Raw genomic sequence first — 70838 nt, 5'->3', positions numbered from 1 at the left:
GCTGCCAGTTCGAAATTGGGCAATGATGTTAAAGAGTTTTCCTTTTTAGTCGAGCCCAACATGAGATAATTTTAAACCCAAGCAGAGCTGCTTGTGAGCTTTGTCCAACTCTTGTGACAAGATAAGAGTAACTAATAGATGCTTCCATAATGTTACTGAGGTTTTGAAACATTGTTATAAATTATTGAATATAGCACCACTCTGTTGTCAGTCACAGCCCTTAAGCAGCAAGATAAGTTTGTTGAAAATTTTCGATCACAACATGACCATTTAAATTTGCAAGCACAAAAATGCTGAGACTAGTTCAGGAATCATGGCAATACGCATAATTCCAATTTCCAAGAGTCAAACTGTTGCAATGAAAAATAAATACTGATGTAAGAAGATTGTCTCACAACTGCTCAACAACTGAAATATTATGTAGAATCATCCAAGCAAACAAAGTCAACTTACAAGACTAACAAGGACACTATTTCAATACAATAGTCAATGCTAGAGCAGATATCATCACTCAACATCACAGAGAATAACTATGAATGTATGCTATAGGAGTATACTATCATACAACGGGTATGGTTATTTTATTATTAAGAAGCTACTTCATTAAATAGCTTCATCAAGCAAGCACAAAATGGCCCTAATCAATTTGATCAACTCTGCAGGTGTCAGACGTTGACTTGCAGTATAAAATTTTGCCTAGATCTAAGTGAAGCATCTAGAACCAAGTCCAATCAATCTTTGTCAAACCAAGTGCCCTGTTTTGTATGTGAGTTACTTAAGGGGATAAATTGCAATGTCCAAAGCAAGAACAATTATGGAATAACTAACTAAATGAGGATATGGCATTTGCTACCCTTATAATTCCCGATATGTAAAAAAGTATAAAGCCAGCTACTACTAGAGCCTGCCAAACACAACCTTGTAAAACTAAATGTAGCCATTCCAACATTTTGTTCACAAATTTTACAAACAGATAATGATCAACAGATTAAAAGATAGATATATTGAATGGACAAGAAGGATATCTTACCAGAACTTAAGGAATCCATGACGCCGAAAATGCAAAGCAATATAGTTTCCCCCCAAAAAAGTCTGGACAAAACGCTGAGCAGTGAGCATTATGAGCCTGCTTGGATGGATCAAAATCTTGCATTTGTGAGCTAACGGACCGCCAGGCTGATTCACCCACTCATCCTCGACATCAGCATAGAACATGTCACCAATTGCAAGAACCTCAGCATCTGTCGTAAACTTTGGCGTAATATCCCCCACATATCTCTTCTTTTGCTCCTTCAGCTTCGCATCCTCTGGCCAAGCCACCTCGATCTTGCCCAGTGAAACCCCCGACCCCTTCAACCTCTTAATATGCTCCTCATCAAGGAAACACGGTGGCGACGCTGCGTAACATATGAACTGATCAATGCTCACTTTCTTCCTCTTCTCTGTAAACTCCTCATAGGACATTACAACCTTTTTCCCAATGCAGTCGTTAATGTGGTTGATATCAAGCACCCGATCGTACTGGTAATCCACCTTCTGGCTGGGCACCACCAAGATCCGGCCGAGAAGCGCTGCCATGAACATGTGCTTCTCCAAGCAAATCAAGTGGTTCGACATTTGCCCAGAGAGGCAGATGGCGAACAGGAACCGGTCTTTCTTGGGATTCCACTCAATCGTCCTCCGGTTGGCCGGCAATTCCTTCCTCCTGCACCCGGCAACAGGAAAATCGAGATCCAGGCCGTCCTCGGTCGCATTGCCGGGCCCGGAGCGGTGCGTGGAGAGGAGCGCCGCCTGGATCTCGCGGTTGATCTTGATCTGGCTCAGCAGCGCGGACTGGAGATCGGAGAGCGAGATTGGGGTGGAGGCGGAGCCGTTGGTAGGGACGGGGGACGCGGTGCGGTTTAAGAGGCTGAGGAGGCCGGAGCGCTGGGAGCGGAGGAGGTAGAGTGCGTGCAGCTCGGCCTCGCGCATGCGGGAGGCGGCGGGGTCGGCAGCGGGTGCGGCGGAGGGGAGGCGGATGGAGGCCGGTAGGCGAAGGGAGGAGGCGCCTCCGAGGGAGACGAAGAGGATGAGGAAGAGGAGCGGGAGGGACACGAAGAGTAGGAGGTAGCGGCGGGACCAGAGGACGCGGCCGAGGGAGGCGGCGGAGGAAGGGAGCGCGGGGCGGAGGGCGGCGATGCCGAAGGAGGAGGCCGGCGAGCGGGTGCGGGAGGAGGGGGAGGGCGGCTTAGTGTGGTTCTGGGGAACGAGGGTCTCGAGGTCGTCGTCCTCGTCGGAGACGGAGGGATCGTGGTCCATGGCGGCGGAGGGGAGTGTCGGTGCGGGAGTGAGGAGAGCGGGAGGCCGGAGGGGTGGAGGAGACGTGGAGTGAGGAGGGGGAGAAAACGGAGGGTGGATGATGGTGACTGTCGAACGGTGTTACTATTTAGGTGGCGTTTGGATGTAGCGTGGGAAAGGAAAAGGGAAACGATAGGATAACATACGGTGGGTATGTGATATGGTTAGAAAAAATAGTTATAATGATTAAAATACCTTTTTAAACTAAAGAGACAATCAATGAATAGCAACGAAATGAACGGCAATTATGAAATATCCTAATTTTCTCATATCTATCCCACTTTTGCACTGGATTTTAAAAGGTGGAAAAAGAGGTCTCACATACTATTCCTGAACTCTCTCTGATTCTCTAACCCTTCCTTCCAACAAAGTTTTAGATTTATCCCACATCCAATTTCCCTTTCTCAGCTCCCACTTCCCACTTGCCAAACGCCACCTCAAAGATTTTAGGAACAGAACGAGTTGATTTATCGTTACCTTATCTTTACACGCTTTCTAATGTTTAGCATATGAAACTTCAGTCGATAATGTAAACAACACGCCGAATAAGAACAATGGCTAACGGTGAGATTAAGAGAGGGGGTTAGGGTTTGAGGTGGGTTCACCGGGGGCCGAGCTTAAAGAGATGCACGGGGATGTGATCAGATCGACGACGGACGACAGAGTGGTGGTGGGGGCGGAGGAGCATGGTGATGCGTTCGCTAGAGTTTGTTCGTTGGAGAAGGTCCGTCAAGAGGAGAAAGAAACAAGGATGCCCATCAGATCTTGATCGGGTGGTCAAGATTTGTCGACTGAAAGATGAGGCGTTTATGGGTTTATCGCTCAAACCGGTGTTTATGGGTTCGGTGGAACCGACAGCCCACCCAGACCAAAAAGGAACCGTCGTCGTGAAAAGCTCTAGGCTGGTTAGGTCTGGTAATCACGCTGGCTATGAACCCAGAGAAAACGTGCACGGGTTAACAGGTTGCGGATTGAACCTGAGAAACCCACTGAACCCGGCATCAAGAATACATCTTGTAGTGTCCAATTCCCGACGGCGACGGTGAAGGCGATGTCTCCCGACGACGACGCTTGGGGCCTCGAGGTCGAGGCTGAGCAGGAGCTTCAGGAGGCTACCACCTCTCTGACCGCACGCAGCAACGGCGATGAGGGCTTGCTGTGTCGCTGCGCGCCGGCGCTCGACGCTGACATCCGACGCCTCCGAAAGTCCCTCTTTGCCCTTGACCCCTTAACGTTCGACAAGGTCGCCTTCTATCCCAGGTTACATGGGGGATTTGGCTACAACTGGTATGAAGAAGTCAGTTCTTAGTTTCTTCAGTTGGTTCTTGTGACGTAGGAATCAATCATGCCAACAGAAAGATTATTCCAAGATTATGCAATTCGTTGTCTTAATCATATGCTATTTTCATTATAATTATAGATACTTCGCTGCTGCTCGTTTAGGATAAGATCAGCATGCCAATGAGATGACCATATAAGTATATGAAACATCCATGTACTTTTGATTATTCTTGGGTCTGTTATTTGTTATTCTCTGCAAACAAGTCGGTTTTCCAAAAAGGAGAGGCTTTGTCGGTTCAAGTTCTCAAAAATTGTTGTGGTCATGTAAAACTTTGTAGTTAACTGAAGTGCTAAGGCTAGGCTATCAATATTTCTGTAATTCAGCTGAACTCATGCAAAAGCTATCTGACTTTACATAGATGCTAAACTGCGTAGTAGAGTACAGATTTGGCTACAGTGCAGAGAAGTGCTTAAGTAAAAAGCTATCAGGATTGAAAAATTGGAGCTACCCATGTCTAGTTTAGTTACAAGTTGTTTCAAGTGGCATATCTAAAAAAAAGAAAGGTTCTGTAGCATATAACTTTGGGATAAGATCAGCATACCAACTGAGTGGTTGTTATCTGTTTGGTTTTGATTTGGATTCACAGCCAAATAAAACAGTCCAAAAGGGTATGATTAAAAAATTCAAGCACTGTGATCATGACATTTTGATTATTCTTGGGTTTTGTTATTTGTTTGGTTTTAATCATGTGTTTTTCCATTTCTTATTTGCCATGTTATAGTGGATGGCAATGTCCAAGTTGAAGAACAATCTTTGAATCACCTCCTGCAATGCATTAGAAGATAAAAGTGAGGAATTAAGTAGGTTGATTGCTATGCGGAAGGGACTATTGGCATCCAATAGAGTAGCATTACCATCTAAGAAGGTGCTTGAAGAGATAAGGTCACAATCTCGGACTGAAAAAGAAGTTAGTGGAACAAAGAAGTGAAAGATATCAACTATGAGGTTTGGATGTGTGACTCCTAGTACACCAAATACCATACAGGTAATTTATCTTTTCCACTAACTATTGCTTAGTTAAGTTAAGTGATTCTCCTACTTATTACATATGTTATTATTGAAGCTAGATATTCAGTTAAGTAGCTCATCGTTTTCAATACATGTCTCATTGTAAAAGGGTGAATTAGATATATCAATTAAATCATCATAAGAAGTAAAATCATCTACTTTAGGATTGAAATTAAAGAGAGATAAATTGCTATAAAAGGGGTCTTATATTGAGATTCAATGCCCTCAAATTTTGCTTTAAGCTCTTTATACTTCTTGTTTAGCAATTTAAATTTGCTCAATAATTATTTATAATTAGAAAAAAAAGCATGAATATCATTAAGGGTATTAAATTTCTTAAGTTGTTTAACTTGTTTTTTTAAGGCCCATTATTGCTCATTGATCAATTCAAAGTTATTCTTGAGAGGGCGAATCCTCGTCGGATTCATCATCACTTATATCGTTTTTCATACATTTAGTCATAAGACACTTGTGGGATGATAATTTCCGTGATGACGACCTTGAGGAAGAGCTTCTCTTGGAGGAGTGGATGGTGAAGTTTTTATCACTTGAGCTTTAATCTTCATCTTCACTCATCCATCTTCCTATACTTGCAAATGTTTTGGCTCTTCCTATTGTCTCCCTCTTGTTCTTGATCTTCTTCTCCTTCTTGATATGATCAATTGTGTTGACTAAGTTTTTTATGGAGATTGGATGATTAATCTTGACGTTGATCCTCTGGAGGTCATTTTCCAATCTTGAGATGAGTTTAATGATCTTGAGATCTATTTCTTCATCACTTGAAGTGCTTTGCTTATCTTCTTTATCACCATCATCTTCGCTTGAGCTTGACTCTTGCTCTTGCCTTCTCATCTTCTCTTTCATGTGTGGGCAAGGAGTTTGCTTGCTTGTGAGGGTAAAGTTCTTGGCACCAAATGAGGAGGAAGCTTCAACCTCCATGTTCATGGTCATTTCATGGGCAGTAATTTTGCCAAGAACCTGTCTTGGAGTAATCTTACAAATGTCATTGTTGTCGTAGATGATAGAGACTATCAACTTGTATTTTGGAAGGAGAGCTTGAAGTATACTTCTCACCACTTTCATCTTCAATTGACATCAAACCTATCACATTAATCTTATTAACAAGAATATTCAAACACGAGTGCATGTTATTAGCACTTTCATGGGTAAATTTGTTTGATACTACTGAGCTTAGTGAGTAGCACATGATATTTCTCGTTGCGCATATCTTTTGTGCGAAATGTATTTCAAAGAGGTTAATTTAAATATCATATGCATTAATGAGATAATAAACTCGATTGAATGCATCAACACATAAAGATGATAAAAGTATACTCTTCACTAATACATCGAATTGTCTCTTCTTGGTTGTTATACCTTGTTTCATCCCCTCCTCGACGACTCTCCAAACATCTAAACCTTTGGCTTGCAATGATAAGTCATTAGAATTTTTCAACGGAGGAAGTGATTGCTGTCAAAATATGTAGCACTACCGGTATTTATCTTAACCCCGAACATCACAACTCACTAGGCGGTGAAGCTTAACGATCCAAAAAGAGAACACAGCTCAAATGCCACTTGGATTGGCGTATCCTTGTGAATGGTGTGAGCTCCGGCTCTGATTCCAATTGTCAGGATCGGTGACATTTTAAGGGGTGTGAATTAGGACACTTAAAACTAATCGGCTCCAAAAACTTCACAAGATAAATCTATATTAATTTATATCTAAATATGCTATAGGTTCATCTAATGTATCTACTCTACCGTTCAAAGATTTGCACCATATAGCCAATTCTAACAAACTACTCTATGAATGTAAACATGCAAGGATACATTGCAAAAAGTAAATGCGAAAATGTAAAGATGGTAGAGAGAGCAAACTCGTTATAAGAGATTTTTATCCTATAGTATCGATAGCATAAACGTCACTTTTAGTCCACGTTGGAGCAGGCACCTAGGCTATAGCTCCCGGATGGCACCCGGTCTCGAACCTTGAGCCATCAAGGCCTTAAGTGGGTAGAGCCACCAAGGCAAGATCTCACTACAAGCATCTCTTCCGTTCACTTGCCGTCGTCTTCCGTGCATACGATGCTAACCAAGCCATTTTGCAACCCCTCTGGAAAATGATCCGGCGTGTTCTTTTTTAAACACCGGAACATTCGGCGTGTATTAGACTCCACTGCAAACTTTTTTGTGAATGCCAGAATATTTTTCTTTATGAACGTCGGAACATACGGCGTGTATTAGACTCCATTTGGATGCTCTCTAAAAAAACAAACCGCCAAAAACTTCTTGTGAACGTCGGATCATTCGGTGTGTTCATTTTTGTGAACGTTAGATTATTCTATGCTCTTTAAATTGTACACGCTGGAATATCCACCGTGTATATTTTTAGCTGACTAATAATTCATAATTTGGGCGTAACTTTTCGTTCTGAACTCCGATTTTAATGATCTTGAACTCTATGGAAAGATTGTGATGAACTCTACATTATTGTATAGAAATCCATACCATTTGATCACATAAAAATCATGGAAAAAGTTCAATTCATTCCTCTCTTTGTCTTGATTTCGATGTCTTCTCTTTTGTTGCATCCATAAGACCTACTAAAGCATATACTTGACAAACATGTTAGTCCAATTGACTATTTAACCATTAATCACAAAAATCATATACATGCCTTAAGAGGGCCATGTTCGCTACAGCCCAGTCAACACGCCACGCCGCCTGTCCAGTCGTTCGCCCGGCCGTGTTGAGCCACGATGTTGCCCCTCGGGTCGCCCCGTTGCTCGGCCATTTCGTCCGCATCCTGAGCCACCGCTGTCAGTGCTAACTGTCACTGGAGCCGCCGAGTCCGCATGCTGCTGCCTCGGTGGAGAGAAGCAAGCACCGAGAAGGAAGATGTCACGTCCCAAATTCCATAATCGCGTGATTAAATTTAATCATGCATTATTAGCATCATAATTAAATTCGTGGTAAATTATTTTGACACACTAGAGCAATTTATTTTGAATTAATCGGATGAGAGAAAGAAATTTGGAAGAGAAAAAAATAGAAATCACAATTAAAATAGACTCTTTCTCTAGCATGTGGACCCCACATATGGGCCAACCACCCCAACCACCCCTTGGGCACCACCACCTACCCCTCCCTCAGCTCACTCTCTCCCTCACCGTGCTCCCTAGCGGCCACAACAACAGGGAACTCTCCCTCCCTCCCTCTCTCTCTCTCCTCAAAGTCCGACCTTAAGACTTGGAATCGAGGTATGCATGCGATACTCACGTGTTCCTTAGCTCCTAAGCTTCTCATCCATCTAATTCATTTTTGTTTTCTCGGAAGATTCGAGCCGGTTTTGACTCATTTGGGTGTTTAGGGTTGAACCAAGAGGAACACCGGATTTCTTCCCCTCCCGAGTGTTTCACTCTGTTTCCTTCATCACCTGACGGTCCTTAACCTCCACAAGCACCGTGGGTAAGTCCCTTAGGCTTCCCTCGGCATGAATTTGTGATTTGGTTGGTTGATTTCGTGATGGAGTGAAGTTCATGAGTTCTTGAGATTTTGAACCAAAATAAAGGATTTGGGGAGATTTGAGTTAGGAATCGTGTTGCCAGGTTGATGAGTGAATTCTAGACTCTCTAATCTATCTCAAACATATCTCTCTTTGTATTGGAGAAGCTTGCAAATTAAATTAATCATTTTTTCCCATGAAGAACAGCTGTTCTGGAAAGTCCAGAGACTCCGGAAAATTTTCCAGAGACTTCGCAGAAATTCGCGGAGGCTCCGCAATTATTGTTCATCAGGCGAGTTGAGACTTGTAAAATTCATAGTAAATTCTCCATAGCTCCAAAAATTATGAAACATTTTTTTATTTTATAATAACCTCCTCTACTTTTTAAAAATATCCCAAGCCATTAAATGATTAAAACTTTTTGAGATAAATTAATTAGGTTAAAGCTTTGTTAATTCACCGTTAGTTCTTTGCAAGTCCAAAATTGGTGAATCCAATTTTGCTAGTCTTCTTATGACTTTTTCAAGCTAGGAGAAATGTTTTCATGCATAATAACACATAATTTCATGGCATTTCATCATATGCTTATTGCGGTGTATTCTTTTCTTTAGTGACCATCGTACTGGAGAGTGACGGGTTTCCGCGGGAAGGTTTTGTGGTTGATCTAGTTTTGAAGAAGAGCAGAAATGTAAGCATCTAAGCATACTCTACCTACTATTTTGGATCTCGTATGATATAATTTGATAAATTATACCGTATGTATGTTTGCATAATTAGAGTTCCAGAGTCGGGTGATATGAGTAGAACCTATGTTGATTTGTATTGCCTTTACCTTGAATTATTGTTGATCCATGTCCTTGTACCCTGGGTTTAATACTATGCTGTCTAACTTAAAAATGATACGAGATGCTTAGCAATGCATTAGGTCATTGGTAGAAGTCGAGCGGTGAAATGTTTAATCGTTCGCGAGCATAAGCTTTAATTACTGTAACAAATCGTAATATTGTTGGGTTGATGATGTTGATTGGATGAGTTGTGAGTATGAGGTGAGATGTGAGCGGTGTTAGGAGTATCTTCTACTCTGGAGGAGTTCCTCGGGGTAGTTCGGGAAAGGAGCCCGGATGCCATAGACCGCTTTCATCTTTTAAGGCCGTCCGTCGATGCAGTTGGCTTTAGAACTTTTTCGTACTTACCACATGTCGCATATAGGAACAATATCCAAGTACCGTAAGTCGCCATGTTCGTTTGACTCATACGCCCAGGATGTGAGCAAGGGCTTGTAGAGGCACCTGAGATCTGCTAGTAAGACGTCGAACGCTTATGGTCTTAGGTGGCCTCCACATACATCGGGTATGAGCACAAAGGTTCGGGGTGGGTATGTGAAAGGCTGATACGTGAATCATCACTCACAACCGACGGGTTATGTGAACGGTGGTCTCGTGTCGTGTGAGTCCAGAAGTACTCCCCTGCATGGTGTAAAATCAATTTGAATTGTTGCGCTCTCAGTTATTGAGCAAGCTTCTTTTCATTTGCATCGGTCGTAGAGTCATGAATATGTGATGATATGTGGTAGTATGGTATGTTGGGACATGGCAGTTGTGATCCTGTCTTACACTTATGTTTATATTGGTTCTAGTTACATTTAAGTCCTAGATGTTGTCTATAGGATAGTTTTGGTTTAGGCACTTTAGAGTAGATGCTCACATGTTTATGTCAAAAGTTTGCTTTCGCTTATGAAGTTACTTAACCATTTGGCCATTTTCTTGCTATCAATCAAATGCATAATCCTTGGGGTCGGTCTATGTATATGTGACCTTTATGGATTAAGTCTTGCGAGTACCTTCGTACTCATGCCTGCGCTTTCAGGTTTTGCAGGTAAGGAAGAGGTGGTGTTACGCTACTTCACACCTACCGATGGTGGTGGCAGGCTTGAGTAGTGTATCCTACTCAGTTGGCGTGCTTTTGTAATGAAGCCTAAAGGCATATGGCTATATCCTTCTTTTGTTGTATAACTTTTAGTCTTCCGATGCTTAGTTTCTTTTACTGGTTAGAAGTTGAGCATGTTTTAGTCTCCTTCTAACTCTCTTTTGCTGTAAATTGTAATAACTTGTTGCATGCTTAAGAACTGTAATATAGTGTTAATTATTCGCTCTTTCTTAAGCTTTGTTGTGATGTATATATTAGAAAGGCATGTGTTCTGATCTTGTGCACAAAATACGTGACGGGATTACCGGGATGATATTCTGGTTAATCATCAAGATTGTGACTATGAATAATAATCCTCCTGATGATTAATTAGAATGTTATCTGGACGGTTTCTCACAGAAGAACAAAAGAAAGAAAGGAAAGAAGAAAAGAAAGAAAAAAAGAGAAAAGGAAAAGAAAGGAAAAGGAGAAAGGAGAAAGGAGAAAAAGGAAAAAAGAGAAAGAAGGGGAATTTTCGGGGATCTCATCGGATTCGTCGTCAATTTGTGGTCTTCGTGTCGAGGGTAACATCCTCATAATCCCTAAATGCTAATATATAATTTGGCGGTCAATTTTGTTGTTGGGCGCGTGATTAGAAGCATGTTCGTTTAGCAGTGAGAGAACACTCGAAAGCTAGAAATGATTGGAGCCATTTTCGGCTATGTGATTAAAGCAGAAGTCGTAGGATATTTCCCGTAGATGCTCTAGATGTATTTATTTGCCGTCATCAGTTAAGTAGAATAAAAGTTATGGCTCGATCAACGAGCAACTCAAAACCTTAGTCGAGTTCCTGAAAAATGACGGAATCATGGATTTTAGGGTTCAGCTAGAGAGAGTAGTTCCGACATCCAATATATAGTAACGTTGATATTTTGGGACACCTTCTGAGTACGATCTTGTTTTTTAGGTTTTTGGAGTGTCGGCACCAACGACAGGAAGCCGACTTCTCGCCACGGTTAAGACAAGTGCACGACAAACCCGTATTATGGCATGATTGTGCTCGACGAATGTTTTACTAGTTCTCTCAATTGTGTTTGTTCAGTATTCGTATTTTCCTGTGTTCATATGATTCAAGTTCACGATTATGATCATGTCATGCGATCAAGTTTCAATTATTTCCTTTAAATTCCATTCATGTTCCGAGGAAATCGGATGTGCAATTTGGTTCTTATGTTCATGTTTCTGTGAGTAAGTGCTGGTTCCACTTGATCAGCTTTACTGGTAAACGGAAACTACTAGTTCATTGTTATATTCAAGGACAAAGAAAAACCTCACTATTTATCGTTTTTTATTTACATTGTTGATGCATCTGTTCTTCTGTTTCCACACTATACTTGCTGAGTGTTTTTACTCACTCTTGTGTTTTATTTGGTTTTTAGTAACCTTAATCACGGCATGTTCGTAAGGGGAATGAACATCATGTAGTGGCAAATGGTCACACTCCAATCATTGCCTAATTGTTTCTATAATACTTTAGCGTTGTAACTAGCTGTTTGGTCAGTTAAATAGCTTGTGGTTGTTTTGTCAAATATATCGGGTCCTAGTTGAAACGGTTATGCTTACTTTCCGCTTATGAATATTATGCCTGTGGTATATGTGTATTTTTGCTTGTACAAGGAAACGATAATTTCAGAGGGAAATTTTACCAGAATTTTTAATATTTTTCGAACTGATTAGATTTTAGATTGGAGTTGATAGCATCCAGATTTATTAAAATCCGGAGTGTTACAAAAACTTATCAAGTTTGACTTTTCGGAATAAAATACGACTTACATAATTGAACGGAGGTAGTATCTGTCATGGAGCACGGCCCAACGCTCGTCACTGGGCTTTGCGAACGACAAAGTCGACATGATGTTTCTAAATTTAAGCCTCCTCTGGAAATTCTCTCTCCTTCCGCTTGCACTGGTCGTTGTTGAAATCTCTGGAAATTGTTCCTCTTGCTAGACGAACTTGAATTCGCCATTTGGGCCACTGGACGCCTTTTAGGCGTTTTCTTTCTTTGTTTCTTTTTTGAGTCGGGGTGCCTTTTGGGCTGAAACGTTACAGGTCTTGGACCTGTCGGCCCTGATTGCTCTGCTACCAGCGCGCGGCGTGGCTCACCGCTCGCTCCCTTGTGTCTGCCCTCGACTGAGCGAGACTGCCCCTGTTCTGTTCCCCTCAGCTCGCCGCGGTGGGCACGACGCACCCATCACGCGACGGCCAAGTGGCGGCAACCAAACCAGCCCTGCAGACTCCAGCCAACCCCGACGTCGACAAACAAACGATGCGATGGCGCCGGCGAAAGCCACCCGCCACCGGATCTCGATCGCCTCGGCATTAACCATGCCGGCCGTGCGCGCGCTCCGGGCTCCGGCCAGCTCGATCGCGCACCCACACGTGTGCCGGCGAAGATCACTGGTCAACCACCCTGCAATGCAGGCGAGCCACTGGCTTGCAACTTGTAAGCGCCTTTTTCTTTCTTTTCTCCGCATCACCGATCAATGATCACAACTAGTATCTACATAGCTCCTTCTTCTTTTTGTTCTTGCTTTTTGTATTTACAAGATACTGGCACGCGAGCCCAGTGACCCAGATCACCAACAGAGCGTTACATGTGCCGCTCCTTTCCATAAAGAAAAGGAAAGGAGAAAGGGGAAGAAGAAGAAGAAAAAACTTGCTTCGCAGTGTCGGTGAGGGACACCTGCGAGAGGAAGAAGAGGAGCTCATCGCCTATGCACACCATGTCCATGGCTCAAAGGGAAGCGATCTTCTTCTTTTTTGTTGTTTTTTCTTGGAAGCGATGAAGGTGAACTACCACTCATCTTTATGTACACCGACACTTCGTCCCGTCGTGTTGGTAGGTCCAGTCACCTGCTCTCGCTGCCGCGGCCGCCGTCGGTACGTTACTGCGTCGGTGCGCCGTGCTCGACGGACGGTACGTCGGCATGGCCGGAGCCCAGCCTTGATCGATCAGTGCTTGAGCCGCAGCGGCGGCGGGTGGGACTCGACGAGGATGGACCAGAGTATCTGCACGTCCTCGCACGGGCATGACTTGACGTCCTCGTACAGGATATAGATCCCTCTCTCTGTTCATCATCACACAATAAACACATGAATACACCATCCACACAAACTAACTACTCATCCCGGCAAGCAAAGCCGAACCGCAAATTGGCAAATGAGGGTAGAAACAGAACGGCAGAAATCAGAGCACCAAAGATGGATCGTCGCAAGGATAACAAGAACAGCAGCAACAGAATTGAAGATCAAACAGTTACAGAGTGGCGCAGGCACGTACTCTTCTTCTGCGCGGAATGCATGCGGATCCAGAGCTTCTTGAGCGGCGAGAAGAGCGACTGGAGCCAGCCCGAGCCCATGGTCGCCTCCCTCCTCCTCCAGGGATGCCTAGCTTTGAAAGGGGGCTTGCGAGGGAGACGACGACGAAGGAGAAGGGAGTTGCTTCGAGGCCGGGTGAAGTCCTCTGCTTTACTACCACTATTCCTACCGCTGCCATCACGCTGCGCTACCTTGCATCTTAATCACCACCGGCTTTAAAAATCTCGGTGCCGCGTCGCTCTCCGCCCATATCTCCCCCTCGCGAATAAACAAGAGGAAAGCGCGCGGGAGCCTTTCGCATTGCACTGGAGAAACGTTCCTCATAAACGGAAGAGAAACACGTACCGGCCGGCTCCTGCGTTAGGTCATAGTTAAGCTTTACTAGCTAACTACATATACTTACAACAAAAATATAAATATTAAATAATATAACATCAAACACAAACTAAATGTACGAAGATGTAGATGCGTAATATGAGTGCTGCCGAACGAATACGTCAGAAGCGATACCGTAGTTTAATTTTAAATATGATTCAAAAAAGAATAGAGAGATTATCTGCTAATTTCTCTTCTAATTTTTTATTATTTTATTAGTAAAATGAGTTATATATCCGCAGCCGGAAACGAGACAGTGAGACTGAACAACGATGATAGATGTTAAAAGTGAGTAAATTATTTAAATTTTAAAGATTTTTATTAGATTAGAGGAGAGAAGAGGAAGAGATGATACGAGAATCAACTCGTATTCTGTATAATAGAGATTTACAGTGGCTTGGCCTGCCCTGTCAAGAACCAAAGCCACGAGTCTAATTGGTGTCGATGGCTCCTTGTTCATTCAGGATGGACGGGTCACACTTGTTGTAACTGTGAGCAAGGCGATCTGTTTCTGACTCCGTCCGCGTGCTGGAATCTGATCAGGTGATCGAGGTTAGGGTTCTAGTTCTATTAAAATTCAAGACAAGCTTCTGTTAGGTACATAGACGTTAACCACTGCTACATCAGCTCAACAAAATACATTCGCAAAAAAAAAGCTCAACAAAATACGGTTTGTTTGTATTGTATTGATAGGATCTCCTAGTTTTTAGATGAAAATGATGGTAAAAGGTTGTAAAATTATCATATTATGGGGATATTTCTTGCGACAAAATCTAGTTATACCAATCCAAATATACTTAGTAGTCAAGGATGGAGAGATCTGACTACATCATTGATTTTCCAGACATCATAGAACCGAGGACGAATTTCATAACGACATTTTCCGTCGATGAACAGTGTGCTGCAGTGTAGGTCCATCAAGTTTCGGGAAGGGCGGGCGTCAGTTAGGACATCCCCATTGCACCACGAGCCAATAGAGAAGAATCCTGAATGTTAACGAAAATTTCGATTTATTATTCTAAAAATTATGATTCTTTCTATATTATCATTTAATTTTTTTTATTTTTCTATGTATCATCGTCGTCATAACGGGATTGACGGCAGATGCACACAGGAGATGGAAAAAACTTAATTTTTCATCCCGTGTGTGCTACTATCGTCACCTCAGTTACGACGGTAATGTTACTTAAGAGATGAAAAACTAAATTGGTGGTATAAAATGAACCATGATTTTTAGTGACAAATCATAAATTTCATTAACGTTCAGTGATACACCGTGAATTATCTCAACAAAAACGATGGGCACTGCTAATGGGATGGTTTCAGTATCTCGAGCGATGGCGAGAGGGAACCTGATCCAGCAGAGACCGGCGCTGCTCCAGTGGTTGCCTCCTCGCTTTCTCCCGGCTCTCGCCGAGAAGAAGCCTCGCCGTACCGGCGATGATCCGCAGATATCATGGACCCCATGGGGAGGAATCGGTGGAATGCGAGTCAATCCTTGGGCCTACCCTGCCCTCCTCGCCTGGGATATTCTTTGCTTCAGCAGATGAGCTCCTCCCTGACAAGGCAACAACCAACGAGTGCTTCTAGAAAATGAGCTATTGTGTGGCAGAATTGAAGCAAGTATTATTGGGTTTGACCCTATCGTATATTAGAGCAGTAGAGCTTGCATGCATGGATCTTATTTGGATGTAATTTAGGGAGCGTTTGGTTCGGGGAATCGGACCCGTTTCTCCTCTGAATCGGGCCCGAGGCAATCCAAATAGGCAGTGCAGCTCACTGATTCCGAACGAAACGGGTCAAAACGTTTCTTGTTCTTTTGCCTGGGGACGGAGAAACTGCACGAGGGGTGTTTCATGGGAGAAAAGCTCCCTTGCTTCCCAAATTGCCCCAGCACGTCTTCTCTGCTCCTGCCGGCCGCAGTTTCCGCCTCTCCTACGCCGCGGTCGATGGAGACCGTCGTGCTCGATGATGTGTGCTACAAACTAGCTTATGGTGCCCCCGACGAGCGGCTTCAGGGCGTGGCCTCTCTTCTGCATGTCGGCCCTCGTCGCGGTGTCGAGCTCGAAGTGGTCACCGGTCACCGCCGTCCAGTTCTCGTCCGAACCGCATTCGGGATCAACCGCAGCCATGGCAACCAAACCAAGCTCAAATGAGGAGAACACCACAAGCTAGGCCGATTTGATGATCGGTGCTTTGTTGAATGGCGGCTGCGTTGAGTCCATGGACCATGGGTCCCAAATGTAAGATGGTCAAGGCAGATTATTTATGTGTATGTGATTTGTTAAGTAATTGTTTTTTTATATCCAGCGATTTTTTTTTTGGATTTGGTCAATTGCTCATTGAAATATTTACTGAAAAAATAAAAAAATAAAAATAGGACAAAGGTAAATTGGTCAATTGCATCAACATCCCATCTTTTCTTTCAAAAAAACCGAATCCATCTAGCTAGCTAAACAATTTCCAGAAGTGATTTGATTCACCGGAGAAACATTTATAAAAAGAATCTGAAACCGAAATATTTCTAGAAGAATTTGGATCCTTACCAAATGGGCCATTAGCGTTAGATTCACATGCAAAAGTAGTTATCAGATGAGGTAGTCATGGATCATTACAATTTGGCTACTGCATTTGGTGCATATGTTGTAGTCAGGATAAGTGGATTTTGATGTCATCCATGTTGTAGGTGTGTAGAATTCCTGTGGTTGCACTTGCAGTGCATGATACTGTAGCAAATCAGTGAGAACAAAATTAACTGAGTTGATGAGTTTATGGACCAGTATAGCAAAAGCTCAGAGAGAACATCATCAAACAGAAGGTCAGCATCTGATACAATATTTTGATAGCATTCATGTACATTTAGCCAGTAAAATACAAGGTATTATGTTAACAATTATACAGCATACTAATCACTAATCTTATTTGTTTGATTTGGACATCTAACTTTCATCTCCTCAATTATGGCCAATTATCTAGTTATTAAAGCTCATTAAGATGTTTATCCAATAATGTGTAACACATAGGGAGGGAAAGTGCAGCATGTGCAGAGTAGCACACTTATGAAATGATTAAATAACTGATTACCACCATATGCTTTGGCAAAAAGAGAATAATGGAATAGAAAAGAAAGAGGATAACACCATTATCTTCTTGCTCCTGCTTTTTTTTTTGTTCTTGCTTGTACATACATCCTCTATAAAATTTATAAACGACTTGAACTGTGGATCACTTCCTCACAGTTTTTCAGTAAAAAAAGATAGAAAAGAAAGAAGATAACACCATTATCTTCAATAATGGTGCTAACTCAGTATGAAATATGGCGTCAGATTAACTCAACTCAATGCTATCTGTACTAATCTTATTTTAAACATGCAAGTCATAATAATTGAAAGGACCGCAGAAGTGTGGACATCATTTTTGGTATTCTATTATGGACATTTGATCAAAAGGTGTAAAGGTGGAAGACAAGATACTAGATAACTCGAGCACCAGAATCCCCCATCCTATCTAAACACCTTTCTTGATATAGCAAAAATCATGTGTTTCAAAATCTCAACTTGTCAACTACCGCTAGGATAACATAATTGAGGAACATGAAATCCTTGCGCAGGATTTTGTTAGACTTGCTACACCCTACATTCCTACTGTTAGTGGATCGGGAACGCCCAGAGCCCCAGGCCGTACTCGCCGGCGTCCATGTACGGCACAAAGACCTCCGACACGAAGCCGCGGTAGAGCACCCACGCCGGAGGTCGGCGTCGTGGACCGACTGACCGAGGCCAGCGAGATGACCGTGCCGGCGCGCATGTCGAAGCCCACGTGGAACTCCCAGTTGGCCCGCCTGCAGTAGCACGTAGTGCGATATGACCTGCATTTGAGAAATTGGGCAGACAATCGAGAACCTACAGCACAAAATGTGCATTTGTTCTATGTTTGGACTTTTGATCACTCTACTTACGACAGTTTTCACTTGTCGCTACTTAATTTGGGGACGTTTCTCTTGCTCGAAACAACTTTTCTTTCAGTAATTTTAGCTTTATCTTGATACTTGGTTGTAGCTAAGTCCAATTTTCAAATGTGAAAGAAAGAGAACGACTTGCAACAATTATTTTTGGTGGGATTTAGAGTTTCAGTCTACATCAATGTTCTTATCTTACTTTTAAAATTGAACGCGACTAAAAAATGCACGTGCATGGGAAGTGATTTTTTTTTTTTTTGGAGAAAGTGATTATGTGGCTGAAAGTGATTTTCTAAAGTAAACTCTATTGAGAAAGTAATTCTATGAGGAAAGTGAATCAGGTGAAACTGATTTTTTCAACTCACAGTATCTAGTTCATTGTAGGGAATCACTCTTACGGAATCACTTTAGGAGATAAAAATTACAAATTGTCATATGACAGAGCTCCCACTGATTCTACTTTGAGAGCTAGTCTAGAAGCTCTGGTAAACAGATCCATAGTCATATAGCATGCACATACTTTTTCTGGTAAAAAAAATCCGAACAAACTTTCTCTTTTCTATTTTTAGTAATGTATTATATTGCGCGAGCGTGATGCAAACTGCCCCTGTTCTTAGCCTGTTCAGCTCTCCCCTATTCACCAAAGTGTATAAAAGCAGTTTTGTTAACAATTGTAAGTAGTCACAAAGGATTAAAAAGCAATTTAGAAACAGTGTGAAAGCAAAATCAAATCAATCTACTAAATATTTTCAAGCAAAAATCAAAGAAATTTGTATGCTTCCCTAGATTTTAGAGAGCAAAATGCCTCAATTTAGAAAAGTAAATCAGTAAGACGCAAAAGAAAATAATTGTTTAATTTTACAAGCAAATCTGTACCAACTTATAAAAGCAAGTTTGTTTTATTTACAAGCAAATTTATTCATACAGATTCATAGGACAAATTTATTTCAATTTATAAATGTAAAACCATAGAAAATCACAAAACAAATTTATATCTTCTTATAAGAAAATCCATACTTAATTCAAGAGCAAATTTGTTTAAATCAAAAAGCAAACCTAGCGAGATTGTGGGCAAGGACGAGATCATTTCTCCAAATGGACGCCTCCGGAGCCAAGAGCGGTAGCGGCGGTAGCGGCAGGCTGGGAGGGATACCAGTTGTGAGATTTGTGGTTGCGGCGGCCGGTAGGGGCCAGTAGAATGGATCAGAGAGGAGGGTGTAGGTGTCGTGGGCGAGGCGGAGAGCCATCTCAGTGCCAGGGTGCTGGTTGTTGGGGTCGAGGAGGAGCACAAGGTGGCGCCCTGGTTGGGGCTGGCTCCCGAGGGCAACTGGAGGAGGACGACGAGCGGGTCAGGATGGTCGGAGAAGAGGGTGTTCTGGGAGGCAAGGAGGATGTCGGCGATGACAAGGAGCTTGTCAGCTCGGAGGAGGAGCGGGTCGAACTCCAGCATGCCCTCCGCAAACCGCTTGTAGCTGACGAGGTTGCGTGTGAAGAGGATCTTCTCTGCGATCTCTAGCCATTACTCCGCCTGCGCGCCCGTTGCCGGCGCTGGCGCCGCTATTCCCACCGATGGGGAAGTCCATGGTATTTAGGGGAATGTGTGTGGAGAGAGTGGCTTGATTTGGCGGAGAGCCCAAGGGGGGAGGGGAAGAGAATGGTGTCATGCAACATTTGTTTATGAGATTGAGAGGCTTGTTTTGATTTAGATGTAGACGAAAATATCACGTGGGAGCTATAAGGCCCATGGGGAAGATTTTTGTGTGGGAGTGGAGGCTCCCATATCGAGCGAGTCTGGTTGAGCTCTTCGCGGTCGATCAGATGGTTGATAAGGGATGTGTGCCACCGAACAAACAGATACACGTCTGAAATTTTGACTTTTTTAAATATAATATGTTGTGTTATCCGGTTGAGGGATCTAGGTATAATTGGCTGCCCGTATAAACTATATATGCAGACTGAGGAGAAACATACTGATTATATATTTAAACACGTTTCTATCTGAAGTTATATGTATCTATCGGGCTAGGATCATCGCATGGGGGCATCCAATTAGCCCCTTGGTGCTGTCAATGTACCTGGCTCTTCTTATCCCTAGTGCAACGTGAATCACTCTGTTTTGGACAGGTATCCCTTCTCCTTTATCTTCAGCTTGTATATCTAACGTATATTGGATTAACTCGATGCGTTTTTAGTAACCTACGATGGCAGATCCTCTCTTGAACCCGAGTGCGGGCCCTCGCCGACGACTCCACTCTTGCGCTTCTTTGTGACTTCCGATCCGCACTTTAGCCATCGCCAAACCCTTGGACGAGCGCTGGACGCGGCTCAGCCTCGTCGACAGGATCATGTCAGCGTTGCCATCCGCGGGCCGCCTGTACCGTGTCACCGATAAGAGCATCTTGGTGGTGGAAACTACGGCAAAAAACAGCAGCCACGGCTCGCAGAACTGAAAGGTGAGTCTTCCTGGTTCGATTGGATGTACCCAGTGTACGCTGACGGAGACCTGATTGTTGTCCATCGACACCCAACGGGCGATCACTATTAATTCTAGTGAAAAGTACACGATGTTCCGGGCAAAATTGGACACAGATTATATGGTGCCGATGCGTGGGCTTTGCGGACCCACGAGCGCACGGCGTCTTCGACCGCCGGTTCCACCCTCGGCGGTGGATCATGCTCCCGCGCGCCTTCCACGTCCACAGCCGGCGCGGCGACCCTTCCTGAACGTCTCTCCACTGGCGAGTGCATCCACGTGAGCCTCCCAGGTCCCCGCTGCTACTATCTTTCCGGGACCACCGTCGAGGGCCTCATCGTCCTGTGCCGGAAGGATACCCTCGTCGGCCGGCGACTCGATGGTTGCGCTTCATTACGGCTATTCTGCTATAGCCGTCGCCAAGCCCGGCGACAAGTGTTGGACGCAGCTCAAGCCTGTCGACAAATTCATGTCAGCCATGTCCTTTGCAGGCCACTTCTACTGTGTCACCTTCAAGAACATCTTAGTGGTGGAAACTATGGCAAACCAGCAGCCGCAACTGGTGATGGCCGTTGATCTCAAACCAGACATTGTTTTTTTTTGTCAGACGAGGTACACCTAGTTGACAATGGCGGAGAGTTAATCTTGGTCCATTGTGTATGCCATCTCGACGGCCCCTACTTTTCTGGAAAGTACACAACGTACCGGGTGAAATTGGACACAATAGAAACATGGTACCCATGCATGGGTTAGGCGGGCGCTCCTTGTTCATGGGCATGAGCCGTTCACTCTCGGCGCTTGCTGGGGTTTCCCAGTCCGTCAGTGCGGACACCATGTACATGTGCTGCAATTACAACAATAGGACTGGCCGACCAAATGTTGTTGTTGCCATCGATCAATCTTAGTGTGATTCACGCTCACCTGTGCCTTCTCTGACTCCAGCGAGGTTAAGGGGTTGGGGTTGACCGGAGTTTGCCAGACTTGGAAGGAAGCCTGTGGCGGCAGGCAAGCTCGGTAGTGCCAGAGTTGGTGGGCAGGGCGGCGAGGCGATCAGGGTGGTGGATGATGGTCTATGGGTAGGGTCAAGGTAGGGACGCCAAATCGAGGTTGATTAGTGTGGCGGCAGCCAACGTGGCGTATTTGGTGGCTGAAGTCATTGGAGATGGGGAAGGAGGGTAGGGAGGGGGCAAAGGCAAGGAGGAAAAGCTCACGTCAGTTGAGGACGGAGGCGGTGTGGGTGCAAACCATGGTTGGTGGGTAAGGCGGCGAGGCGATCGGTGTTGTGGACGACATTAGTGGGTAGGGTTAGGACGGGGACGTCAAATCGAGACTGATTAGCATGGCAACGACCAACGGTGGCATATCCGGTGGTAGGAGCTGTTGGAAACGAGGAATGAGTGTAGGGCGGAGATGAATGCAGGGAGAAGAAGCTCGCCGGAGTCGAGGATGGAGGGAACGTGGGTATGGACCAGGTTCGGGCTTACCGGAGGTGATCGGAAGACATTATGGTACGAAGAAAAAAATTGTGTAACGACAGTCAGGTGCCCAATAGACAGACCCGTTCTAAATAATCTAGCCCCACTAAAATAAGCTATAAGGGCTTGACAACAAAGACTGTAAAAGTAAACCTACCTGCAGTATAGTAATTGTGATTTTGGTATAGTAATTGTGATTTTGGCGTGCAAGGGCATGCATCCTGCATGGCTGCATTCCAGCTTGATGTACCAGTACTATCATCTCCAGAGTCTAATTGTGATTTTGGTATAGTAATTGTGATTTTGACGTGCAAGGGCATGCATCCTGCATGGCTGCATTCCAGCTTGATGTACCAGTACTATCATCTCCAGAGTCTATTTTATGTAATATCCAATATATAATAGTAATTGGTACTCATGCTGGATTTTCTGTCATGTTTTAAGTGTTAAATACTATACAATGACACTTAAGAGCATGTACAGAGAGACAAATAGCCATTGTCAGCCGTTGAAGTAGTTGATAGAGCTTTGGCCAGAAGGCCTGACCTCTTTCTCTTTTTCGCTCCTCCACGTCTTAGAACATTCTATGTGACAAGGCTTATAGACAGCTGACAACAAGTCTCTTGCATCTTACTGGAGGATTGCAACTTTTCAAACTAAGAGGACGAATATTGACTTAACAATAGCCACTGGGCATCGCATACACATATCACAACATCAGGAGATTTTTTGTTTTCTCCAAGCTCACAACTTAGGATAACAGATTAGATTAAAACAAAGCACTGCAAGGTTCAATTAATGTTCTTTTGCCCCCCGGTAAAGCATCTGCAAGAGTGATCCATGGGTGGCAGAGACATATTTCTCTCTGAGATGCCAATTACTCTTGAGGTTGAGCTAAGTTCATACGTCCTATTTATCGATACATTTTCTCTGCAAGTTCATCAACTATCTTGAACCCATAGTCTCACAGTCCTATCATTATCAAGGCCGCCGGAGGCAATTTTGTTATCTGTCGGATGGCATGATACCGAGATGACAGTGTCAGTATGGCCTTCCAGTTTCTGAACAATATTTCTCCCTTGGAGGTCCCATATGTACACACAATTTTCTTCTGATCTACTAACAATGTACTTCCTGTTCGTAACGGAAAACACAGACTGGATGCAATATACTCTGTTCACATGTCCACTGTACACCTTCAAGAACTTGCCAGTAGCGAAATTGCATAGTTTCTGCAAGGTGGCAATAATAAAGTTAGGAAGCATATTTCCAGCAACCACAAAATTCCCAAACAAAATAACTACCTGTCATCATATTATGCGAAGTGGGAACCACAACCACCATCATGAATAAAACTGTGCTAGCAACTAGCATACAACACCACCTAAGTTTCTCAGCTCCATGACATGAAACAAAAATGCAACTAACCAGCCTACATGAAGCTCCAAGGGGCATTTATGTGCAGTGGTTGACATGGATCAAACTAAGACCAAGGATTGACACCACAATGTCCACAGGAAGTTTCACTTGATATATGCATGCCATTACGTTAAATGTGAACATAAATTACAGCAGTGAATTTTCGAAAACATTTAACAACCAGACAATACACAAATAACAGAACTTGCTCTATCGCTTCATAGAATCAATCAAAAACTCAATGAACCTAGAGTGATTTTCCTCTTGCTATGGATAAAAAGGATTTTACTCATTAGGATGACTCAGACAGTAGCATTTTAAGATCTAAATTTTCCGTCCCTGGTGGTGGCATATGGACCTTCCATGCCAACAAGACTGGATATAAGACAAGATTGCAGTCATAATTGTTGTACAAGGAATTATAATTGTAATAATTTCAGGTAATGTGTCACGATGCTCTGCTATTATGCCTCATAATAATACAAGGCAATGTAAGAAATTTGTCAAGATGTACTGCACCAGTCAAAGAAAAAAAACTTTTTTCTTTCAAACAAGAAATATAAATTTATTAGGTTCTAGAAGCTATATCGGCACTTTTGGGTCTTAACTATGCATCCTGAGCCGTGATAGACAAACTCGTAGAAACTTGGCAGGCCTTAAAGGTAGTAATATGTAATAGCTGGTATCATAAGAATAAATAAGTTTAAGAACATTGATGTAACATTCTGGAATACAAGGTTTACTAGTGGGAGTTACAGTATCCAGTGTTTCTGACAAACTGAATGTAAAAGCCTACAGAGATGTGACACTTGGAACTGCTGCAATAGGTAGAGACTACTGTAACAAGCAATCATGTTGCAACAATACAAAGAAGTTGAATGTAAGGTACAAACTACAACAAATAGCATTATAACAGGTATCATAATTGTTTGAGTAGTGATAGCGAAGGCAAAGGCGAGCAGAGGTCACAAACTCACAGCAAGGATGAAGCAAAAAAGTATTAGAAGTTGGGTTTATTTTTGGGTTTAGCATGACCCTAGAAAATAGCCAAACAAGTAAACGACATTACAAGCACTGTTCTAAAAGGCGGGCGCCTAGCGCCTAATTGCCACCTAGCTCATCTAGGCAGCCACCTAACCCATGTAGGCCCCACCCCAATGTCCACCCAGCACCTAGCGGCTATAGCACTTTTCAGAACACCAATGACATAAAATAGGATGCATACATCCATCAGTATCTAAACATTATGAATAGAGAAATGAAGTTTGGCAGGAAACTGGCACAAAAGTATAAAGAAACTAGTCATGCATCATCTAAAGCTTAAATTTTAGTCGTTTAGTAGCTGTATTATTTTTAAAAATGTGGAATCTATACAAGAAACAGGATATGCTTAAATTACCTCAGTAATAGTAAATTATATGACTGGAAGTAACAGTCTGCTAGCAAAGATTTTCTATTAGAGAGAATAAAAGATCAACCCTGTAGCTTCATTTTAACTTCAGACATCAGAGTTGAGATGGGTTCTTGGTCATAGTAAAGAGATTCAATTGAAGCTGAAAGTCAGGCCAAAACTATCTAGAGTCAGCAGTTAGTATAACTATATCAAAATGCATCAACGTTACCTCGACACCCAAAAGCTTTTAAAAAGATTAAGCTACACGCCAGCAATTTTGATTTGCATATCGCACAGAAAATAGCAGGAGCTTCCCGTCCTCAATGACTATGAGTGATGTGAAGTTCACAACACCTAAGGGAAGGGACCTATCTATGAGCTTCTTTTGAACCTCGATTACAAAAAGATTATAGATTATCTAGATTTCTAGACAGTTTCATCACAAAGACTTGATACTGTAAGGAGTTGACCACTAAATGTCTAAATGTGTAAACGTTATTATGAATCAGCAGTGAATTAATTGGTCATACCAGTGAGTCATCCAGCGTGGCGACGAGGATGAACTTGCCATTGGGCGAGAACATGGAGAAGGACACCGCGGGCTTCTTGTCGTCGATGACCGTCTTGAGGCAAGCCCCAGTCTTCGCGTCCCAAATCTTGCAGCTCCCGTCATGGCTTCCGGACACAATGATGGAGCCGTCCCCGATGAAGTGGACGGAGGTAACGGGCTCGGAATGCGCGTCGATTGCGCGGGTGCAGCGGTCGCTCTTGACGTCCCAGTTGCGCACGGTGCAGTCGAACCCCCCGGAGGCGACCTGCGAGCTGGTCTGCGGGTTAAAGTTGGCGCTGAAGACAAAGTTGGTGTGCCCCTTGAGCACGCGGACGCAGCGGTCGGCGCCGGCGGGCTGCCCGCCGGGGTTGGCGCCGGCGAGGATGGGCCGGATGTCCCAGATGCATAGGGTGCGGTCGTCGGAGGCGGAGCAGAGGTAGAACGATTCCGTGGACCAGGACAGGTCGGAGACACCGGCGGCGTGACCGCGCAGGGTGGCGATGACGGTGAGCGAGGACGGGGAGAGCAGCGCGACCGTCCCGTCGAGGGACGCCGTCGCGAGGAGGCGGCCGCAGGGGGAGAACCGCACGCAGGAGACCGCGAGGCTGTGGTGCGTCGCCGCCCGCACCTGCCGGTACGGCCGGCACGGCGGCACCGGTGCCGGCTGCTGCTGCGGCCCCGACGACTTGGCCGGCGACGGAACCGGCACGGCACCGCGGCGCGCCGTCCTCGCGCGATCGGAAAGTGAAATGCGTCGAATTGTCTGCGGCGTCTTATTACTAGCGCAACACACTTTACCCAACAGAACACTACACAAGTCGGAGCCGTCGATTTGGGGAGGGCGGAGTCAAATACACGAACACGGGCTTGCGGCCGACCGGCACGGCGGCACCGCCTCTCTCTGAGAAAGCCAAGCCGGCCCGATGGATCTGCTGAAGCGGGAGCTGGAGAAGAAGCGGAAGGCGGCGACGGACGACTTCGGCGGGAAGAGCTTCGTGCGGCGCTCGGAGCTGGAGCAGAAGAAGCTCCAGAAGCGCCGCGACGAGCACCGCAAGCTCCTCGCCAAGGCTAGCGCTTCGGCGCCCTCCCCCGATTCCGCCGCCGCCTCCGACCCCAGCAACCCAGACGCCGCAGCCCAGGCCGCGGCGGGGAACCCTAACCCTAGCTCCTCCACCGCCGCAGCAGCGGCCTCCGTCCCGCCCGCCCTCGCGGCGAAGAAGACCACGCAGGAGGAGGCGCTGCTCTCCGAGGAGCGCCGCATCGACGAGCTCGACCTCCCGCGGCACGAAGTGGTGCGGCGCCTCCGCGTGCTGCGCGAGCCCATCACGCTGTTCGGGGAGGACGACGACGCCCGCCTCGCGCGCTTCAAGCTCGTGCTCAAGTCCGGTGTGATTGACGACATCGACGACCTCGACATGACGGAGGGGCAGACCAACGACTTCCTCCGCGACATGATTGAGATGCGCAAGCGGCAGAAGGCCGGAAGGGACACTTATGCAAAGGGCAAGGGTAAGCGTGTTGGCGGGGGTGATGGTGGCGACGGTGGCACTGCTGGAGAAAGCGTAGATGATGGGGACGGTGACGGCAAGAGGAGCGGGGATGATGCCGATGCAGACAAGGACTCGAAGAGGATGAAGACCAAGTTTGAGGAGCTTTGCAACGAAGACAAGATTTTGGTGTTCTTCAAGAGGCTGCTTAACGAGTGGAACCAGGAGCTCGATGAGATGACAGAGCTGGAGAAGCGGACAGCGAAGGGGAAGTCGATGGTTGCAACGTTCAAGCAGTGCGCACGTTATCTCAGCCCCCTGTTCGAGTTCTGCAGGAAGAAGGTGAGAATTCTTTTGGGGGTTTCCATCACAGGGTTGCTTAAATTGTGTTATTAATTTGATTGCATTTCAAATTGAAGTAGTTGTACAAAAATTAACTAAAAAATTGAGTGGGTAGAATTAGAATTTGAATGAAGCTTTTTGCAGCATGGTATACCTGGAAAATTAAGGATTGTGGACAACTAGTTGACGTGATGACCGATGAGTGCAATTTTAGAACTTTGAGTTGGATTAGAAAGAACAGATATCAGGGCTGGACCTCGGGCATAGTTTTTAGCGTTAATTAGATTCATGCCATTATAAATATCGTGGTTTTGAAATATGCCATTACAAATCCGGTATTAGGAAACATGCCATTACAAATCTATGGAAATTATATACATGCCATTATCGTTACAAATCAGGCACATCTCGTAATGTCATGGATCCAATTTTAGGAGATTTGTAATGTCATGAATTCAAATTTCAGGAGATTCATAATGGCATGGATCCAATTTTCAGCAGATTTATAATGGCATGAACCCAATTTCAAGAGATTTATAATGACATGTTTTCAAATACCGAATTTATAATGACATATTTCAAAACCAAAATATTTATGATGGCATGAATCTGATTAACCCTAGTTTTCATTGGATTTAGAAACTCTTTCTTAAATTGTTTTTTATTCTTGCACTTCAAAATGTTTTGCTTATTTTGGGAGGAGCTTTTTTTTTTCTAGAATATGCAGGAGAGTTGCGCATCTTTGTATTAAGGGAGAAAATACTAAAAGTTACACGACGACCCTCGCCGGGCCTTAGACTTTGAATCTGATCAACAAAGGAAAAGGAAAATTACAATAGGGGTAACAACTAGGAGATAGAACCGGTGTCTCTGTTTAGATAACAGAGGCAAACACGAGCAACCGTTCTCTGAGAACAGCAAGTTGTTTCGCCCCTGCACTACACCAACGATCAATCTCGTCCCAAATGAGAACCACCATTGAGTCCGAAGAGATGTTGAAGGGAGGAGCTTAAATAACGAGTTAACGACCTAGTTGCAAGATGTTGAAGGGACAAAGATAATTTTGTTGACATTGACATAATTTTGTTGGGCTAAATGACCTAGTTCATCTGTTCACTCGTTAAATGTAATGAATTTTTTTTTTACAACAGAGTTATAAATGGTCAACTAATATTTCAACAGTAACATGTAATTCATGTTCTGTAACTGCACTTTGTGATATGATGATGATGGAAAATACAACCTATTTGTATTTGCATAATTTTCAATAACCATTTGAGTTCAATCTATTTCACTTGTATTTTGTGATCATATGAAGGATATTGCATGGGAACTACTTAAAGTTATGATATATTCTGATAGATTGTTAGGTTGGTACCTCAAGATGAAAACACCATCTTTCTTTATTTATAGTCCAGTAGCTTGGGAACTAACAAGCTTACTTTTTGCAAAAGATATATAGTAATCGAATATCTACACCCATCATGGAAAGCATGTACTGTTTCTCAATCACCGACTCATCGTGATGCTAAGACTTCAGCAATTTTTTGTTTGGGCATTTTCACAAATTCTGTGTGTTTTACAATACATATCATGTCCTCTTGAAAATCATTTCATTTCTATAGTACTCGTGAAAATAAACACTACTTCAACGAGTTTCTACTCAAGTTGTTTTTGCATCGTGTATTATTTGCAAGCTCAATACACCTCTTATGCATGTAAGGAGTATCTACAAACAAGCACAGACAATTAATGCATAATATTTGGAGTTCTCATATTCTGGCTGTCAGACTTACTAAAATGATGAAAATAAATTATTTGAAAATTTTGGGATGCAGGGACTCGAGTGTTATTGACGTGTGGAATTTCAAGCCCTAACTTCATACAAACAATTATTTCTTACACATTCAAGGTTTTGGTTGTTCATTCATTTGCACTTGTCCTATATTAGCGCAGGTTCTGATTCTGGCATACTGTGGTCCCAAATTGTTGTTAATGTAGTACTGCAATTTAGCTGAACTTTCAACTAAAAATTATGGTTCCTGGCTGAGATTCAGCTTCGATATAACTATTATTGCATCGCCATGGGGCATGGGTTCAGCTTCTTGTCATACCTCTGCTCGAGCTAAATTCTGATGCTCACATCTGAATATTGATTATGTATACCATTTACTGCTAATGTTATTACAGCCTTTCCTGACTCAAGTTTTGGCGTTTCTGACATTAACTGTTGTTGAATATGTTTAGGTTCTTCCTGATGACATCCGACAAGCATTGCTCTTTATTGTGGAGTGCTGCATGAAGCGTGATTATTTAGCAGCAATGGACCAATACATCAAGCTGGCCATTGGGAACGCACCATGGCCTATTGGAGTCACTATGGTTGGTATCCACGAGCGTTCTGCTCGAGAAAAGATCTACACAAATAGTGTCGCCCACATCATGAATGATGAGACCACTCGCAAGTACCTTCAGTCAATCAAGAGGCTTATGACCCTTTGCCAGCGGCGTTATCCCGCGCTCCCCTCAAAATCAGTGGAGTTCAACAGCCTGGCAAATGGGAGTGACCTGCAGGCGCTTTTATCAGAGGAGAATGGTTCGGGCAAAGCTTCTGAGGAAAGGCTCCGGTTGATGCCAGCATCAAAGGAGTAATGCTTTAATACGCTAGCTTGGATCACAAATAGAGTTTGAGATCTCTGTAATATCAACGCTCAGTTTTCCCTGCCTTTTTTTCTTCTTCTTCTGTTTTGTACTGATGAAGAGAACAGCAGCAGAATCATGCATGTTAATCAAATTGCTTACAAAGATATTAGACTGTCTTCAATCATATTCCATTCATTTCGTTCTCTTCCCGATTCTTTTCTCCGTTCTTATTCCTTTTATTTTCTCTCATTTTCAACAGCTTTCTTCCCTTTGAAGGGAATCGTGAAAGGAAAAGAGAGAGAATCCCGACCTGGAGGGAATGACCCTGGGAATCCCTTCGCAACGAGAACCGTGAAGGAAAACCGTTGGAGCGTTGAAGGGAACGAAAATCCCGTCGTGAAGAGATTTTGGTCCCTAAAAGGAAACCGTTGGACACAGTCTTATCTTTATCACTAGAGTTGGTTGGGTAAGTTTCATAATATGGGCTTCATTCCAGAAAACCATTTTTAACTATCGTCGTCCTGCTGCAGTAGTGTTATCGGATTCATCAGGTTTGGTAAATCCTAGTTCCGTCAATACTGCAACTGATATACGAATTGCAAACCATGCTGCATCTATCACATGATTGTAAGTTCTGGTACCACATGCTCACGTGTGCAACATCAAAATCCATGGATTCAACTCATCTGAAGGCACAACGTGGATCTTGTTTGCTTTTTTCTGAATCTGACTACACCATAGCCTTATTCAGGTCGCAATTAATCTTGTTTTCCCTTTTTGCAGCTTGCATATCTGGAAATTGTTTTGCAGCAGCAGATCCCTTCCTCAGTTTCCCTTCTGCTGGATTCTTGGTAAGTGCGCCCACTGCAGTGAAGCAACCAATGATACTTTGCTAACAACATGAAGAAATCTTAATGGATAATGCTGTACAAAGCCAGAAACTGATGAGGCAAAAAACTGTTTGGAGCTTGCAGTCAGCTGAAGAGTGCTCACGTTTTTAGAAGCAGCGCTGAAGGCCTCTTTGTGGGTGATGCTAGGATCTCTCGCCTTGATCCTCCTTATCTCCTCCCTGATAACAGATTGAACCCATGTTAAAGATCTCGTTAACTCACCTAAACAGCAGAGTACTACTAGAGATTGGTTAGAACATGTTAAAATATTGATCTCAACATATCCAGTTCTTGGTCTATATCAAACAATACTGAACATTAGAATGGAGCGGGCATTTCATATGTACTCGACTTGTATGAATGCATCAGAAGCATGTTGCATGATTTGTATATCTTGTACAGTACTATACAGCAAATGCAAAGATGTATGAGTGCAGTAACAATATCAGTGACTAGTGAGTGGCTTATTTCTGGTCATTACTTGATGAAACAGTTGTAGGCTGACGGTGTCCGCTGCTTCCTAACTGGAGCTGCAAAGATGTTTGAAACCTTGCTTGATTAGGAAAAAAAAAACCACACGAAAAAAATACAGTAAAAAATACTGCGCATGCATCATCATCTACGTTTGTTAACCGTATGGAAGACATTGTTCTCTGCAACCTCCATCTCCCTGTCCTCTCCACTGCTCTCGTCCGAGTCCCTTGGCGGCTGATAAACGCCTGGCTCCTGTTTCATCAGATCCACACACATCATTTGATAGATTCAGGCGCACGATTGTAAGAGAAAGAACAATGCCACGCGCTTGTCCATGCAAAGGGAAGGAAGACGGTGATGACCTGCAGGGGCAGCTCGACGGACGCCGGCGCTGCAGCCGCCAGCGTCGGCGGCAGTGTGACGGAGAGGATGCCGGAGCAGTCGCCGCACTGCACGGCCACCGTCTTCAGCTGCGGGCTGCCACCGCACGGCACTCTCACCTGCATGCACGAGTGCCGCATATATACGTGATCGTGCGCGCATGCTCAGGATGATCGGGTCTCGATCGTTTCTTACCAGCAGGATGGTGGCGCAGAAGTTGCACTGCACGTAGCCGAGCTGCTCCTGGAGGAGGCCGAAGCAAGGGTGGCGCACCGACGACGACATGGCTGTGCGGCAAGTGTGGTAGTGTGACTGTACTACTGCTGTCCTGCCATCACCCAGGGCTCGCAATTTGTAGGCGCTAACGAGGATCAGCTTAACGAGTAACCCAACATTATCTTTGCAGAACCGGGTAAGATGCACGTCGTTTAATATATGGGTGACATGTGCTTGGAGCATGTGAGTGACAGTGCTTGCAATCAATGAAGTGAACCAGTTCTCGATCTCAATCTCAAGCAAGCCAAGTGCCCGAACAGGAAGTCATGGCAACCCCTTGGGACAGGTCCCTTGTTTCTACAGGCCACAAGAGGTTTCAGCCTTTCAGGGAAAATCTTATCAGGCGAACAACAAGCATGTGAAAATCGGTGCCTTCTCGCAGTCGAGATCTGCAGATTAGCTTTAAAAAAGCAGACTCACCGTGCAGGCAAGTCTCCGATCAGAAATCCATGCACATCCAACAGGTAACGCCGTAATGGTCATGGCGAAAATGGCACGGTTGCTTGATGTTGCAGACACTGTATACTGATCGGCCGAACTCAAAAGTACTTTTTTTGCAGGTCGGGCAAACAGTTACTCCTCAGATTGCGATTGCCATGCAGAGGCTCCTCGGTTCTGTTGTTTCAGCGTCTTGCAACCCTGAAGATTCCTCCATTCCGGGCATGCCGACTGAATAGGAGATTCCGGCACAAAAAAATGACTCGTTCGTTCTCCTTCCCATGCATGCGTAATTGCGTACTGCATACACCGACGAAGGTGATCTGAAAATGTTCATTATACGTTCGAGATGCAAAAATGCCTAGTAAATGTAAAAAACTCCCTCTCCACCAATCACTGAGTGCGATGGTTGAAGGACCTCTTCACCACCTGGCGCACCCCATATTGCAACACCGACCACCATCTACCCTATCGATGGCAACACCAGTGAAACATCAACGCCGAACCTTTGACATGTCCACTGTCTGATGAAGCACACATCTCGCCTCACGGCGGCCAATGATGACCATGCAGCATACGCAACTTATGGTGCAAGCTCGGTCTTCTCAAAGATGAACTCAAACCATTAGAAGTCATTCTGCAGAGTATATGGCTATGTTTGAAGGACCGTTGTTGTCAGAAATGATTTTCACATTGGAATGAAGCCATTGTCGATCTTAGTTTCTTGCTAGATAGGGAATGTGAAAGAGGTGCAACGCAAGATAAAAAAAATGTCCCTACAATAGCCAAGAGAAAAAGGGAGCCTGCAATCCCGAGACGGGAGCTAGGTGATTTGCTCACTTCATCCCTAGAGAATAGTCCTTTTGTGTTTTTTAAGAACCTTGTTGTCCCATGTACTTCACTCATCTAGACTTTATTCTATACTCATCTAGACTTTTTAATGTAAATTGGCAGCTCTCCTATCTGTTTTGTTTAAAAAAAAGAGATACTCACTCTGTAAACACGTACCTTATACTTCCAAGTGTACGAAGTGTCGCGTTTCGTTGTTTCTTCAGTACGGCCTGATGTGGAGGAGATGACTGGTGAGCTATAGCTATTAGCTTGCCATATCCATATGGTAATATCAAGCATGTATCAGTACAATATGGAGTACCATAAACAAGTTAAACCGAGTCCAGCGGCTGGTGTGTCTGTGTGTTACGATGTTGTGCTAGTTCGTAGGAGTATTAGCACAGGGCTAAACAATAATTCTCCCATTACGTAAGAAACCAATATATGAAATAACATATTAGTAACGGTTGCTTAATATGCGTCACTAATATGATCTCGGACGAGGACTTGTCTCAGACCCGTCACTAATAATAGCAGTGACGGGTCACTTCACAAACCGTCACTAATGACTTACAGTTGTCACCCGTCACTAATAACTATGGATCAGACCCGAAAAAACTATTTGTTGCACTTTTATGTCAACTCCTCGGCCTTGGCTCCTCATTTCTCTCCTTCACTCTCTCTCCCCCGAGCTCCCAAGTTGCCCGCTACGACGGAAGCAGTGGTGGCCACGCCGGCCCGCGCAGACCCTTCGCTTCGCCCACCTTCACCACCTCCTTGACAGCGCCATGGTTGCCTCAGGTGCCGCCTCCATCGCGCCCGGCACGGTCTACTTCCTCGACAACTCCAGCCTCTCCTTCAAGCCCAAGTCTGGTGGCGGCAGGATGACCTCAAGTGATGGATCCATAGTGACCGGATCCAGTGCTCGAGATCCAGCACGCGTGACTGAGATCCAAGGTGCATGGTGGATCCATGGCCACTGGCCGATGGACGACATGTGGCCGGGTGAGCGGTGGTAGTGGAACAATGCATCTCTAGGTAAAGGTAAGCACCAAAGCACATCATGCGTAATCCATGGCGTGGCCTCTGGTGGCGGTGACGACTGCTACGAGGTGGGCGGCACGAACTCATCTCTCCCTCTTGTCCTCACCGTTGCGACCTCCTCGAGGTCGATAGATCCGGCCGCTGTCGCCAACAATCTTGCTCTCTGGGTGTTTCTTGCTTCCTCCTTTCATATGCCTACATAGATTCATGATGCGTCTTTTCGAGCTATTTCAGGTTCTAGGCCTGAAGATGATGCCGATTGTAAAACACTTTTCTACAATATCATTCATGATTATAAGGTGCTATATGTTAGTTATGTTTCTCATTCTTGCCGCATAATGATGTAGTTTATAGATATATGTTCTTCCAGTGTTATAAATTGTTTCATTCTTTTTCAGGAGGGAACACATGAAAGAACTAGGTCCTTGCCAAAGCCTCCCTTTGCTCATACCTGTAATCCTCACCTAGATGAGATTATGTTATTGTTGTTTGTACAGCTTATATAGTGATGCTTTAGTGTTCTGTTCAGAACACTGCTGAACAAGTCTGTTTGCTGCTTGCAACTACTGCTGTTGTTCTATGCGTGCGGCGTAGCACGCGGACCATCCTAGTACGTATTTTAACTTTGCTGGCTGTTTGCAATGCTAGCATTTCGTTCCTAATCTGACTATTGGGGCTCCTGTGATTCAGAGCTTGAGGAAACACACCAAGTATGATGAATTTTCTTTCCTTTGTTTATAGAGATAACTTCTGTTTCTATATACACCTTCTAAATTTATCGTGTTATACGTAGAAAAGAAACATTTCATACTACTACGTCCATTAGTATCAATTATATGATTTTTTTTTTCAGACTCAACCAGGTCATACTGTGTCGCACACTCAACCTAGACACGACCCGTAGTATCGTACTGTATCTGAACCGTGTCTACAGTGTCGGATCTCGAGCCGACACAGTAGATATGGCCTATTTAGACTGCTCTAAGCTCGATTAAGTTCCACATCTAGCATGCATAAAGTAGATGACTACTTAGAAGAAAAGAAGGACCTGCAGCTGTGCAGGCTGATGCACTAGAGCTGTGAGCACAAGGCGTGTAGTTGCGAGCATGGAGGTCAGTGATGACTGCGAGTAGTGGAGCACGGAGGTCGACGAAGGCGTCAAGCGTGGCGAGAACGGAGATCGGCGAGCCGAGCTTCTACATCTGCGACCTGCGTCGCTTTTTTACAGAAAGGACAGGCATCTGGGCCTAAAAAGTCAGCAGATTTTTCGTTCGTTAATGGGCTGCCTGCTAGTACTAACAACTAGTAATAGCCTTGAACTCCATTACCTGCCTAAAACAATTGCACGGAGGAGGGGGGGGGGTGCGGAGCCCAGGTTGGCCGGCACCTGGCTCCGCCCCTGGCTGTGGGTGCCAAAGGTTCGGTTGCATGCGTGCCTTTGCCTTGCAGTTCAGGCCTCCGCGCGCCGCGGTAACATGAATGTGCCGGCACGTCCATGCACGGCAAAAGAAAATCTGAAACAGAATGTACAGAGAAAGCCGTACGTTCTAAGTGCAAGCGTGTTCGTTGGCCACTTGGCCTTTGTTGGGCGAACTGAAGCAGCGACGGGGCCACCAAGTGCCAGTGACGGTCCCAGAGATTTAGAGAGCCTGGGCGGGCGTGCGAGAGATAGGCGCAGGTCGTGCGCTCGCTGAGGAGATGCTTGTGCAGTTGTATGAGCTAGGTTTTACTCAAAATTTGATCGGCTTATATAGTAAATTCCCTCATTACCTACATACATATACTGGGGCGGCCAGGGGCGGAGCTTGGGTTCGCCACTGCCAAGTGCAGTTAGCAGGAAGAGGACACGATTGTTCGGTATGCACGATCAGGTTATTGTTTTAATCGAGATTTTCAGTTTAGATTATCCCATCCTTAGTTTCAACAAACAGTTTAGATTCGATTCCATCCTGTTTCCTATCTATAAATAGCTATGCACGTCGCTGCCATTTGCATCTCACCACCGCAGCCACTTTTTCGTCTACCTCACGCGCTGCAAAGATGAAGCTTCATTTCGCCATCTGCATCGTTCTCCTTCTAAATGGTGTGCATGCTTGATTGTTTTGCTTTTTCTGTTCTTAGAGTTCGCTATCGATTAATAATCGACATGACGTGCGCTATTTTAATTTGCATGGTCGCGTAGCTGCTCATATAGAGTCCCGGCGGCAGGGTGCCTCCGACGACGCCGACCAGCGGTATAAACTGTTCGTGTTTGGTGACTCCTTCGCCGACACCGGCAACGTCCCGATGTCAGACAAGAGCGGCACGTCGCGTGCCTGGTACTACCCCTACGGAAGCTCGGACTACGACCACGACAAGAAACCAACCGGACGCTTCTCCAACGGCATGGTCCAATCTGATTTCGTCGGTACGTAAGCAAGCTCAGATCCATCTATATCTTAGTGAAGCACTCGCTATAACCACGTAGAATTTCTTTGTGCATCACTAGACCTATTCGCCATGCATGTATGCGTCTTTGCCATGTCTCTCTTGGTCGTTTGCAGCGAAGATTCTGGGGCGGGACGAGTCCCCTCCGGCGGAAAGGCTAAGGGGCCAGAACGGGGTCGACCCGTTTGGCATGAACTTCGCCGTCGGCGGCGCCGGCGCGTACGAGGTGTCGCGAGAGGCACCGACGCTCGGCGAGCAGATCGACAAATTCATGAGGCTGGTTAGGCACGGCATCATCGACGAAGACCTCAAGGATTCGGTCGCGCTGGTCGCCTTCTCCGGCAGCCATGACTATGCACGCGTCAACATGTCCAGCTACGCCGACGTGAGTACCAACACTGGTGAACCGATCGACAGATTGGTCGGCGGACATGTGATATATTTTTCACGCGCTTGATTACTTTTGCTGCTCGCAGATTGTTGCCGTGGCCAAAAACGTGGTGGACACGATCGCCGACGGCGTCGACCGGCTACAGGAGCTCGGTGTGCAGAAGGTGCTGGTGAACTCTCTGCCCCCGCTCGGCTGCAGGCCTTGGTGGTCTAGGTCGAACAACTACACCGCTTGTTACGGCCCCCAGGACGTGGTCACAAGCGTCCACAACATGTATCTCAAACAGAAGCTGGGTGAATCGGATACCATCCTCCTGCTCGATCTCAACACCATCTTCATCAAAATCATCGTTAGTCACGGTACGGTATTCAACCGCGTGCCTTCGTCTCTCGGTCACCAAAAACTAATTGCACACTACTAATTTTTCTCAAAATCACATGATCGCAGGTTCGTCTCCATTCAAGCACAGGTTCACGCCATGCTGTGATAGCTTCGACCCGGTCGGGTACTGTGGGCAGGAAGACGAGGATGGCGACGTGCAGTACAGCGTATGCTCTGTCCCGGACCAGTCTTTCTACTGGGACTACATGCACCCGACGCAGGCCGGCTGGAAGGCTGTCATGGAGCAGCTGGAAGAGCCCATCAAGGGTTTCCTAGATATCTAAATATCTATTGGTAGTTAACATGCGTGGTTGCAATCACGCATGAGTTTGTTAATTAGGTTCTGTATTAATTAGCTTCGATCGATTCTGTTAGTGTTAGCTTCGGTTCTTTTCATGAGATCTCGGTATTTGGTTGGTAGGGATATGTAATTGATAGGTTATAGGAGTGAGTGGTTAGTGAGTCGAACTGCTAGGTTGCCGTATCAGTTGGGCATATTTTGCTTTCCTCGTTGGTCGTTACCAAATATACACTGGTATAATTTTTACAGTGATCTCCTTTCTTTACAAGAATATTACTAGAAGGCGTTGTCTATGGCTCACCTAGGCAAAAAATTGCCTCTCCTCACACGAATTCCCTGTCATTGGATCTTGTGATCAGACGATCCGACATCATCTTCAACCTTCGCCTCCCACCATCTGTGCTCGCCCGCTCCCCCGCCTCCCGCCCTCCTTCAATCGTCCCCGCCTCTGCTGCCCTCGCTGCGCTAGCCTGTCGGCTCAGACGCCCCGACCTGGCCCACCGTTTGTCTCCCGCCGTCTCTCCCGTCACCACCGCCTGGCCTACCTTCCTCCTCTGAACCTCTTTTCTAAGCCCACCAGACCGGCGCGTTCACATGGTCGAGTGAGAGAATCGCGTGATTCGAGTGAGAAATCACCCGAATAAGTTATAGCAATCCCGTACTAGAAAGTAACTGTGAAAAAGCGTAGCAAGTAATTCTCCATGGTGTAATTAAACCCCACCAAATGCGCCTTTCAGTGTAATGCGCTCGCTTGCGCTAGGCTCTTAACCGTGAGGTCCACACGATCGAGAAAAATGACGAGCCCTAGCTCCAGACCCACTGGTGCAATGAAATCTTGCGCTAGTCCATCCACCAATCATACGTTCAGCAAAGAAACACGCCGGGTCTCGTTCTAGCTCGTACGCTGGTGGTGGGCATGGCAAGTGAGCCGTGAGCGAGCTTGCATGCATGTGTTTGCACCAGCGTCATGTGTTTACCTAAGTAAGTTTAGAGGCGGCGAATACCTGCACCTGTCGATGTATTTAAGCATAGATGTTAATGAATAATTCAGCATAGTGAATGGGCTGTGAACATCCAGAGGGACAGCTATGCCTCTTATATTGGTCACTATCCAATGTTGGCATATTTTGCCATTCATATTTTTATTTATGCAGGTATGTTAGGCAACTTTTCATAACTCTTCTACTGAGTTATTGTTGAAAATTATGTAGAAGTGTAGAACAAATCTGGGGCATATATATTGGAGATAAATATGATTACATTTCTTAATGCCTTCGTGGATGGTAGTCTTGCTTTGGTTTCTTAAGCATTTTTAAATTGTTCCTAATGAAACTAAGTTTGTATCATTGCTGATTGTTTCGTTATGACTGTGTGTTAGTATCTAAGGGCGATTATTGTGTATTGCTTCTGCAAGTTCCTAAGTACCACTAACTTTCTGCTTGGCTAATTTCCAGCTGGACAAGGTTTCTACACTAAACCCTAATACAACTTGGTCGGAATAATCTAGCTGGAGCAGCACTTCTCATGATGCTACCGAAGACAGGAGCATCCTCTCTCCCTGCAAGAAAGATGAGATGATTAAGTAGAGTCGAAAGGACCCTTCCTAAATAAAAAGAGTTCTTTTATGGTGGTCCATACTACCTAGTGGTAGGAGGTAGTATAAATCTAATCCGACGATCCACGTAATTGGATATTTTGGTAATTGTAGCAATTTTGTTAAAATTACCCACCATGCTCAATGCCGCAAACGTCGGATCGCTAACCCTAGCCGATGGGTAGCAAATAAACTCTCATACCGAATGCAGATAAAAATGTTAAAACGGCAATGAAATATTATTCTATTTAGAGACATATAACTTCAGTTAATTACTTTCATACCACGTATTTTTCTCCCCAAAATAACCCTAATACTATCATACTACTCACATATACTGCCTATACTACCGGTGAGAAATGAGTAGTATCCTGGCTAATCTGTACCGTTGGACTCTAAAAATAGATGGCTCATATTAATTTTGGACCACCGTAAAATTTCTCAATAAAAAAAGCATCTTTTGATAAGATAAATGTCATGTACGGATAATTAGATATATTTGCTAAAGTAGTTAATGATAGAGAACCATTACGGTGCATTATACTATTAGGAAGAGAACAGTAGTATGGATGAAATCACATCGTTGATTGGGGAGGTTAGGTTTGTAATTGTCCAATTTGTCTTAAAATTTACGGGGTCTACCACTGAAGGGCAGTTGTGTCTTTGTTCCAATCGAACCAAACAAGCCTTTTTTCCAATCGGACATCAGCCACTGCCAACAATCGAGTCGTCGGCCTTGAAGTTTGCTTGGTGCCATCTGCACCTAGGGCGGAGTGGCTGCATACGTGGTGGCCCTCCCTAGCACGGTCCTTTGGATCTAACCCGAAGACGTGCCATCGACGTGCACATCTGGCCTGCAGGCGTAGTCGACACGCAGGTCGATCCGGCGCCGTGTTGGTTGCCTTTGTGCGGCGGCGTGTCTAACACTTTTGTGTGGATCGCGACTTACGCGGCATCGGCGCCCAAATCTAGCCGGTAGCCGCCACCGTGCAGCCCGTGCTGACGCTGCCTTGGTGTCCCTGCAACCCGTAACGATGCCAATCACTTCTTTGTCACCCACCTTCGATGTGGATCCCGTCTTCGTCACCCACGTTCGATGCCTCCATCGGCAATCCACTGCCATATACTCGGCTATGCACAGGCACACATCGCCGCGACGTGGACGTTGGGCCTCCCTCGACAATACGTTGTGGTACGGAAGCAGGACCCATAGCGAACTTGTGCTGCCGTCCAACCCAGCTCCATCACCGGAATGTGGCGGCCATTGGCACATTTCGTCAGCAGAACGTCGTGGCGTGGCCATCAGCCAAGGAGGGTTGTTGTTGTGTTGGTATTTGTGAAGTTTAATCAAGCGATAATTAATTCATTTAGAGGGAGTAGTGATCCTGAATGCATTGTTCAAACACTTGTAGAAATACATACAAGAGGGTGAAAAAAGTAAAGAAAACTACTAAGGTTCTTAGAGATTTGATGTTGCCGCCTGGGTTCCCATTATTTATCATGTGGTTGTGACATTTTTTTTAAAAGGTGCTGAGCAACATGGATATGAAAGAGGACGCTACGCTAGAGGAAATCGAGGAATATAACTTTGTTGCAAATAAGACGTTTAGGAGCGAGGACAAATTCTATGTGTTCTATAATAATTATGCAAGAGAGAAAGGCTTTAGTGTTCGAAAGGACAGTGTGAGGAAAAGATCAGGTAGCAGTGAGGTGATATGGAGGAGATTCATCTGCTCATATGAAGGATTTAGGTCTGTGGACTACTTTGAAAGAACTGATCGACAAAGGCAGCCACGTGCACTCACCCAGTGTGGATGCCCTGCTAGCTCGATGTCCAGATGAGTGAAAAGGGTGACATCTAGTATGTTAAGGATTTTGTGGATGTCCATGATCATCCACTTGCAAAACATGAGCATGTATTTGTATTGTGGTCGCATCGTGGGCTTAATGATGCTTAGAAAGCCGAGGCAATTGCGTTGGGACTTGGTGGGCTTCAGCCATGTCAGATCATGGACGTCATGGAAAAGATTCATGGTGGTCCCGTGGAGACTAGATTTCTATTGCAGGACTTGTACAACTTTATTGCTAGGGAGAAGAAGGAAAAAGTTTAAGAAAACGATGCAGAATATGTCCTGAACTATATGCGAGCGAGGGAAAATGAGAATCCAGAGTTTTATTTCAAATACAGTACGGATGATGAAGACCGACTTCAAAATCTGTTCTGGCCAGATTCACAGTCCTAGATAGACTTTGGTGCCTTCGGTGATGTCATCGTATTCGACAGTACGTACCGCGTGAACCAGTACAACCTCCCCATTTGTCCCTTTTATAGGAGTTGATCATCATTTCAGTACAATATTGTTTGGTTGTGGTATCTTATCCGATGAGACTGTTTCCTCGTATGTTTGGCTGCTTGAAGCATTTTTGGAGGCGATGCGCCAGCAACATCCATGGTCATTGATCACAGATGGGGGCGTTGCGATGGAAAAAACAATTGAGATTGTTATGCCAGAGGCGGATCAGCGGTTGTGCAGTTGGCACATAGAATAGAACATGGTTAAACAACTTCGAGGTCGTAAGCTTAGGGAGTTCAGAAAGCTCATCTACCATCCTATGGAGGTTGATGAATTTGAGAGATGCTGGGTGGAGTACAAGGAAAAAACATAATATCACGGAAAAGAACATATGGATCTAGAGGATGTACGAACTAAAGAAGAAGTGGTCCGCGGCATACACGAAAGGGAGACATTTTTTCGGCATGCAGAGCAATCAACAGAGTGAAAGTCTAAACTCAAGGTTTCAGAATCATCTAGACCCAAAGATGTCCCTGATAGATTTAGTGGAGCATTATGAGTTTTGCATGTTAAGCATCCGCATGAATGAGGTTGAGCTTGATGCAAAAGCTTCAGTTTTCTGTCCCCTTCACTGATATAACTGCCGACCTGTTTGAGAAGAGGGTTGAGCGTATTTTCACACTGACGATGTTCCCGAAGGTGAGGGAGCAGGTTTGGAGACTCTCTAAATGGGAGGTTACAGAGGTGACGTGGAATAACTGATCTATAAGGTATGAAGTTGCATCAAAAGTTAAGAGTGAACGTCGGGTTCATGTGAAATGTATCTTTGAGGGTTCTTCGATGGCATTTGCACTGTAGCAGTAAAATACGAAGTGCGCTGGAGATGGACTTGCGCTTTAGAAAAAGGAAACCTAAGCAATTAATGGGCCAAATCGAGCCGTCCATGTCAGAGATAAGTCCACGTATAGGACAATCCACAGTTGTTCAGCTTTTTTTTCCTGGTCATTTAGTGCATGCCAACAAAAGAAAAGGCGCAAAAAAGACAAAACTTTTGTTCATATTTTTATCTCCTTAGTCAAGTTCTTCCTTTTTACAGTATTTTTATTGAGGACAAAAAGAGAGAGAAGGAAATCAGAAAATCCTCACCTCTGCGCCACCGTAGCCAGCATCCGTTCTGCTTCCGTGGTTATGCCTATTCGCGCTCTTCGTCTTTAGCCCAGGTGTTCGCGACAACGTCGGCTACAACTCCGGCACGACATGTCGGCGGCATGGTCCTGTCTAGCAAATGGGGAGCTCCGGCACAGGCACACGGCAGGTCGGTGACACGGGCCAACTTCAGGGGCGACGAACGGCTAGTCAGCAGCGTGGCCCCTCGATCCCCTCGACGCATCGCCATAGAGGCTTCGATCAGGACACCCTTGAAGCTATTCTCTACATCCCGATCTACTCTCCGCCCTACGCTGGTCACGGGTCTATTGAGATCATAGTCTATTTAGACTCGTTAGCTAAACGGGTTGTACCGTGTCAGTTTATGTATCATGACTTCAGCCCAGGCACCACTCACTTAAGACCAGGCCGTGCTATGCCGGCCTGCGGCACGGTAGGCCCGATGATCTTTTTTGGCCCGTGAGCTCGTGAAAAATTAAAAAAAAATCACAAAAACTTGTTTTTATCCGGAATCGAACACAGTTTTCTACTTAGGAGTCAAACACACTACTATTGCACCACATATTCTATATGTTATTAGATCTAAATAAATTATATAAGATATTAAAAAAAATAGAAATAGTTAAACAAGCCATGCTATGCCGGCCCGTCGTGCCGTGACTTCAGCCCAGAACGACCCAAGCCATCGTGATATGCTGATTCAATCCGTTAGCCATCGTGTCGTACCATGCCTGAGCCGAGCCTGGGCCAGGCCGAAATAGCCATACCTCGTGCCAGTTCATTTGACCCGGTCCACTTAACCACCTTTAAATTGGTGTGTGATGGTGGAACTGGAGCAAAACATGGAACCCAAGGGTCACATCGTTGCAGGCCTATGTTATGTGGATTTCAGTCCACCTCATTCACCTATTTACGAGTTTTATTTTTATTTTTATATTTTCTAACTTAAAAAATTAAATAAATAGCTTCCGGATGAAAAAATTTACAGAAATAGACGCCTACTGCTCTCTCAAATGGTTACAGCCCTTTCAAAGGGCGGTAAGGATGCCACGGTGGAAAGCACATGCTTTACCGCCCTCTCAAAAGGTGGTTATGCCTTGCAGCCAACTGAGAGGGCGGGTAAGGTACTATTTCCACAGTGAAATGTACTCAGTGCTTAATTTTCTCTTCTCATCTCCTTTGTTCAAAATAGTAGTATTTTGTTACTCTAAGAATCTTTAAAAAATTTGTACATGTTTCATAATCCATGTGCAACTATTTTAATTGGATTCACTTAAAAATCATGTGTATACTTTAAACTAAAATTCTCTAAAAGATGTTACTTTTATAACTTCTAAAAATTGTTAGGGCATCAAATAAATTCTCAAAAATCTAGAAAAATTCACTAATATTCTTCTTATATGATGGAATAATTTCTAAAATTATTTTCAGCCCTAGGTTTTTATATGTTTGAATTCAAATAGAGTTAAAAGTAGAATATCACATGAAATTATAAAAATACATATAAATGGAGCATTACAAAGGACCTCACTTTTTCACCATATAACCTAGGGCTAAAAATAATTTTAGAAATTATTCTATCATATAAGAAGAATATTAGTGAATTTTTCTAGATTTTTGAGAATTTATTTGATGCCCCTAATAAGTTCTAGAAGTTATAAAAGTACCTTTTTTTAGAGAATTTTATTTTAAATTATACACATGCTTTTTAAGTGAATATAATTAAAATGGGTTGAACATAGATTATGAAATATGTACAAAAAAATTTAAAATTTTTAGAGCAACAGAAGACCACTATTTTGAACAGAGTAGATGGGAAGAAAATTAAGCGCTAAGTACTGTTGACCGTGGGAACAGTACCCTACCCTGGCTACAAGGCCTAACCGCCCTGTGCTTACCACCGTGCCATACTTACCGCCCTTTGAAAGGGCTGCAACTCTTTGAGAGGACGGTAGGCATCTATTCATGTAAATTTTTTCGTTCAGAAGCTATTTATTTAATTTTTTAAGTTAGAAAATGTAAAAATAAAAAAACTCCCTATTTACATCCCAAGCAACCAGCCAAACGGCCTAGTGGAAGCCACCAACGAGGAGTTTTTTTTTTTTTTTTTTTACATTCTCTAACTTAAAAAATTAAATAATTAGATTTTGGATAAAAAATTTAAAAAATAGACGTCTACCGCCCTCTAAAAGTGCTAGCCCTTTGAGAGGGCGGTAAGAATATCAGAGTGGCAAGTACAGGTCTTACCGAGAGGGCGGTTAGGCTACTGTTCCCGCAGTGAGCGCAGTACTCAGCCGCTAAATTTTCTCTTTCTACCTCCTCTGTTTAAAACAGTGATCTTCTGTTACTCCAAAAATCTTAAAAATTTTTATACATGTTTCATAATCCATGTGCAACCTATTTTAATTAGATTCACCTAGAAATCATGTGTATAATTTAAACTAAAATTCTCTAAAAAAAGGGTACTTTTATAAATTCTAGAAATTATTAGGGCATCAAATAAATTCCCAAAAATATGGAAAATTTCACTAATATTCTTCTTATATGATGGACTAATTTCTAAAATTATTTTCAGCCCTAGGTTTGTATATGTTTGAATTCAAATAGAGTTAAAAGAAGAATATCACATGAAATTATAAAAATACATATAAATGGAGTATTAGAAAGGAACTCACTTTTTCACCATAAAATATAGGGTTGAAAATAATTTTTTTTAAAAACTCCATCATATAAGAATAATATTAGTAAATTTTTTCAGATTTTTGAGAATTTATTTGATGCCCTAACAATTTCTAGAAGTTATAAAAGTACATTTTTTTGAGAATTTTAGTTTAAATTTTACACATATTTTTTAGGTGAATCCAATTAAAATAGGTTGCACATGGATTATGAAACGTGAACAAAAAGTTTTAAGATTTTTGGAGCAACAGAATATCATTGTTTTGAATAGAGGAGATAGGAAGAGAAATTTTAGCGGTTGAGTACTGTTCACTATGGGAACAGTAGCGTAACTGCAATCTGAAAGGGCTGCATCCTTTTAGAGGGTGGTAGATGTCTATTTTTTAAATTTTTTTATCTAAATTTTTTTTATTTAATTTTTTAAGTTTGAAAAAGTAAAAAAAAAAAAACTCACCAACGAATGGGATGGATTTGCTGAAGCTACCAAAGTCAATTTTGCTCAGCCCAGCTTCGATTTCCTACTGTTGGACAATATTCATTCTATAGGCGGACGGAGCCCGAGCAGCGGCCCTGGCTCCACCTCTGTTGCCAATGCAAGCATGTTAGATCTTTACCGGAAGCTTACCAGCAAGAAAAATGCATCTGACTATCTAAGTAATTTAAAATTACATGGGTCCTTCCACAAATCATCGACAGATGTGCTTCTAGGCATAGATGCCAAGACGTGGCCTCAGCGAACTATTCACCGGCAATATGGGGTGTCTATAGGAGGAAAAGGGACTCCACTCATCCTCTTTAATAGTAATCAACCTCGGGATCCGTTCACCAGCAAGATTTTCACTCAACAACTGTTTGCTGGAGTGTCTTGCGGAACCACCCTTAATGCCGCACGGCGCTGGGTCCCGCCTCACGATCTTTACCCATTTTTATATCTATTAGTAATTAGGTCTGTTCATATGTGGATGTCAGCTAGAGTTGCGGGAGGTGGTTGAATTGTATGGCGTGTAGCGGGCTGGACAGGTGGGCGTGTGAGTTAGAGGAGAAACGTGGGAGCGGGACTTTTGAAAACGGAACACATGCGAGCAGAGTAATGATATGATATAGGTAATTTCTGCGAAGTTTAAAGATAATCTGTAAGATTAGAGACAGAATGTTCTGTCTGGTGCGAGAATCACTACATATTTTTAAGTAGTAGAGATACTTTATAAAATATATGAGTTGTAGCAGAACTGAACGATCTCCACCGTCCACCCGATTTGATCCAACGGTCATCGTGTAAAGATTCTCTCCGTTACTCCTTCCAAAAAATATATTTAATCTCATATTAATTGACTTCCATAGTTAGATATCTAATATTTATCTTCTGTACATTCTAAAAATACATTCAATCACTTATTATTTATTTTTCATATCTAAACATTCAATATTTATCTTCATACATTACTGTATCTTAAAATTGTTGCTAGTTTTGCAAAGAGGTTCGTCAGATGCTCGAGATTGTTGCTGACCATATATTTTTGAGGTATTATGGAGTGAATCTCTATTCTCTCCTTGGATTGTCAGGATCTTGTCCTGCTACTTTTCGTGCTTGTTCGAACAACATGTTTTTAGTACAATCAAAGAAACTTCAGACAAAATACAGAAATAGAAAGGATAAATAAAAGGCGAGAACAAAGAACGGGACATCCACGGCAAAAATACGATTTTATATAATATACGTGACCGTATTAACTAAAATGAACAACTATTTTCCGTATTTATGAATTTAGCACATGTATTCGGCGTACGGTGTACCGAAAACGAATTTTCAGAACACAGTGCACCAAAAAAGTCATTTTCAGCACACCGTGTGCCGAATACAGCAAAAAGCATATTTCGGCACACGGTGTGCCGAATACCGTATCGCATCTTACTTTACTTTTTCTTTTTCTTTTCATTTTTCCTTTTTACTTTTCCTTTTCGCTTTTTCACGCGGGGCCGCGTGAAAAAGCGAAAAGGGAAAGTAACCTGCGAGAAAAAGCGAAAAGAGAAAGTAAAAAGGAAAAATAAAAAAAAAGAAAAAGTAAAGCGCGATGCGACACGACGTGACACAAAAGCGTATTTCGGTGCCAAACGCTTTTTGCTGTATTCGGCACATGGTGTGTTGAAATTGACTTTTTCGGTGTACCGTGTTCCAAAAATTCGTTTTCGGCACACCATACGCCGAATACATGTGCTAAATTTATAAATACAGAAAATAGTTATTAATTTTAGTAAATACGATTATGTATATTGTACAAAATCGTATTTTTGCCCACCTACGAAGGATGGTCGCTGCACTACTACGCGAAGTGCACACATAACGCTCGCCAACCGTAGCAGGGCCGTGCACAGCGTGCCTGCGGACACACAAGGTACACGGCGGCAGTACTCGAGAAATTTCAGGCCGACGACCATCGCGCACGCCCATGCTCTGTGGCTGCAATGTGCTTTCCACGAGCACTTGGCACTTGCTGTGGACACGATGCGGCGTACTCGTCGATGGCGCAGAGGAAGAAACATCATGAAGACATCGTTAGCTAATGGTTCAGATGGTGAGAGCGTGCGGTGCGGAATGCACGAACGACGACGACGACCAAGATAGATCTTGCCTAGGTAGGATCCATGGCCATGGCCTGCTCACTGGCCGCCACATCGTCGACCCTCTGGCTGCACACAGCTCAACCTTGCCGCCAGCCACGTTGATGTCCACCCTTGCAGCCTCGCCGCCCTTGTGTCACCCAACCGGTGGAGTTACGAATCGATTACATCATGGATTCCACATCTGTTCACACCTCCATTTCATCCCGAAAGTAGTGAGTTAGATCATGCGATTTGTCATTAACTAGCAATTTATATTGTATATAGAGAGGCTTTTGCTTAGTGATTTTACACCAAACGACATAAATATGATTGCAATTATTGGGTTAAGGATTATGATTTGCTCATTCTCGGATATAATTATATACTTTCGGATATAAGATCGTAATTCACTACTCCTTAGATCTTTATTACATACTTGTTGAAATCATAATTGTGCAGGGGTTGAGTAAAGGTGAACTATTTTTTCATAGCTGATATTATCATGATTTTCTTTCCGTTTGTCTATAAAATTATATGATGAGTGATTGCAATACAAATAGATCTGCTTTGATCTATGGGTTAGATGAGATCCTAAGCTCCAACTATCAGGCTTCTACAGAGATTCATACCGACCAAAATTTGGCAGATAATTTCGTCTTTTTCACAAGAGAACACGTAACAAAAAGGCAAAATAGAACCACATCGCCATTGCCGCCACGCACCACCCGCCGCTCTCCCACATCGCGTCCTCCGCCCCGCTCCCCCCCCCCCCCGGATCTCTCCACCACACTCCGCCTCGCCGCAGCCATGGTCCCCCTCCGCTTCTCCCCCTCCACCCTCCCCCGCCTCCCTGCTCCGCGGCCGCCCCACCACGCCGCTATCGCCGCCACAGTCGCCGCGGCGGCGGCAGCAGCGGCCGCTGCCGCCAGCCTGACCCTCACCGCCAAGTCCGCCGGCCGGCCACTCCCGCATCCCGCGCCCTCCGCCCCTCTCTGGGCCTCCCTCTCCCTGGCTAGCGGCGCCGCCGCCGGCTCCGTCGAGCCCCGCACCGGCGCGGCATTCCCCGCCGAGGCCGCCGGCGGGCGCCGCCTCCTCGGCGTCGGCCTCCGGAAGACCAGCGTCCTCGGGCTCAAGTCCATCGACGTCTACGCATTCGGTAATCCGCTAAAAATCGCATCTTTGATCCCTCCATACGAAGAAAACTGCAAGAAAAAAAGGAATTTTGAAATGTTGCTTTACTTGTGTAGGTGTGTATGCGGATGGCAACGATTTGAAACAGCAGCTAAAGGAGAAGTACCACAAGTTCTCTGTCTCTGAATTGAAGGAAAATTCTGAGCTGATCAATGATGCGTTGGAGCGCGACATACGGATGGCTGTCAGGCTGCAGATTGTTTATGGGAGGCTAAGCATTCGCTCGGTTCGCAGTGCATTTGAGAAGAGTGTGGGAAGCAGGCTTCAGAAGTTTGGTGGACAGGACAACAAAGAATTACTTCAAAGGTAACTCTAATTCTGGTTCTTTCAGTTAAGTCTTTGTGGGACAAATGCAGATACCAACCTGAGACCTGTCTGTTGATGAGCTTGCTAATGATGCTTTCTTTAACCCACACTTGATTATTTTGCTTCCCATAATATTGTTTAGTGTCAAGATTGTCAAGTTTGTGCTAGGCTTAACTGAATTCAGTTTCATATTGGATCAAGAAAGAAGTTAGGACTCACATCATATGCATCTTCGTAAATCTTGATGAGTTGTTTGGAGCACAGGAATTGTGTAGGAATTGGTACAGTTCCTTCAAAATTCCTATCGAATTCATCCAGTCCAAACAGGACTTTTTATTTATATGTCATGTGTAAGGTTGTTAATTAGTTTGTTGACTCCTTAGTGGCGCTTCTTATGCTGTGTTTGACATTTGAGCTAATTGACGATGGAGCACTGATTATCAATTTTTTCATGCCAATGGCACTTTTAATGTTGCCTGTAATAGAATTCAGGATAGTGTGGGTTGTGAGCACTTTACTGTAACCTTTAGTGTTGATACTTTACAATCCCCAGTGTGAATTTGAGTTTTTTAGATACCACAACTGGAGTTTTTATCAAATTTATGAAGTTTACTCTGACATGAATTCCTTATTCTGGTTGAAAAACTAAGGAACTTCTATTCCCACATGACACAACTAATAATAGCTTTTATTCACTCTACTAATTTAGTCCTGAAATACTCATTGTTGTAACTTAAGTGTGCCAGTGTCACTTTAGGAAAATAGTGCTATTATTTTTGCTTTGTTGTATCATATATTCAAATGTTATCATAAGCTATGTGCAGCAAATTTATACCTTGATTTTTTGCAGTTTTGTTTCACTTTTCAAGGATGAATACAAATTACCGAAGGGGTCTGTGATTGAGCTTTCAAGGGAATCAAGCAATGTGCTTAAAATAAGTAGTAAGTCCATTTTTCTTAGTTTCCCTTTTTCTTTTCTTCATTTCAGAATCAAGATGTAGGATTTAATTTGATGGAAGGAATGATTTAATACACATTTGTTGTTTTTTCTAAATGTTTGAAGGGGTATGTAAAGGGAGCATCTGATTGATATTTTGTTCCAAACCATTTAACTTTTCAACTGCCCAATCTAATCAGAAATCATTGAATCAGCTACCGAAATGCTTCACCTCCTCTATCCCCTTTACATGCTTACCACTCTCTTTCTCAAACAAGTGAGAACTCCCACTGCCACTAGCGCCCCACCGCCCCCACTGTGCCTTTGCTCCGGTCATGGCCACCATCCACCATTAGGGATGGCAACAGGTATAATACATGCGGGTAAAAGCTATACAAACCTGTACTGCCCGATCTAATAAAAAATCATTGAATCAGCTACCGAAATGCTTCACCTCCTCTATCCCCTTTAAATGCTTACCACTCTCTTTCTCAAACAAGTGAGAACTCCCACTGCCACTAGCGCCCCACCGCCCCCATTGTGCCTTTGCTCCGGTCATGGCCACCATCCACCATTAGGGATGGCAGCAGGTATAATACATGCGGGTAAAAGCTATACAAACCTGTACCTATGAGCTAATTCTCAAACCCGCGCCCGCACACATTACCCGCCACGGGTAATAATTGGCACCCGCGGCCACCGCCTGTGGGCATTGCATACACACGAGCACACCCGCAGCCAACGTAGTGGGGCGGATAGGGGCGGTAGGCACAGGTTCCAGTTTATATACCACCAAATGATTTGGGTCCACATGTTAGATGCTTGGAGAGCGGGTACATGGGCGAAATGGGCACGGATACGACTATTTCATGCCCGTTTCTCTCTACCTATTGGGTTTAATATCGAACATGCACCCAGAACCACGGATAGAGTACATCCCAAACCCGCACCCATTAGGGTTTTACCCATGGGCATGCAGGTAAAATGTGCCCATTGCCATCCCTATCCACCATGCCACCACCCCCTCCCATGGCAGCCTCCGGCACTGCCCCTCCTCCTGCCCGGACCACCCACCTCCTCCTCGGTCCCAGGTGTTACCTCACTAGTCGTTGTTGCTTCTAGCCTCTCTGTTCATTGCATTGCCATTCTATTTGCTAATAGTTGCACATATTTCTCCAGAAAAATGGTAATTACTAACATCAAACTTAGTCTGCTAAAGCTCGACAAATTACATTCGTTTATGAGTCAAATAGTCACAATTGTTCATTCTTAGAAGATATATCCCTTGTGTAATGACTTTTCTTCACAATGATACATTCATGTATTTTTCTATGCCAATCTATGTGAATTGTTTATGAGTTTATAACATTAACTAAATTGGTGCTTAACGCTCATGATTAACAAACTCTCTTCTCTATGTGTGTAGTTGAAGGCGAAGAAGTGGGGAGCATCCAGAGCAATCTCTTGTGCCGGTCTATTTTGGATCTCTATGTTGGAGACGACCCATTTGACAAAAATGCAAAAGATAGCATCCAAGAAAATATAGCTAGCCTTCTTAAAAGTTAAAAGGGATGTTAAATGGTACTGAGAACTTTCATGGATCTTAACATTCTAGTTCCAATGGCATTCATACGTTCGTTTAAATCTGTGCCCACTGTTCTTTCCTATTTGCTTCTACTTCTGGACTTACTGCCTTTCAATCAGAAAGAATAAAAATATGGCAGACATAAAATTTCCATCTTGAATGACAATTTGGTGATTAACCGGTGAAATTACCTAACTGAAGTTGTCATTCACATACCATGAGTGCAGAAATTGAGAAACTTCTGGAAGATCCAGATACCCCCAAAATTCAGTGTCCGGTTGAATGTAGTTGGTTGGATTACTGATGCTTACATTCTTATAAGCAGCATACAGTCTGAAAACAGTTGCTTGTTGCTGCATTTTGCTGACGGATGGTCACATTTTCTGATGGTACCTATGTTATTCTCTGCTTAAATTGTGCAATAATGCTTGCTTTGATTCCATTGTAAACCTGGTCCCATTTCTAGAGCTGCAGACTCGTTCTGCTCAGTGCTTGCTCTCGGCTCCGTTGACCACCTGGTAATGGGATCAATGAAAACTTTCATCTGCCAATTTATTATTGTCCGAGCACCGCAAGTCTACAACCACGGATGACATGCTGCTAAGGTAGCAGGAGTGTACGGTTTTCTCTGAACTCTGAAGCCTGAAGCTCACCATGCTTCGCCTGAAGGTAACTTGCTCTACGCAACTAGATTTCTTATGGTTAACGCGTGTGATGCCTGATGCGGATATGCTTTTTTTTTTCTTTTTTTGGAGATGATGTGGATATGTTTTTGGTGACACGGTTAACCAGCACGTCAGGCTGGGCAAGCTGGAGCCGGCAAGCTGGTCGATTCCTTTGCATCCAAGGAGGTGGCAACCCCGCCAGCGAAGGAACACGTCGCCTTCCCCCGCCTCGTCGGCTCATCGGTTTGTCGCGTGGTTTTTGTCGTTCCTCGCGTGCACGAAATCTCCCCTCCGTTGCTTTCCCCAGCCTGAGGATCAACCGGCAACTGACAAACGCCGTTTCCTCTGTACAAATTACCAATCGGCACCGTGTGTTTTCTAATTCTGCTCTACTTTTTTTTTGATGATTTCTGCTCTTAATGGCATCTAGTTTGCATTTCTTTTTTGGACGAAAGGATCTTCCTTGCTTTTGTAGTCTACTTTGCATTTCTTTTTAGGAAGGGTCGGTGAAAGCCTGAACTGTTGCTAGATGTGTTTTTTAATGGCAAACCTTTGCATAATCCATATTACTGGAATATGGCTATTCGATTAAGTTTTTCTTTGCAAGGAAAACATAGCCATGCTTATAATCGCAAAAAATATATATAACATTGACTCGATCAAATATTAGTTCAATTTTGTGGTGAGAATATAGGCCTGTGGATAATTTCACGTCATTACCTAAGATAAAAGGTTTGCATACATTTTTTTTTACCCAACACATGGCTGGGACTTATAAATTACTCAAAAACCAAAAGGACAACCAACCAACTTTCGATGTAACAAGCATTTGTCTCTTGAGAAAAGGAAAGGTTCGCTTCAGGAATTAATTTCCCAAAATCTACTAAAAATGTCAGGTTCCTATATAGCACATTTTGTTTAAAAAAATATCTCAAATTTACCCTCATAACTCCATCGCCAAATTAAGGATCAGGTAATCAGGTTACTTCAGTTACCTGACTAATTAAAACCCTGGAAGCCGGGTCACGTACCCGCATAAGAAACCGAAGTTGTTCTCTCCTCGCTTTTTCCCTCTTGCGCTAGCGAAAAAGCAAATCTTTTCAGGTGAAAGGAGCGATTCCTCGGTGCCCCGCGACTCGCTGAGCTCGTGCACCCCTCTTGGAGAAGAGGCGTTTCTGCTTCAAACGAGAAGCAATCTCGCGCCTTTTATTTTTGTTCTCAGTTTATATAGCGGCGGCAGGCGAGGCGCTGCTCAGATCTACTCGACAGAGGGGGAGGCACCGGAGCTGCAAGATGGGGCCAACCGCCTCCGGCGAGGACCAGGCCATGTCCGGTGAGTGAGTCGTTTGCTGGCTTTGGGAAGGAATCGCGTTGTTTGGTCGGTCTACTGTTCTTGTCGATGGATAGATGATTGCCTAGTTTAGTTATTGGGCTTACAATCGTTCGGCACTTTAGGTATTTGAGCATTTGCGGCGGTGTTCTTTCAAGATTTCTTTGGCTTAGGCGTGGAACTATGGAAATCGTTGTCGTGGCTCTAGCTTCTCGCATGCGGCGAGAAACTGCGAATGCGTGTCATGGAGGTTTCCATGGAAAGTTGGGAATCTTTCTCGTTTTCTTTGACATCGGAGTTGCGATATGCTATCGCCTTTTTGCGACGACTCTTTGTTTTTTTTTTCTTGGTCACGATTGAAAACACCGATCCAATCGTTCTTTGGTGTAGCTAAATTGCATGCCTGGCTTTTGTTAATTTTATCTTTGGCTTATGATTCATTCAAGCATTGCACCATTTAGAGGCTTAGAGCACCTTTTGGAGGCTTCAACTTGAGTTTTTTCACTTGGTCTTAAAGTTAGATTTTAAATTCATTTTTGGGCGGATGGCGTTTGAGAGAATTGATCACTTGATGATATCTTCCGATTGATTTTTACTTAGAAAGATTGGCATTTAAGAGCGGTAATTTTTCAATATATGTGCAGTAAACTTCTTATTATATAAAATTTTATGCTGTGGGGAACTCCCCCACAGTCCTTCCGTAAAAAAAAAGAGTGGTAATTTTGCTAATTCTTTTAACTTTCTATGCTTTGTCCTTGTGGTTTGTGATTTCCAAATGCAACTTGGACAGAATAGAAATGTCACTGGCCCCAAAGCCTCCTTTCGAAGGAAGGTAGCTGGTCATTTGTAAATACCTCTCTGGTTTTTTATTTTTTGCAAGATGTCACTCGAATCACAGTTTTAATGGTATTTTGTAATTTTCTAGTGGCAAGCTTACAATAACACCAGAGTAGTGGTTTCTTTGCAATTATCTTTTTTTATGTGCAGCAGAACTTGGAAAATTACGATAGTTTAAAGTGTGATATATAGAAGGCAACAAATTAGGAGCTTGCTTTCGATTCTCCATACAACCTGCACTATATGATTAGATGAAACCAAAATTTTCCAAACACTCTTGTCAACCGAATGAAATAAAACGGCAATGTATTCCATGCTCTAACAGATGTACCTTATATTTCAGAGCTCCGTGAAAAACATCGTGTGGACCTGGAGAGACTAACACTGACATCACGGCCATTCAAGACATTGGAATTCTTTGTGTTAGCCATTGCTCAGAGTTTGGGAAGAACATGTTCCTGTGTTCTGAAAAAAGGTGCTCGGTTGAAAATTGTGGTTCTTTTGGTTGTTTCTACCTGGGTTCTGCTCTTGTTCACTGATGGTCCACATGAAAGGGTATCATCTTCTTTCAAAGTTATTACAACATTTGTGTTTCACAAGATTTAGAACAGTTTGAGCGATGTAGATGTTAGGCCCCTAGATATTGAATTGTGCTATGAGGCGTGAGCATATAACTTGACAGAAAGTTATGCCTTTTTTACATTCTGTGGATATACATATTGGAAACTGAATGATGAGCCAAATTCTGCTGTCTACTCTACTGTTAGGTTGGTATCTTTAGTGCTGGCCTGAGGCTATCTGCCATTTGGCAAATATGCTTGCGTATTGCTCAAGAGTCAAGAGAATCTCATCTCTATTGCTATAGCTTGTTCACATTAGTTGATAATTTGCTTCCGATATCTCCCATTGTATGTGCATGCTTGCTCGTGTAGTAGACTAGTAGTGTATGTCGTCTCTTTTGCATCTCGGATAAACATGGTATCTTGTCATGGATGCAGCATGTCCAGGAGCTGCTTTGGTATGTCAAATTTGGATTATGGTGGGTCGTACTAGGGGTCACTTCATCCATTGGATTAGGTAAGTATAAATAGTTTTCAGCTTAGTGAAATTGTGCAATTAGGAGTTAATTAGTTGATTAAAATATAACAAGAATTTCAATTTACATTGTTTCATATTACAATGATTATTTTTGCAGGTTCTGGTTTGCACACTTTCGTATTATATTTAGGTCCCCATATTGCCCTTTTTACCATCAAAGCGGTTCAGTGTGGTAGGGTTGATTTAAAAAGTGCTCCTTATGACACTATTCTCCTTAAAAGGAGGCCATCATGGTTAGAGAAAGACTGTCTGGAGTTTGGACCCCCGATACATCAGGCAACAATTCCATTCAGCACAATACTGCAAGAAGTTTATCTCGAAGCTGTTCTTTGGGGCCTTGGAACTGCACTTGGAGAGCTTCCTCCATATTTTCTGTCAAGAGCAGGTTTCATTCATACTGCTATGCACCTAGCAACTATAGCATAATTTAGTTAATCACCTCTGTTTTCTTTTACTTGTCCAATTGATCCACCTCTTCCACATTGAATCATCTGTTGTCAAAAGGGCTAGTTAAATTCTGCCATTTGCCTCTTTACATGATACCACCTTTCGCTGAAATATACTTATGCTAGAATTCCTTGGCAGAGTACCAAACTAAAATTATGCGTACTTCTTAATATTCTGCTGAGAAGTTCTGTCACTAAAGAATCAAATGTAAGACTGGAATATGCAAGACAGAAAGAGGATGTAATATTTTTCATTAAATACCTGGTTTTTTCCCTTGTCTATTAGTTTTGTTGAAATAATTAATGATGTCTTCCTATGATTATAGATGAAAGGGTTAGCCATCTTATTAGCTTATATGAAAGGCTAAGCCTTCCACTAAGAAGTGGAAACCAGTTAAGTCTCATCGGGCTTATAGGTATAAAAGGGCTAAGAAGCATGTATCTATCTAAACAGTTTTGTAAATTTCTTGCTGGCTGGGTTAAAGATTATGCCATTGGTTGGAAACCATCAAATCAAGTGATGCACTCAGCATAATTTTGTTAAAATTACTCTATGTTGCTGACTCCTTTTATTGTAAATGAACCACAGCTAGCATGTCAGGCCGCAAAATAGATGAGTTAGAAGAATTGGATGCTTCCATTTCAGAAGGCTTTCTATCGTCAACTTTACATCAGGCCAAAAGCTGGCTCATGTCTCATTCACAGCATCTAAACTTCACTACAATCTTGCTACTTGCTTCGGTTAGTATCTTCCTGTCGACAATTCACATTTGTTTTTTGAGTCATATTTAGTATATTATCCTTTTTTTTCAGTTGCCGACTTGCCTCGTAGCACCTTGACAGTTTGGGCTGTTAGGGGAAGGCCATTTAAAATTGTCGAGAAACTCATGTTCACATTTAGCTGAGAGTTGCTATAGAAAGAGTACATTTCAAAATATAGCCATGGCATGACTTATTGTTAAATATGAAAAATTTAGAAATCTCTTAAATTTACTGGTCATAATCTTTGCAGTAGTTCTTCACTATATTGGCATCCTATTCCTTTTTTCTGAAATATGACATGGAGAAACTCTATAACTCTTTATTCTGTCAGGTGCCAAACCCTCTGTTTGATCTTGCTGGTATCTTGTGTGGACAATTTAACATCCCTTTCTGGAAGTTTTTTCTAGCAACTTTGATTGGAAAGGCTATTGTTAAAGTTTGCATCCAGGTTTGCTACTTTCAAATTTCTTGGTACAACTCCTATATAGTATTCTGTTGTGAACTGTAATCATAGTCTCATACAGATTTCGTCTCATCTTTGTTAAGCCAACTAACCATAATTTACAAATTACTTCTGTAGACAACATTGGTGATTACTCTCTGCAATAACCAACTTCTTGATTTGGTGGAGAAAAGGCTTATATGGGCATTTGGCTATGTTCCTGGAGTGGCATCCGTCCTACCTTTTTTAGTTGCCAAGTTGAAGACAGCCAAGAATAAGTTTTTATCAGCTCATGTTGCTGCATCAGCTTCTGTTGCTGTGAAGGTACGAATTTTACTCAACTCTGGCAACTACGAAGATCCAAATTTTGATGCAGCCATCAGCTTCACTTGCTCCAGTCTTTAAAGTGATCTGACCATAATAGTTGGGGCTGTAGCCAGTAGTTATATTTCGATATTTTATCGCTGGCCATGTAAATACATAGCATGACATATCACACTATGGAAAGGTACACAGTAAGTGGTTATAAAATGATACTGATGAGGGCTCAAAGAAAAACAAAATGATACTGATAATGATAAGGCATCTAACACTTAAGCCTCTCTGATTTTCTCTGCATATTTTACTAGCTTGTTGTCCTCTTCTTGGTTGTTCTTAATCAATTGTTTATAAATGTTCAAATTGTTTTATCCATGTTTAGGGAAAGAAATGGAACCTATCATTCTCCTTGATCTGGAATACTGTGGTGTGGCTCATGGTTATAAACTTCATTATTCAGATAGTTACTTCTACAGCACAGGGTTATGTCAGGACACAACAAGAGCTAGAGATCTGTAAGAAGTTGTCAGAAAACAAACGTTCTGCTTCTGAACCTTCTGTTGGTGTATCGAAATGATTCAGCTCGGGTATTCAATCTGATTTCTCCAATTATGTGTATACATATATCAGGTTCAGAGAGGGAACTTACATGAAGATTATGTGTATACATATATGGGTAACTGATTTGAGAAATTCGAAGCATGGTCATCAACAGTGTGCTGCTACTATTCGTCAGGAAAGAACAATATTGATACATTGCAACATAACCATCCCATTGAGCCATCAGCGCAAGATTAAGACTCGCCTGCATTATTGTGGAGCACTACTTATTGCTCTATTTCATTAAAAAAAAAACGAAAAGTGAAAAGCTTGCTTAGTGCTGAAAATGTAATGCCGCACCAGCTACAATTGCGGGCTTTGTACATAGCAACCAGGATATTAGAAAAAGAAAAATAAATATCTCAATTTTACAAGTTATGCCTCCTATCTTCCTAGCTGATTTTGTCTCTGCATTGGCAATGATCTCTTGTCGAGATCGGTCCTTTCTACGCGATTGATTGCGACGCGACGAGATTTCTGTTCCTGTCAATGCACACACACCCGATGCCAGGTGGGTTAATGGAGAAAGTTGCATCTTTATCAACTCTTTTTTCTGTGATGTTGTTGGCAACTTGCCATTGCTTGCATGCACTAGACCCCAGCTTCTGACGCAACATCACTATGAAGGCATTATTGGTGTCCTTTCCCGTGGATTTTTTTTAAAAGAGATACAGTAGGAGAGGCCTCTACTGCAAAAATATATTTTAAAAAAAAGGCCGAGAAAACTGTACATGAAACAAAGACATAACAAAGCAAAAACAAAAAATTGTACAAGAGCCTCAAACCCAAAAGGTCAGACAAATAGACTCAGAGAAAGCCTGGTTAAAGGTAAAAACCCAATTGATGATTTTAGCTCTCTTTCCTTGTTTGATCCTATGAGCTTGAAGCAAAGTCTCATCCACAAAGCTTTTCTGTCAAAGCTCAAAGCTCAGCATTCTATGTTCAAAGATGTAATCATTTCTCTACTTTCATATCTACCACGCTCCAATAGTGAAAGCTTCCATAAAAAAAGACCAAGCAAATTCATTTCTGGCAGAGATCATAAGCTGTAACCATTTCTCTGCTTCAGTGGAATTCTCCTCTGAAAGGTATGTTGGGCCATGTTAATTTGTGACAAGAAAATGGTGATGAAAAGGATGAGCAAGAGTTCTAGATGAATTGAACCCGGCAGTTTGGACCGTGCTTTTAACTATTTCTGGTTGATTGAAAGTGCTTACCTTCTAATTGAGCAAATGCACTCATAGGTCAGTCATATGGCCCGAGAATTCTTGCCTAAAAATAAACATATCACTACTGTTTGTGATGTACATTGAGCTAAACAGCTAGAGATATAGACCCGTTTGGTACAGCTCCGGATACAAGATTTTTTGGAGCTAATCAAATCTAACTCTAAAAAATCTTGGATCTAGAGCTATGAATAAATTAAGGTTATTTAGTTAAGCTATTTATTTTTTATTTTAAATTAAAATTAAAAATTTAAATTATTTTATTTTATCATACAAACTTCAGATCTTTTCGGAGCCGAAGTTATATCAAATAGGCCTATAATACCAAAGTTGAACCACTCTGCTTCACCCTAACATGAAGTGAACCATTAACCACTAGTGTAGGCCTTAGCCTTTGAGGTTACTAGGTTAGAGGTTAGACTTTGATTTGCATTGCTAAAGGTGTAAACTTGATGCAAATAGTTACACTTTTAGGCTCTGAATTTTTCATTTCTTTTCAGAACAAGAGTGTTTCTTCTAGAAAAAAATAAATAAATGGTCCTGTTCTGCAGTAAATACTAGAGTGCATAGAACTGAAAGCCAATGCATTTAACTTCATTGCACTAAGCATGCGTTTAAACGCCATTTACAATTACTGCAGGATCCTGTATGCAGGTAGTATCACCTGAGCAACAGAATTGTACTCAAAGTAACTGATAAATGCAGTAATGCACGGCGAGATCTCTTCTGGCCTATGGCGCACAGCATGCCGTTGGTAATGATTCTACTACGTGCTGCAAATTCACAAGCTTTATGGGAGGCGAGTGCACAGATATCCCCTTTCATCCAAATTTGCTACTAAATATAACTATGATGAAGAGTATTTTTTTTTAATAGTAACCATGCGGGTATCCTTCATTTTGGTCTGACTTCGTCCCTAATCCTAAGTAATCGATGTTGTTCATTGAATTCCTCCGAAATAACTTTGTTAGGATTGAAGAATTACTGCAATTCTTCTTGAATAGACTCCATTCTCTGTGGAGAGTTTCTTTGCCAGTCTTACCTAAACTCTTATGGGAAAGCCTATAAAACAACGAGCTCACTCTGTTTCCTACTACATTGGCCTACCGCCTAGGGCATTGTCCTTTTTACCCTCTATGACTGCTAGTGAGATACAGTGTGATCCTAGCAGCCTACCAGCTGAAGAAAAAGGAGAGTACAAGGCTGCAAGTCTGCAACTGCAAGCTAGGAGAATATGATTCGTTCTCTATGAAACTACCCATTCAAATCTGTAATACAGTTCTAGTAGTACCAAACCATATTTTTGGCAGTAGGCTCCTAGGGATTCGCGCCAAAATAAAATATTTCAACTGTTTTTTAATTTACTGGCATTTCCTTTTCTTAAGAAAATGATTACGCTGCACAAGTACGATATGAGGGTGCCATGGGCTCTTCCAATTGTTTTTTCCTCTCTGACTGTGAGATGATATGAATGAGCTCTTTCCACGCACGCTCTCCGTATATCACTGCAAGAAATTCGACTTCTACTATAGTAAAAATGTAATTGTATTATAGAAGAATAATAATGACATATTTCTTATGTCACTGTATTCGTCGTAAAATTGATGTTATAGAATATTCTTGGTGACGATGCTTATGAAGTCATCACAGAATGTTGTACACTTTGCGATGTTATACTTACATCCTCCAAGGTAGGCCCAAACATCATAGAATAGAATCTATTTATGACAACCAGTAATCGTGTGACAATATTGTATGCCATGCAATGTAGATATGAACATCACAGAATATAATATATTTATAATGACTATTTATCATCATAAAATAGGTCATATTTTGTGACGATATTTTACATCATATAATATAGATGTGTGCGTCACAAATTTATCAACCCAAGCTCATGCAAACATACATGATAGGCACATTACAATCATACAGTATGACAAACTAAGATTATCATAAACATTAGAGTTCACACATGCCAATACAACCATACAAACATGTCCATGTAGCATCCATCCAAAGATAGCATAGATTAAGCAATATCTAGCACTAACACATTAGGTGCAAAATATAATCATGGCTATGTCCTTCCATACATAGAGCCATCATAACTTCATAAACTTCTTAACCATCTACCAAGTACTTTCACCAAAAAGATTATTAACTTGAACCTATGATTGACGAATGGCTCAAGAGACACATAACAAGTGCATCAATTGTTTCTGCTTCTGCTTGAAAATGGCCATTTTGTCTTCATACCTCTTGCCTGACTCATTTTCTTCTTCAACTTGCTTCTTTAAATATGCAATTTCTTCCTGCTGAGAACAACAGTTTTACACAACTCTTGCTTATTTCTAGTAGCATTATCTATTTGCAAAGTTTGTTGTTGAACTATTTCTTCAAACTCTCTTATGCGTGCAACAGATGTATCAGTGGAAGTTTGGCTTGAACCAGCTGAATGAATGGCCATGTTCACCAAAAACTTGTTTGTTTTACTGTACTCAGATAGAACTTCATTCACAATCTCATCTGTAAATTTTGGTTCTTTTCCTTCTAATGTTTGGTCCCTTGCAGTCTCCATTGCATCTTGACATAAATTGAATGGTGACAATACGAAGTTCAAGATAATTTCTATAAATACTAAATAGATGTGGACTATATAAAAGTGCATTACCATATCCTAGTACTTGTAACTATTTATGACTAGCATATTATTTAATGGGTTGTCTTCTTTACTTTCATGGAATGAAAATTAGTATCCACAATTGTTCTTGATAATCTGGTGGAGTATGTAATGTTCAACATAGCAAGTTATATTCCAATTTAGGTATTGAGGATACAGTTTGTGTCACTTCTCAACTACATGCTTACTAGCAAATCTATTTCTTTATCTATTGACATCCAACAACTTATGGAATAAATTAGTCATATTTTCTAGATTAATATGATAAAAAGGCATCAAGCGTGAGCATTCAGCAAAAAAACAATTACTAATAGTTCCAACATGAAAAAGCTAATCAATAATCACTATACAATCAAAACAAAATCACGTAGGTACTAATTTATATTTGGCAATCAATATACTTACAATAACTTCTTGTGCAACATCACTATAACCCTTTTTCTTGTAGTAGTGGCTTGCCTTAAAAAAGTTCAGTAGGATTTGTTTCTTCCCTATTTTCTTGCTCCTTCTGAATTGACATAGAAATGTTTCAGAATTGTGTGGCTAGTTGTATAGTGTAATGAACTTATGAACAATTTAGCATACCAAAGCAAATCTTTTAGCAAGATAACTCTGAGAACATGTTGTTTGATGAAGCCTAACTTTTTCTCGATTTTGTTTGTTCTTTTCAGATGTTTCCTACAAAGGATAAAAAGCCAATGTAACAACCTATCAAATGTATATATTTCAACAATTTTTATTCTTTCGTACCTTATGTTTTGGACCAATTCACTTCTGCACAAGCTGTGTCCAATCTTCTTCAATAAAACTTGATGGTTTTCTTGAGAGCACTTCATTCTCAAGAACATCATTGAAATATTTTCTTTTCAGCCATTGTTGATGCACCCCATTTTTTAGCAGATCAGAACAAACTTTTTTGGTTGTATTATCAGCAACATCCATGTCAAAACATATCTATTGAAGTGAAATAATAGTATCAACTTAATATACTTAAACTACCACAATAATAGAAAGTATATGTAAGCAATGCATATTACACTTGGTTCAGATTTAAAGTGTAGCAGGAGTTACTACAATCCAATATAACCAACATGGTTTCATATATTTCAAATAATTATGGGTTTAACATATATTTTGTAAGAAACGACACAAAGTTAACATCATAGATAAATGACTAACAAATTTGAGGAAAATGTTTGGACTCACAGCTAGATTGCTCATGTGAGCTTTCATTAGATCTTTATCCCTTTTATTTTTGTAGTCCTTCGAATGTGGATAGATAGGTACTTGGTCCCGCACCACTATGCCGAACTCTGAGGCTAGCTTTGCTGCTTGCAATGGTTGCTCATGTTATTTTTTCCTTCGATAAAGGATAGATGCATTTTACAACCCATATATCTGATAAGCTTATTAAGCCTTCTCCCCCAAGTTGGTTTTTGGTGTTCCTTAAAGCTTGGTGGTGCAACTGAGGTTACATATTTACAATGGATGAGAAGTATATATGTTTGCAAGTTAGAAATGGAATGAAAAATTGACGCAATACCTACATGAAGCAATGGCATCTCCTCAAACAATCCATCATTATCGCTAGCTTGACCAAGAGCATTCATGCTATAACTCCCCTCATTTCTATCACCACTTGGCTGAGTCCTCCTTAAAAACATTGATTTATTGTTCGCTCTATATCTTGGATCAAATGTAGATATTGGCATAGATCCTTCTCCTCTAACTTGACTCCTTTCTTCAGGACATGTGTGTTGGCTGATGGTTCTGATCCTGACCTCAAAACATGGTCCTGACCTTGATTAGGAGCCATTTGAGAAATCTTCGAGGTCTACAAAACACAAGCAAATAAAGAAATTCTATTATTATGTTTCAGAAATATCATAAGCAAAATCAAAAGAACCACCTAGCTAGTAGAATAAGTTAACTGTACCCAATACCCATGCTAAGGTTTAAAAGAAAAAGTGACTCAACTTTGAACCTAGAAAATATATCCGCCATCACCGAATTTTCCTCTTCCTCTCCTAAACTGGCATCACTTTCTTCTGATTCATTGTCATCACCATCAAGAGGATCATAGTCCAATGTAGAGTCATCATTGTTAATTTTCTTGTTTTGCCTTATTATGTAGTCATTTTTTTTTAGGACACTAGTTGAGATAAGATTTTACATGACTCATGCCTAGTCACTACTACAGAATCGACCTTATATATTGGCCCATCACTACTGGTTCCTAACAGGCCGACAGTGATGGGGTAGTATTACCAGTTCATAGCCGCGTAGAAAGAATCAATCATCATGAGTTATGAACCGATAGTGATAAGAGTCATCATTGTCGGCCAATGGTTTGAGCTAGCAGTGATGCCTAGCTCCATCATCATTGCCGACTGAAGACACCGACCGATAATGATATAAGGGCATCACTGCTGGCTGGTGATTTTAGCCAGCAGTGATGTCTCGGTTATATAAAAGTGGTAATCTCCTTTCCTAAGTCTGAGTACAACAAAGAGGAGCCTTGTTTTCTTGCTCGGTGGCATCCATTTTTGCTCACCTAGTTCTTGGGAGTTTCAAAATTTTGAGGAATTCTCTTATCCTAGGTGTTCCAAGGTATGTAACTTCATCTCCAATCTATTTCTAGTTGAATTTTATTTGCTAAAATGATCTAGATTTTGAAATGATGGAGATGAACCTATGGCCATGATGTTTGAAGATAATGTAGATGCAATTATACCTCATTTATGATATGTAAGCTTCAATTAGTGGCTTATGGTGGAAAGTGTCCTTATTATTGATTTACATTAGCTATATGTATGAGCATATTTTTTATTTTTAATGAATTAGAAAAATTAACCATAAAATTAAGGTATATAGCAAGCTCCAATATAGAAACTTTAGGCATGAGTATATTTATTTTTGATTTTTAATGAATTAGAAACTTTAACCGTGATATTAAGGTATATAGCAAACTCCAATTATATTTTTTATATTTTAATTAATTAGCAAGCTCCAATATAGAAACTTTAGGTATGAGCATATTTATGGTTGATTTTCAATGAATTAGAAAAAATAGCCATGGTATTTAGGTATGTAGCAAGCTCTAATTATATTTTTATATTTTAATTAATTAGCATTCTCCAATATGGAAACTTTAGGTATGAGCGTATTTATTTTTAATTTTAATGAATTAGAAAATTTTGCCATGATATTTAGGTATGTAGCAAGATACAATTATATTTTGTATATTTTATTTAATGAGCAAGCTCCAACATAGAATCTTTATGTATGAGTGTATTTATTTTTTATATTTGCTTAATTAGTCATACATAAGGGTTGAATAATAATGAAAAAAAATCTAGGGATGACACCAACAAACACTCATCAGAAGTGGGCGCGAAAGCATACAAAAGGTGACTCTTCCAACTCAAGTCAATTGCCGATAGGAGATAGCGAGGTAATTTATTTGTTGGTGATTGCAAAATCTTTCTAGATGTTATGAATTTAGATTTATAATAATGATATAATTGTAGATGGACAAATGATGGATGTACGATACGAGCCGTGTGAGTGTAGAGTACAAGAACGGCGTAGAGTATTTTCTAGTAGCAGCCGCGACGCAAAAGTCAAATACACAGTCTCAGTACATGTATTTTCCATGCGTCGATTACAAGAACAAGAAGCAGTTTTTCACCACCTAGCAGATACATTCTCACTTAGTACCAATGAGCTTTATGCATAGCTATACCCATTGGATCGAGCACGGTGAAGCTGAGATCATACAGGAAGGGTAATACATTGGCAGAGAAGATGAAGACTTGTGCGCTGATATGTCGGTTGATGAATACACCGATATGCTACATGTCGGAGATACATTGGTCGATGATGATTTAGAGGAGATGTTGGCCGACACTGACGCCAATAATCTAGAGTAGATTTTAAGCGATGAGGAGGGAAACTTCACCGATGAAAGAGAGTTTCAAAAGTTCTAGCGTATGATAGAGGACTTTAAAACATCATTGTTCATAGGCTGGAGAAGGAGCACATAAAGTTGTGTATCATACTTTAACTGCTACAATTGAAGGCAAGCAACAGGTAATTTGATGCAAGCTTCACAGGATTGTTACTGTTTTTGAAGAAATTACTTCTAAAGGAAAATGAGCTGTTAGAAAACATGTATCAGGCTAAGCAGGTTGTGTGGCTATTGGGCTTGGAAGTGCAGAAAATACATGCATGTCTAAACGATTGCATGTTGTATCGCGGAGAGCATTTAGACTTGGAAGCGTATCTCATCTGTGGTGCAGCATGGTACAAGCGTGACGGTGATGATATCGATGGTGAAGGAAAGAAGAAAATGCCTCCCGTCAAGGCGATGTGGTATTTTCCTATAGTCCCTCGTTTGGAGCATTTATTTGTGAATAAAAGGCATGCCGAACTGATACGATAGCACATCGAGGAGCGCAAGGATGATGGAATGTTGAGACACCTCACTGATTCTACGCAGTGGATAAACATCAATAGGAAATACAAGGATCCCTTTATAAAGATCTGAAAAATATAATATCTAGGTTGAGTACGGATGTGATGAATCCATTCGGCAATATGAGCAATAATCATAACTTGACCTGTGACTCTATGTATCTACAATCTTCCTCCTTAGTTGTGTATAAAGCGGAAGTACATTATGATGCTGGTGCTAATACTAGGGCTGAGGTAACCTGAAAACGATATCGATGTCCACATGAAACCATTAATGAAAGATCTTGTAATATTGTGCAACGATGGTGTGTAGGTATGGGATGCATACAAAAGAGATAACTTCATCATATGCGTAATGTTGTTTTTAACAATCCAGGATTGGTCAGCCCTTGGCAACCTATCAGACCGAACTGACAAATGCTACTGCGCATGCATGCATTGTTTGGATAAAACAGAAAGCTTGTGGATGAAGAATAGCCAAAAATGGTGTACCTAGATCATCATAAATTTCTTCGCAAGGATCACCCGTATCGTAGCAACATGAGAGTTTTTTATGGAAAAGTTGAGACTCGGTCACCTCCTAAGCATCGCACTGGGAGATAGGTATATGAGATGGTAAATCAACTTAGGGTTATCCTTGGAAGGGGACGTGGGAGTATGCCGGTTCTGAAATCTAATCTTAGAGCTCCTATGTTCAAAAAAAAATCCATTTTTCATGACTTAGCTTATTGGTCGGATTTGATGGTTCAACACACAATCGATGTCATGCATATTGAGAAGAACGTGTGTGATAGCTTGATTGATACGTTACTAGACATACCTAGCAAAACAAATGATACACTCTAAGCACGGAAGGCCCTGGAACGTTTGAAACTCAGACATGATCTACATCCCGAAGATATGCAAGAATGTGACAAATATCTTAGTCCCTCTAGTTGCAATCTGAGCAAGTATGAGAAAATTACAATGTGCAAGTGCTTGCATAGAATCGAAGTTCTATCCAGTTACTCCGCCAACATAAAGAAACTAGTAAACATGAAAGATTTGAAATTAATTGGCATGAAGTCTCATGATTATCATATGATGATGACACTGATGCTTTCAATTGCAATTAGAGGTATTGTCGGAGGGTTAGCTCCTGTCGCAGGGATCCTGAGGGACCCCTTTTTAGAGATTCAGCCGGGGGGGGGGATGATTCTGAATATGTTTGCTGGAGAAATAAATGGATGTAAATGCGATGGCAGGTGGGGTGGAATGATCTGATGCAGAAAAGAGTAAATGCACTGGGGGGATTTTTAGACAGGTTCGGGCCGCACTGCGCGTAACACCCTACTCCTGTGTGGATGCTATAAATGCCCTGAGAATGTCTCTCAGGAATGTGCTGGTTACAAGAATGTTTGTCTATCCTAGAGCCTCGGGCTCTTTGTTCTTCAGTGATCTCTGCTTCTGTGCTTGTACTGAGGGTTCTTCGAGTCTTGGCGTCTGCACTCTCCGAACCTCTGAAAGAGTTCGTCTTAGGCTGTCTTTGTCCGTGCCTGCCGGCCACTTTAAATACCCGTCGGCGGTAGCGTACCCCGAAAGGGAGGGCACGAGTTCCAAGGCACCATAAATGGAAAGGGCGTTATCATGGCCTCTGCGCGAAGTGACGGGGATTGAAAATGTGCCCCGCGCCCGGTCTTCAGTCGTCATGATGGCGCTGGCAACGGGTGCCGTGGAGAGGGCCCACCGGGCAGCCACAACAGCGCGGTAGACGGAACGCCTCGGGCCTCGCGATGCTATCCCGAGGCGCGTCGGATGGCACGGGATGGGACCCGTGCATTAAATGTCCCCACGCCCTTCTGTCAAAATATGGCAGGGACTGACATCGAGCGTGGCGGGAGCAGTTGGAGGTGACAGGCTACACGTGCTCTTAAATGCGGCATCAGGCCTTTCACTGGCTGACACCTCATCGCTGGACCCCTGTGGGGGCCACTGACGGAGGGCTTCCTGGGCCGTCGGGGAACCGAGTGCTCGGAGGTCATTGTTCACCTCCCCGAGCACTCTCTCCCAAGAACACCCTTTCTTAGTCCTCAGGAAACCGAGTGCTCGGGGGCCACTGTTCATGGCCCGAGCACTCTCTCCCGGGCTTGACTGTACGGATCCTCGGGGAACCGAGTGCTCGGGGGCCGCTGCTCGCAGCCCCGAGCACTCTCTCCCGGAACTACCTTCCTTGGGTCCTAGGGGTACTTGGGTGCCCGGGGGGCCACTGCTCGCAGCCCCGGGCACACCCCTCCCGGTACTCAGTTCTCCTGGTCGTCGGGGGACTTGGGTGCTCGGGGGTCACTATTCACCTCCTCGAGCACTCCCTTCCCGGTTACTTGGTCTTCGCAGATCATCAGGGAACCCGGGTACTCGGGGACCACTGTTGGTGGCCCCGAACGTCCTCTCCCGGGACTTAGTCTTTTTTACCTTGCGGAGATGACCTCCGCGGGAGGGCGCTACGTGGCGGATTGCTGGCCTGGTCTCGGGATTCGGGGACCCCTGGTTCCTGATTCACCGACAGGTATTTTGCCGCCAAAGGTCCGAAACCCAATCATAAAATTGTGTTCATTCTTCAACATGATATCACAGAAGGCCATCGATCCAATCAAGCTAGATAAGCTGTAAGAAGATGTGGTCAAGACTCTATCACAGTTTGAGGCATGTTTTCCTCCATCGTTTTTTATATCATGGTGCATCTCATTGTTCACATTGTGAAAGAGATATGAATTCTTGGCCCCGTGCTTCTGCATCAGATGTACCCTTTCGAGAGATTCATAGGAGTTCTAAAGAAATATGTTCCTAACCGAAATCGGTCGAAAGGCTGTATGGCCGAAGGTTGGAGAACCGAGGAGGTCATTGATTTCTGCGTCGACTACATGAATCTCAAATTGATTGTTGTGCATATATCTCGCCATGAGGGGAGGCTACGGTGGAAAGGGATGATAGGTGGAAACTCATTCCGTACTAATGACTCTATTTCATTCACGCAAGCATATTTTGTAGTTCTGTAATAATCAGTTGTAGACCCATATGTAGAATAACATCAGAAAATGCTATGCACAAAAAACCCAAGGAAGTCCGATGTTTGGATCGTGAGAGCACCGAGATCATTTTGACGTTATGTTACGTAGACATGTGATGGATAAGTATATAGTGTGTGCTCAGTTGAATGTGTTAGCTCACAGACCGTAAACTACAATCCTCACATTCCAAGGATATGACATAAATGATTCTACATTTTATACGAGAGCTTATGATAATAAGAGTGCTAACCATAATAGCGGCGCCCGTATAAATGCCTACGACTGTAATGGAAATAGGGAGACCTACTACGGATTCATAGAGGAGATGTAGGAGCTCGACTCTGGAGTGTTAAAGGTTCCACTTTTTCGGTGCCAATGGGTTAGAATCCTAGGGGGCATGAAGATCGACACTTATTGTATGACTACAGTGGACCAAAAACTCATTGGATACAGCGAAGAACCATTCATACTTGCGAATGATGTTATGCAAGTCTTCTATATAAAGGACCCGGACCCAGCTAGCAAAGAGGAGCTCCATGTGGTTCTTTAAGGAAAAAGAATAATTATCAGAGTGGAGAATGTCATTGACGAGAAAGACTACAATCAATCGACGCGCTACCTCCTTTCGGAGAGGACACCGACCTAGATCCCATAAAGACACCGATGGACCTCCCTATGTACGCTGTGATTATAATGAAGGGTGAATCGTTAAGACAAAGTAGTTAAATTTTATTAATTGTTATGTATTACTATATATTAATAAAGATGTCTTTACTGTAGATTTATATTAGCTATAGTTATGAGCATTTTTCTTTTCAATTTTTAATAATTTAAAATATTTATTTATGAAATTAAGATATATTGGAAGTTCCAATTATATTTTTATTTAATTAGCAAGCAACAATATTTATTTTTCCATTTTTATTGAATTACAAAAGTTAACCATGAAATTTAGGTATATAGCAAGTTCAAATTAAAATAAATATGTAATAGGATTGGAGGTCAAAAGAATGTTAATAAATGTAGATAATACGATCACAATCGAATACACTTAAGTAGCGTGGTGGTTAGTTTGTTCATCCCAGCTAGGGCCAGACATTGCAGGTTCGATTCTTGTGCTCAGACCC

The 70838-nt window shown here is 42.7% G+C and overlaps 7 protein-coding genes across 7 annotated transcripts in view; 4 read left to right on the top strand and 3 right to left on the bottom strand.

Moving 5' to 3' along the window:
• LOC133891415 (O-fucosyltransferase 36-like) overlaps positions 1-2560 on the bottom strand; it is a 4111-nt gene extending 1551 nt beyond the window's left edge. Inside the window, exon 1 of the mRNA XM_062332130.1 lies at positions 1031-2560. Within this exon, the coding sequence (XP_062188114.1) occupies positions 1031-2298 (1268 nt within the window). The 5' untranslated portion in view covers positions 2299-2560. The remainder of the gene's footprint in view (positions 1-1030) is intronic.
• A 19870-nt stretch (positions 2561-22430) lies between these two features.
• Positions 22431-25953, bottom strand: LOC133890348 (COMPASS-like H3K4 histone methylase component WDR5B; the record flags this gene model as incomplete). The annotated part of the gene is made up of 2 exons (XM_062330747.1): positions 22431-22991; positions 25102-25953. Coding segments are annotated over 2 exons (1143 nt in total), but the record flags the coding sequence as incomplete, so codon positions are not given.
• LOC133890613 (uncharacterized) lies at positions 25901-29755 on the top strand. Its single transcript, XM_062331071.1, has 2 exons — positions 25901-26950; positions 29198-29755. The coding sequence occupies exons 1-2, from the start codon at positions 26045-26047 to the stop codon at positions 29600-29602; spliced, it is 1311 nt and encodes a 436-aa protein (XP_062187055.1). The 5' UTR covers positions 25901-26044; the 3' UTR covers positions 29603-29755.
• Positions 29756-30418: 663 nt separating this feature from the next.
• Positions 30419-31623, bottom strand: LOC133890347 (protein YABBY 7-like). The gene is made up of 6 exons (XM_062330746.1): positions 31534-31623; positions 31320-31457; positions 31107-31209; positions 30965-31013; positions 30587-30662; positions 30419-30457 (listed from the first exon to the last, which is right to left on the bottom strand). The coding sequence occupies exons 1-6, from the start codon at positions 31621-31623 to the stop codon at positions 30419-30421; spliced, it is 495 nt and encodes a 164-aa protein (XP_062186730.1).
• A 2048-nt stretch (positions 31624-33671) lies between these two features.
• On the top strand, positions 33672-37410 carry LOC133890346 (GDSL esterase/lipase At5g03600-like). Its single transcript, XM_062330745.1, has 7 exons — positions 33672-33888; positions 34162-34226; positions 34326-34380; positions 36110-36334; positions 36471-36739; positions 36831-37104; positions 37193-37410. The coding sequence occupies exons 1-7, from the start codon at positions 33672-33674 to the stop codon at positions 37408-37410; spliced, it is 1323 nt and encodes a 440-aa protein (XP_062186729.1).
• An 11098-nt stretch (positions 37411-48508) lies between these two features.
• On the top strand, positions 48509-51976 carry LOC133890749 (fatty-acid-binding protein 1-like). Its single transcript, XM_062331271.1, has 4 exons — positions 48509-48918; positions 49010-49259; positions 50110-50201; positions 51623-51976. Exons 1-4 carry the CDS (start codon positions 48570-48572, stop codon positions 51760-51762), a joined length of 831 nt encoding a protein of 276 aa, XP_062187255.1. The 5' UTR covers positions 48509-48569; the 3' UTR covers positions 51763-51976.
• A 1345-nt stretch (positions 51977-53321) lies between these two features.
• Positions 53322-58657, top strand: LOC133890748 (vacuole membrane protein KMS1-like). The gene is made up of 8 exons (XM_062331270.1): positions 53322-53779; positions 54957-55168; positions 55612-55690; positions 55809-56096; positions 56747-56898; positions 57251-57367; positions 57500-57685; positions 58062-58657. Exons 1-8 carry the CDS (start codon positions 53740-53742, stop codon positions 58254-58256), a joined length of 1269 nt encoding a protein of 422 aa, XP_062187254.1. The 5' UTR covers positions 53322-53739; the 3' UTR covers positions 58257-58657.
• Positions 58658-70838: the final 12181 nt, after the last annotated feature.

Source organism: Phragmites australis, chromosome 14 (assembly GCF_958298935.1).
Source record: "Phragmites australis chromosome 14, lpPhrAust1.1, whole genome shotgun sequence".
Lineage (NCBI taxonomy): Eukaryota > Viridiplantae > Streptophyta > Magnoliopsida > Poales > Poaceae > Phragmites > Phragmites australis.
The sequence above is the reverse complement of the archived record's forward strand: the minus strand, read 5'-3'. Positions and strand labels throughout refer to the sequence as shown.

Coding starts and splice junctions, on each gene's coding strand:
- LOC133890749 (XM_062331271.1), top strand. CDS start 48,570: ATGGTCCCCCTCCGCTTCTCCCCCTCCACCCTCCCCCGCCTCCCTGCT. Junction 48,919..49,009: donor CATCGACGTCTACGCATTCG/GTAATCCGCTAA, acceptor TTACTTGTGTAG/GTGTGTATGCGGATGGCAAC. Junction 49,260..50,109: donor AACAAAGAATTACTTCAAAG/GTAACTCTAATT, acceptor GATTTTTTGCAG/TTTTGTTTCACTTTTCAAGG.
- LOC133890347 (XM_062330746.1), bottom strand. CDS start 31,623: ATGTCGTCGTCGGTGCGCCACCCTTGCTTCGGCCTCCTCCAGGAGCAG. Junction 31,014..31,106: donor CTTCCATACGGTTAACAAAC/GTAGATGATGAT, acceptor ACATCTTTGCAG/CTCCAGTTAGGAAGCAGCGG. Junction 30,458..30,586: donor TCAGCGCTGCTTCTAAAAAC/GTGAGCACTCTT, acceptor GCTTCACTGCAG/TGGGCGCACTTACCAAGAAT.
- LOC133890748 (XM_062331270.1), top strand. CDS start 53,740: ATGGGGCCAACCGCCTCCGGCGAGGACCAGGCCATGTCCG. Junction 55,169..55,611: donor CTGATGGTCCACATGAAAGG/GTATCATCTTCT, acceptor TCATGGATGCAG/CATGTCCAGGAGCTGCTTTG. Junction 57,686..58,061: donor CAGCTTCTGTTGCTGTGAAG/GTACGAATTTTA, acceptor ATCCATGTTTAG/GGAAAGAAATGGAACCTATC.
- LOC133890613 (XM_062331071.1), top strand. CDS start 26,045: ATGGATCTGCTGAAGCGGGAGCTGGAGAAGAAGCGGAAGGCGGCGACG. Junction 26,951..29,197: donor TCGAGTTCTGCAGGAAGAAG/GTGAGAATTCTT, acceptor GAATATGTTTAG/GTTCTTCCTGATGACATCCG.
- LOC133890346 (XM_062330745.1), top strand. CDS start 33,672: ATGGTTGCCTCAGGTGCCGCCTCCATCGCGCCCGGCACGGTCTACTTC. Junction 33,889..34,161: donor GATGGACGACATGTGGCCGG/GTGAGCGGTGGT, acceptor GAGCTATTTCAG/GTTCTAGGCCTGAAGATGAT. Junction 34,381..36,109: donor GCCTCCCTTTGCTCATACCT/GTAATCCTCACC, acceptor ATGGTCGCGTAG/CTGCTCATATAGAGTCCCGG.